At 34.6% G+C, this 72,089-nt stretch overlaps 4 protein-coding genes and 1 pseudogene across 5 annotated transcripts; 3 read left to right on the forward strand and 2 right to left on the reverse strand.

Annotated features, from left to right (window-relative positions):
- Positions 1-3,830: 3,830 nt before the first annotated feature.
- On the reverse strand, positions 3,831-7,250 carry LOC128183138 (uncharacterized). Its single transcript, XM_052852036.1, has 2 exons — positions 5,584-7,250; positions 3,831-3,931 (listed from the first exon to the last, which is right to left on the reverse strand). Exons 1-2 carry the CDS (start codon positions 7,232-7,234, stop codon positions 3,831-3,833), a joined length of 1,752 nt encoding a protein of 583 aa, XP_052707996.1. The 5' UTR covers positions 7,235-7,250.
- A 3,385-nt stretch (positions 7,251-10,635) lies between these two features.
- On the forward strand, positions 10,636-12,611 carry LOC128183132 (uncharacterized). Its single transcript, XM_052852030.1, has 2 exons — positions 10,636-11,220; positions 12,147-12,611. The coding sequence occupies exons 1-2, from the start codon at positions 10,840-10,842 to the stop codon at positions 12,609-12,611; spliced, it is 846 nt and encodes a 281-aa protein (XP_052707990.1). The 5' UTR covers positions 10,636-10,839.
- A 6,182-nt stretch (positions 12,612-18,793) lies between these two features.
- On the forward strand, positions 18,794-33,487 carry LOC128183134 (ras-related and estrogen-regulated growth inhibitor-like; annotated as a pseudogene).
- A 5,442-nt stretch (positions 33,488-38,929) lies between these two features.
- On the reverse strand, positions 38,930-53,532 carry LOC128183130 (shiftless antiviral inhibitor of ribosomal frameshifting protein homolog). 2 transcript variants are annotated; one of them, XM_052852027.1, is made up of 8 exons: positions 53,450-53,532; positions 51,731-51,842; positions 50,467-50,510; positions 46,537-46,674; positions 45,279-45,379; positions 42,320-42,621; positions 42,085-42,222; positions 38,930-39,237 (listed from the first exon to the last, which is right to left on the reverse strand). In XM_052852027.1, exons 1-8 carry the CDS (start codon positions 53,528-53,530, stop codon positions 38,999-39,001), a joined length of 1,155 nt encoding a protein of 384 aa, XP_052707987.1. In that variant the 5' UTR covers positions 53,531-53,532; the 3' UTR covers positions 38,930-38,998. The 2 variants fall into 2 exon arrangements, with proteins under 2 accessions (XP_052707987.1, XP_052707988.1); XM_052852028.1 differs by lacking the exon at positions 42,085-42,222.
- Positions 53,533-61,480: 7,948 nt separating this feature from the next.
- On the forward strand, positions 61,481-70,427 carry LOC128183124 (E3 ubiquitin-protein ligase TRIM71-like). Its single transcript, XM_052852019.1, has 2 exons — positions 61,481-61,516; positions 68,522-70,427. Exon 2 carries the CDS (start codon positions 68,556-68,558, stop codon positions 70,218-70,220), a length of 1,665 nt encoding a protein of 554 aa, XP_052707979.1. The 5' UTR covers positions 61,481-61,516; positions 68,522-68,555; the 3' UTR covers positions 70,221-70,427.
- The last annotated feature ends 1,662 nt before the right edge of the window (positions 70,428-72,089 follow it).

Genomic DNA, 72,089 nt, shown 5'->3' on the forward strand with positions numbered 1-72,089 from the left:
TCTCACGTTTCTATCATAAATCGCGTCATTACGTCACAAAGTGCCACGTAGTCGACCAATAAAGCCGGGAAATATTTTGGTCCAGAAACGTGTTAGATTTCTTTTAACATCCACTCAATACTGCGAAACAAAAAAAAACGGTTACCGGATTAAAAATCTATGGTCAGGCGGGTTTGATCACAGAGATAAGAGCTGAAAAACCATTCTAGCAACTATATTTTCTTAAAATCAATTGTCAATTTTCCCTTTTCATTGTCAAAACTGCTTTAAAACTATATTTATGATTAAACTGTAGTGGATCGTATATTACTTACAGAAAAAATTATTGTATAAAGGAGTGAGGAATATATTACGGGGCGCTTTCTCCCGTACAGGACTAATACTGGGCCAACCGTGAGCTTTTTCTCTTGTTGTTGGACCCAGCCTCATAAAACCTCCAACAAGCCAACACGCGTTTTAGTTTTCAGACTTTTATATAGACTTGACATGAAATATACTTTTACGTGAGTTTGGTATGCATCAGCACCGAAGGTCTGATTCCAACTGACTATCATTTACAATTCAGAATAATATATAATGAACAATGGAACAACACATGAAGGATTAACATAATAAGTACAGATGTAAGTAAATCAATTATCAAACAGTTATTGAGTGACTAGGGACATTTTAGCAGCATGTACATAAAAGGATTGATAAGATGAAAGAAGCTTAATTAAGTGTCAATAAACATAAAAGAAGTCAATTAAAAGATTAGCTGTCCATCACTGATTGTGCCTCAGGTGGGATTAATGCTGCGCGGAATTTATAACGTTTATAAAACAGTTGTCGAAATAGATGAAAAGTTTTTGTAACAATTAACACAAAGTCCGAAAAAGTTGATTTACACAATAATTAAAAATAGTCCGAAAGATTGAATTTCACACCGTGACAAATACAAAAAATATGAATTTTAAAAAAAATTAATCTATATGCTGGGGAAAGGGTTAAAAAATGATGTAACGCGAGAATATTCTTGTTTAAAGCTTGGCCTTGTTTAAAGTTCGTTTTGATGCTAAATAACGATAAAAAAGTGCAACGCTCATTTTCTGTCAATTGTTACTCCAAAATATAAACTAAAGTCATCGTTTGCACTGACACGTTTAATATCTTTTTTAAATGGTAGCAAAAAGGTTCAGCAATGGCGAAAAAGAAATCGCTTAGAAAATATTTGAAGGGGGTTAAACCATCGACTATATGTCATGAATCTTTTGTATACCAAGGCCGTTCTTCTTACCCAAAATGTTTTCTACACGATTTTGTTTCAAAATAGAATAAAATAAATTAGGGCGGACTACGTTCAGAGGGGCAGATGGGGTTGGTTAAATTTATGTTGCCCATATTTTTTTCTGAATTTTGTCTAAAATTAGCAATTCCTCTTATACCCAGCACCATGTTTGGCAGATATTTTTTTTTCTAGAAACGACGACTGTCCCCAGAGGTAGAAGCTGTTTATGTTCAATCTGGCTTTGATAAAGATGAATTTGATGTAAGATACATTTCAGATTTCAAAAGTAAATTTGAGGTTATACAATATTTAACTTATTCGAATGAGGCTTTGCATTTAACAATGACATTTCTAAAAAAAAAAAAAACGTGTTAGCAATATATACCTACATAAAAGGACACTATTGCTCAGGTTAGCAACGTGGGTTTGTTACAGAACATGTACACAGAGTATATACTATCACACCCTCTTATGTAGATCTAGGTATGTCACAGTACGTGTGCAAAGAGTATATATTACACACCCCTCCCTATGTAGATCTAGTTATGTCACAGTACATGTACACAGAGTATATATTTCACATCCCTCCCTGTGTAGATCTAGGTATGTCACAGTACATGTACACAGAGTATATATTACACACACCCTCCTTAAGTAGTTATAGGTATGTCACAGTACATGTACACAGAGTATATATTCCACACACCTCCCTATGTAGATCTAGGTATGTCACTGTACATGTACATACAGTATATATTCCACAACCCTCCCTATGTAAATCTAGGTATGTCACTGTACATGTACACAGAGTATATATTCCACACACCACCCTATGTAGATCTAGGTATGTCACTGTACATGTACACAGAGTATATATTACACACCCGTCCCTATGTAGATCTAGGTATGTCACAGTACATGTACACAGAGTATATATTACACACACCTCCTTATGTAGTTATAGGTATGTCACAGTACATGTACACAGAGTTTATATTACACACCCCTCCCTATGTAGATCTAGATATGTCAGAGTACATGTACACAGAGTATATATTACACACACCTCCTTATGTAGTTATAGGTATGTCACAGTACATGTACACAGAGTATATAGTACACACACCTCCCTATGTAGATCTAGGTATGTCACAGTACATGGACACAGAGTATATATTCCACACACCTCCCTATGTAAATCTAGGTATGTCACAGTACATGTACACACAGTATATATTCCACACACCTCCCTATGTAGATCTAGGTATGTCAGAGTACATGTACAAAGACTATATATTCGACACCCTCCCTATGTAAATCTAGGTATGTCACAGTACATGTACACAGAGTATATATTACACACTCCTCCCTGTGTGAACTAGGTATGCCACAGTACATTACACAGTGTATATATTACACACCCCTCCCTGTGTAGATCTAGGTATGTCACAGTACATGTACACAAAGTATATATGACACAGCCCTCCCTGTGTAGATCTAGGTATGACACAGTACGTGTACACACACAGTATATATTCCACAACCCTCCCTATGTAGATCTAGGTATGTCACAGTACATGTACACACGGTATATATTCTACACCCCTCCCTATGTAGATCTAGGTATGTCATAGTATGTGTACACAGAGTATATATTCCACACCCGTCCCTATGTAGATCTAGGTATGTCATAGTATGTGTACACACAGTATATATTCCACACCCCTCCCTATGTAGATCTAGGTATGTCACAGTACATGTACATACAGTATATATTACACACCCCTCCCTATGTATATCTAGGTATGTCATAGTATGTATACACAGAGTATATATTCCACACCCCTCCCTATGTAGATCTAGGTATGTCATAGTATGTGTACACACAGTATATATTCCACACCCCTCCCTATGTAGATCTAGGTATGTCATAGTATGTGTACACACAGTATATATTCCACAACACTCCCTATGTAGATCTAGACATGTACACACAGTATATATTACACACCCCTCCCTATGTAGATCTAGGTATGTCACAGTACATGTACACAGACTACAACTAGTATATATTTATATCAAATAAGATGTACTTACACAGTCAGATTATATATACCTACACATAATATATATTGTTTTAGTTTATCTTTGAAAACATATACACATAAAACCTATCTTGAAAGTTAACAAATATGGGAAAATTATTTTCTATCAGAGACTTGCACCTATTCAATGTCAGGTCATGCACACTATTATGATCTCATAGTTTAAGTTTTTCTCTAAAATTATAGGTTTCATAGTCCTTTTTGAAAGATTTCAGCCAGAGAGGTGATCGTCATTACATTATTTTAATTTTTCTACTCCGGAATGAAACTTAATTAAATGTATATATGAGACTTCTAAACAAGTTTGTGTGTGGGCTATGATACTCAGGTGACGGCTTAGGCCTATTGACCTCTTGTTTTTCTATTTATTTATCTTTTTAAAATTATTTCTTCTACTCGCCGTTTTGTCTTGTTTTTTATTTTTTGATAATTTTCAATTATCTATGCTCTATTTATTTTTAGATGTTCACGGGAAAAAGGGAGGTAAATCCAAAAGCCACAGAGGTAAACCTGGGGGTTTTGGTTACAGCAGAGACAAGTTTGAGAACAAAGCGAAAATCTATAAACCAATCAAAAGTAAAGGACACAACAAGCGGCAGTTCAGTCGGTGACAGCGGGTAAATCGTCAGTGAGAGACAGTGATTGTCAGCGAGATAATGTCACTATGTCAGTGAAAATATGTTAAACAAAGGAGATTCTATCATAAAGTTGTCTTGATATGGACAAAGTTAAACCAGTTCAACTGTCACAGATGGAATAAAATGTCGGAATGATGATAAAATTATTACAATTTTAGAATAAAAGTTGATTTTATTAAACAGCAGCCTATTAGAACTCTTCTCCTTTAAATTTAAAATTATTACCAGTCCCAGAAAATAACCGAGATGTTTTAAGTGATGCTGAGGTTATCAGTGCTTTTTCGGGGAGATAATTCAATTTCCATGTTATCCTCCAAAGAACACATTTGTTTATTATGCCCTTGCTACGAAGGAGAAGGGGGTATACTGTTTTACCCTTGTGTGTCCGTATGTCCTGTCCTTCTGTCTGTAACAAAAATTTCTGTCGCATTTTTCTCAGCAACTATTTATAGCAGATGCTTGAAATTTTAACACACTTTTTGTTTAGACATGTCATACATGTATTATGGGATATATTTTTGTACCAATTTCTGTTAAATGTCGACTTTGCTTATATTTCATAGTCACATCAGAGCGGGGTTATCACTAGTGAGCATTGGCTAACAGATATCTTTTACTTTACTATCCAAACAAGTAAAATACTTAAATGTGATTGGTTGAGAAAATGTTCTAAACTAGGATTGATAGTCGATACATGTGGTATTTTTTAAATGTTACTCTGTCGTGTAATTTAATATATCCAAATCATCAACAAATTTTACGCAAAAGTAACTTGTCATGATTTGGCAATGAATAAAACATGTGTAATTTAATAAATTTATTCATTCTATCAGTGTGTTTATTTATACATATTAAAACAAGTCACATATACCAGTTACCGGTACATGTAAACCTAACAGCAAGTACACACTATATGTATTTACATAATAATCAATTTATACAAAGTAAGTAATTATCATCACCTACTGGAAATAACAAAGTTTTACCGGAGAAAACGGTACACTGTCTCATTACATTCCAATCAAACAATCTACCAAGATAGCTATGATAATATCTAAACTCATGAAAACCTTGATCTGTGTGGTCAAAAACCACTTCATATTCAGATACTTAGCATTTATTACATGTACATGGTAATTAATTACATGTATATACAATTAATTGTAATGTAACTATGCTCCTCATGCAGTGAATTATATCAATCAAAACAAAAAAAATTAATGCAGTTTTTATAGACTTATCCACATGTGTATTCTTTTCATGTAAAACATCATATCAACTGCCTGTTTGTTTACATGCAACAAATATATAATTATAGTCAGAAAATCACAGTTTGATTGCAATTTAATTGGTTTATACTTGTACTTGCAATATATAATATCAACACAGTTTGTTTACATATAATACGCACACAGTATATTGTTTACATACTAGTATAATATACACACACAGTTTGTTTACATATAATACATACACACAGTTTGTTTACATATAATACATACACACAGTTTGTTTACATATAATATATACACACAGTTTGTTTACATATTATATTGTATTTTCTGCACTTTACCTGTGAGGTACTCAGCCACAAAGAGGTTGTCTCTGGTGTCCACACATAAATCCCGTGGAGACTGTAAATGACAGTTGTCAATGTAGCGGAGGAACTGCCCGTCCTGATCCAGGATGTGGATACGGTGGTTGTTATAGTCTGCTGTCAGGATCCGTCCCTGGCTGTCTGTTGTGATGCCGCGTGGACTAAATGATCCCTTGGTAGTAGAGGAAGGACCAGTGTAGGTAAACCGGAGTTTCCCGGCCTGATTGACCACCACTACTGTGCGGGCTCCATTGTCTGACACACAGATATCTAGGTTCCTGTTCTCACTGATGTATTTAATGTATACACCAGATGAATAGAGAGGTTGTCCTTTGTCGTCGAACTGAATACTTTGTTTCTCTGTGGAGCCAGAGTAACACACAACTTTTGTTTGTTTATCATCACTGTCCATGACAACCAAGAGGTCACCAGAGGAGGTACTACAGACACCGTGAGGACTCCACCCCTGTAGTCTGATCACTGTCTGTATCTGTGTATTCTTCACTATGTTCACAGTTCTATCCCAGTAATCAGTATAAACTAGATCCCCACTCCTTGTCACTGCTATGTCCTGTGGAGAGTTCCCTGACTTGGTTTGGACTAACTTCACTAGTTCCCCCTGCAGGTTGTAGAGACTCATTATATTATTATCATAACTGCACACCCAGATTTCTTCATCACTGTGACAAGTAACACTGGTTAGATCATTAGGAAAGCCACTATACTGTGTCTGTATGGTGGAGATGATCCGTGGCTCATCAAGCAGTGGTTTGAGAGGAGAGGATCCAGCTTCTGAGGTTTCCATGGTGTAGCCATGTTCCTCTGTTGTAATGGAGAATGCTGACAGGGAACCAAATTGTTGGTAAAGTTGTTCTGGGTTAATTTTCTGCGGGGTGAAGTTTGGTAGAGAAACTGTGAGTTTAGGAGGCAATCTTCTGAATTCAGCAATCCTGGATTTGTAGGCAGAGACACGGCTGACATCATTGGAGTCCAGTAACTTCTTCAGATCTGCAATGTTCTGTGTGATTTCAGAAATGGTGCTTGTGATTTCATTTTCCTGTTTGTTTAAGACAGCCAGGTGTTTGGCGTCCATTTCATCAAGATCAGATTTCAGTTTCTGTATAATGGTGTCTATTTCTCTGTGCCAGACTTCTCCATATTTGTCAATTGCTGATGTCAATTTCTGTGAGTTTTTATTCAGATCGGCTTTCTGAACTGTAATGTTGTTTACAATCTCTTGATATTTTGCAATGACTGTTTTTTCTAATTCTTGCAAATCTGTTTGCAAATCATGTTTTTTTGTTTCAAAATAACTTATAATGTCCAGTTTTTTGTGGTTTTCATGACTTTCAGAGGAAACACAGAGGACACAAATAGGAATGTCACATTGTTCACAATGAAGTTCACAGTGTTTGAGAGAATGTGTTTGGCAATTAGGAGAAATAATAGTAGATTTTCGGTCTTGAAACAGCACCACCTGATGTTTTTTGGAAATATCCAGCATATGGTCTCCAACACAAGCTTTGCAGAGATTGGTCTGACAGAAGTCACAGTGTAGTGGGGGGACAGGAGTATCGCACGCATCACAATGCACCACATCCTGGGCGCTGCGTCGGGGGTCCATCATCAGGTCAAGTCCTTGGTAGAGCCTGAAATATACATGTATATCATTACTTTCAATCACAATGGGGCATGCCATACAAGTTTATGTATTTATAAAGTCAAAATCCTAAACCAAACTTTTACATAGAGTTGTTTATCTTTTATTCATTGAAATAACTTGGTTTGTACAAATAGTTGAAAATTTAGTGCATACTAATATGCACGTTTTTCAAAATGCACATAAAAGTTAAACATATGTCTTACAAACACATAAAATGATTATTATTGTATTTTCTTTGTGGCGTGGTTTAGACCTATAACCTGGTGTAAATTTTAAGGATTCAATGAATATAAATTTTCTACATTTTTTTTAACCTCTAAATTTAATTCAATTTATTCAATTAATGGACCCCTGGCAGTCTAAAATATCTCCCCCCCCCCCTTTAAAAAATATGCGGATGTGCACGTGTGATACAAAATAGGGAGGAGCCTGAGGTGGGTTCAATTTGACTGATGTTAGAAGGCATAAAAAACAAATGCAGAAGGAATATAAATGATGTGTAAAGACAGGCCTTGATAAATGATTTCAGTAGCATTCAACATATTGTAGCCTATCCTTAAATTTAGGCAAATATAACGTTATAGGCTATAATTGTTGATTTGTTGATTCTAATGAGGTTTGGCGAATGTACATATATCAGAAATGTTAATGCTTATACTTCTTAAATGATTAAATTTAATTCATTTTTGTTAGGCCTAATATTCTGTGTAATGTAACCCAACCAACGCTTTGGAAAACGATGATATTTGCCTAGTTAGACAATCCTATAGAGCACGTACAAGTGCAAAACCGATTTAAAAAAACTATAAAAACCTTCACAATTAATCAAAAAACAAACCTTGACTTTAAAACAAGTCAGCATTAGACATTCTAGTAAGGTCCGCTATCGTCTGCAAGTGTCTCTCTTGTCACATGATAAATACGCCCTCTACAGTAAACACTCGCGTGATCATTTAACGTAACGGCTCCGGGTCAATGCAGCCTCTACAGATTTCGGTCCGTTTCATATTTTGACAAGGCTTTCAATCCTTTTTTATTTTATAGGAGATTTATCAAATTTCAGTTAGTTTGCTTGTTCATACAGAGAGAGAGAGAGAGAGAGAGAGAGAGAGAGAGAGAACCCTTGGTCAAATGCGTCGAACGGTGTTCTCTCTCTCTCTCTCTCTCTCTCTCTCTCTCTCTCTCTCTCTCTCTCAAGTTATAAATAAGATGTCACTATATCATTATGATTAGATTATGTAGATCAGTATGTGAATATATTATAATCCATATGTTCCAGTTATTTTAAAATTTAGAGAAATAATTTCGGATCGAAGCCATAATGATTGTGTTTGTGTTTGTATTATTTTGTTAAAAAGAGAAAATGGCAATCAAACAGTTTATATCATAATTGCAAAGGATAAATAAGATGTACAAAATAACTAAAACATGATTTCATCTTAAACTGATTAAAAATAGAAATAGTACAACTCTCTACTGTACGGTTAAAACTAAGACCCCCCCCCCCCTCCACCCACCCGCAAAAAAAAAATATAAAAATTGCAAAGTGAAATATTGTGTATGACGACCGAGGGGTTTCTAACAGTTGTAAATTGTTATGAATTGTATAAGAGCCTCGTAAGTTGTAAGAATTTGTGTTCGAACCATTTGCATTAATAGAAAATAATAGTAAAACAACTTTTAACCAATATTTTATACCTACATGAATGTACATGCATGTAGCAGAGTCAGTTTCTAAATGTTAGAAATGATAGCTCCTACGGCTTGTGTTCAAATCAGTTTACTTGTTTTCATTGTAATTATAAACCCTGAAAACGGTCTACATTAGTAGTTAGCATACATCATAACAACAAACAAACAGTATTGTATTAATACTCTGCTATTTTCATAGACTTACATTTTGATAGTTGACAGTAGCGTAAGAGCTATTTTCCTTATATCAAAGAAATTTATCCCAGGCACCTAATGTTATATATTCTCCTAATAAAAAATATATACCCTCTACCAATAGTAACTTACAACGTATTATATATTAAATACTTTGCTATTTTTATAGAGTTAATTAATGCAAAAGAACAATTAGAGTTATTTCCCTTTTACTGTAGAAATGTATTGCAGGCACCTTACGTTATATATTTTTCTCCCAGTAAAAATTAAATAACCTCTATACCTAATAAAAAGAAGACGCGACAATTTGCTGGAAAAGGAGAGACGCAAATGGTATACGCAAATATTGAATCACTGAATTGATAATTTCGCGTTGTACAATTTCAAATTTAATGAACTAAAGCTAAAATTACACTATATCACAGAAAGTGCCCAAGGAAAGGTTTTAATTTTGAGCACCTACGAATATATAGAAAAGATGTGTTATTCAAAACTTTAATTTCAATTCTTTCTTTTATGGATATATACAACTTATGGCTCCGTAAATTTTAATGACATCAATTTATTGAAAACTTGACTCTGTAACTTTTCCGACAATGAGCTCAAATCATATTTAAAGCTTTCAGGATAAGACAAACCGAACTTTCACGCTGACTTTTATATTAGTATTAACATTTAAAACGGCGACATAATTAATGGTCCGATTGGCCGGATGTGACAATATACATGTATGTTATATTTCATTGTGTATATGTTAAGTTAAAACATACGTAAGTAAGTACATGTAAGTAAGTAAATGATTTATAAAAGTGACATGTCTTTTATAAACAAATATAGAGACATGTATATTATATAATATGTTGATGAATAAACACCCGGCCCATCGGACCTATATGTCACTTTATAAACATGAGTATACAAATAATAATAAGTTTACGCATTGTTATTTTTTATACCGGATAGATTGTATGCACATTAAACTGTTAAAGCTGAATAAACGAATTAAGAGAAAACCAGTGCAGTCTGAGTCTGACATGTTTAGTAATCGATTATTAAAGCCAATACTAGTAAAGAATTCGGTTCTAAGTTTTGAATAAGATGTACAATGTAATAAAAAATTGAAATTCGTCATCTATTGCTTCTACATAACATATAATACATAGCCTATCGTTTACTTTATGTCACTTTGATAAATGGTTTATTTACTAATTCGAACTTATCTAGAGTGAATCAATTCAGTTTTAAAAAAACGGTCTGACAGTCAATAAAAACAAGTCCATAATCGAAACATGAAAGAAATAATTGTTGATTACTTTATAATTAATAAAATTTATTTAATTACCTCCTGGAGTAGTGATGGCTTGAATCAACACAATTAAAAAAAGGCACGTGACTCCTCAATACATGTCGTTACACTGTGAGGCAATTAATTAATGACGTTAACGAACTATAATTATATAAGACTTCAAAAGGATTTTAATTGACCCTGTGTTTTGTTTTGAAGTTGTACAAACACTTTTGTTTATATAGGCGTGTCTGGGCTTGGGTTTCACCTTTACTCTCTCTGATTTATATGTCAACGACTGAATCCAAAGCACTGCTTCACTTTTTGAGCTGGCAAGAAAAGAAAAACATTTGTTATTTTTAAGGTGAGTGTCTTGGTGTAAGCTTTAGACATCACAATGCTGAAGTTTAGCGTGTCTCAGAGGAAGCTTCCCTTGCACTATATGAGGCAGACAATGTCCCTTAACGCTACTAGTCCATTACGACAAACTATTGTAAATGGTCCACGGAAAATGCAGGGTGCTACAGTGTCATCTTCATATTGCGAAATCTGGAAGGAAAGTCCAGCCAAGTCTGCTGTGTTTATCCATCGTAATTATCAGGCGCCACGGAAAATCCTCACCCCCGGGAAAGGTCACAGGAACCCAAAGGTCAGGAGGGATATGGACGGCGAGCGAGGGAGGGGGACTCCCGTGAGGAGATCGGAGACCATACAGATGAAAGTCTGGAGCAGCCAACTGAGTAGACTGAAGAGGAAAACAGAATCCCTGAGGAAAAAGGTAAGAAAGAAAGAGAGAGAGAGAGTTTGCATAATTTTTTTTAGAGGTTCAATAACCCTCGTCACAAATCGTGTAACAGTAATTATCAAAGACTATATTTAAGCTTATATTTCTAAGTTTTCTAACAATCTACTACCGGTATTTATTACCTACAATACAAGTACCTTTGTCAACCTTTAGTTTTTTTGCATATTTTACTGTAGAAACTGGTAGATGGTTAGGCATTCCTCCAAATGAAAGATGTTGCACATTATGTAATAACAATCAAATAGCTGATGAAATGCACTTTATATTAGACAAAAATACTTGGAACCTAGATTTTGTGAAAGACCAAACACTTTTAAATTTTGTGAATTATTGTCTACTTTAAAACTTAAAAAACTTTGTTTATTTATAAATGAAATTTTTGAATCAGTCTGTCCTCCTTGAACATTTGTACTTTTTTCTCATATTTTTTTTCTGTAATTTGTACTGTACATGTACCTCTGACTCTATACCTACACTTGTAAATATTTATATATATATGTACCTCATGTACCGTCATGTTGACGGTTTGAGTGAAATAAATTGAATTGAATTGAATTGATACATTTACACAGATTACGACATTTAATGTTATTTTCATTGAATAAAACGATAAATCAATATTTTTGTTATAACTGTACAAATATTGTAAAGTTTGAAATCTCTGATGGAGAGAACTAATATAGGCTATAATTTTTTAACAAAGTATTTCTTAAACTAAGTTAGAAATTTAAAAAAAATGAAAACTTTCAGTAATGTAATTAAACTCCTTATGCATACATAACTCAATATAATCATACACATAATACATGAGAAAGAAACTTCATAGTGAAGTAAGTAAAGAAATCCTCCTATCCCAATGGTATGACACAATTGTACGTTTGAATTCTTTCGTGATTCAGGATGAAGAAATCAAGGAACGATACCTGGAAATAAAAAGGAAAGCTAAGAGGGTGATTTCCTCTACTGGCCTATTAACGATGGACGACGAGTATGACGTCATTCCCACAAAACGGTCAAAACTCACAACAAATCAAGAACAGTCAGTCATTCACGATAACTCAAAAAATAGCCGGATCAATGAACATGGGTGGTCACAAAGGAAACTTGACGAACACCAAAGTCAGCGCAGCGGTGATGACGTCATAATTGTTCTCAAGCGCAGGCGCAATGAAGATGAAGAGGAGGCAGATGCGATGTATGCGGCCCATCTTCTGGACATCCCCAGCAAGCGATACAAGCCGCCACAGAAGCGCCACAAATCCGGTTCCGACATTCCGTCACAGTCCGGGGGTTCCGGATCACATTATCCCGTGCCGTTCCCCAGGACTTTCCTGAAGAATGGAAGGAAATACACGATTTGTTAGGCGTGTCGGTGGTTATATACCGTCAGCTCCTGTTGTTGTTATGAGTGAATGTTGTTGTTTTTTCTCTTCTACATATATTTATTTTTTATACTTGTTATTGTTTTGTTAATAAAATATTGAAACTTTTCACTGCATTAAGGCATTTACTGTATATCTGAGTCTTTCATCAACTTCTTCCTTAAAGAAGTGTTAATCATAATTATAATCGTAACAATGATTGATTAATAATTTTGTAAAACAAAGAATTGATATTTCATTATGACGGACCATGCAGACGAGTACTAATCGTGTCAGAAATAACCATGACAGTTTATATATAACAAGTTTAGGTAGCGACCTACCAGCTGTAGTGAGTGGTCTGAATACATAATATACCCGTGTCAACTCACTGAAGTCACAAGAGGGAGCTGTTACTAGTGGCATTCTGACACATTTTAAGTTTAACACTTATTAAGACAGGCATTATGACTACTTTATTATGACATATTTTTAAATGTTTTATAAAATCAAAACATGTCAGAAGGAGACAAGAATTCAAATTTAAAATCACAAGGTAATGTTACCTTGGCACCCCCCCCCCCCTTTTGACCCCCCCCCCCCAATAAAAAAAATATATATACCGGTATATCTGCGCATGCCCGTTCTTATCTGTTCCTGTGCCTTTTCTATGCTACTTCAAAGAATACGTTTTCAGACGAAAAGAAAAGAAACCAGTTATAAAATGGGCAAGTGAGGTTTTTCGGTAACTGAGAAATAATGGCAATTTTACGATTCGGTGGAGAAGGATAAAACACCCATTTATAAACAAACTGATAAGTTTATAGCCGGAAATTCAATTTGAAAGTCTGTTGTTTAAATTATTAAGTTCAAGTTCAGTTTATTCATTCAAACCAAGTGTATCGGTACAAGAGGAACAAATACACAGACTATCATATACATAGACATACGCGGATCCCAAAAAAATATCCAGGGTGGGGGTCCGAAGGATAATTGTGTTTGCGGGGGGGGGGGGGGGGGGGGTTCCGAGGCATATTTGCGAAAATTTTACTATGTATGTAAACTTAATAAATTTTCATTTTCTTGGGGGGGGGGGGAGGGGGGATCGGGACCCCTCCGACCCCCTCTAGATCTGCACATGATAGATATACATGTTCATACAGTCAAGCACGAAAAAAAACCCAGCCCATATTTATATACATGGTGCCCTTTGGTATAAAGGATCAGATGAGGAAAACAAAAGCATGTCTGGAGACCCAGACAGCACGACGATATATAAACAAAATCGGTACAATTTTCTCAGATAATTAGAATTTCACAGTCGTATCAATTCAGAGAATCACTAAAACATGGGGTCTTCTACAATATTCAATGACTTGTATGAGATATTTTTGAAAGAGGGAGATATATAAATATTGCTGCGGACGGACTGACGGACGGATGAACGAACGAACGAACGGACGGTCGGGCGAATGTACATACGAACTAACGGACGGACGGACCGACCGACAGACAGACGGACGGACAAAGAGACAAGATATCACAGACAGAATATAAAAGGTGATGAAAATAATCCTAAGCAATTTTTTGCAAAATTTAAACGAAAATCTAATTTTAAATCTAATGTGCAACTAAGTGAGTTTTTTGATCATTTTAAATTAACTTCACAAAGCAATGTTACTATTGATAATGATATCTCCAATGATGCTGAAGATTGTATTTTTGAAGAACTAGATAAGGATATTGATGTTGAAGAAATTAAAGTAGTTATTAAGAAATTAAAAAAAGGTAAATCACATGGTGACAACTGTTTACTTAATGAATATTTCATTGAATTTGAAGAATATTTGTTGCCTATCCTACATAGACTTTTTAATTGTATATTACAAACAGGTTTCTTTCCTGAATCATGGTCTTCTTCTATTATTGTGCCTATTTTTAAAAAGGGAGATAAATCTGATCCTACTAATTATAGAGGAATCAGCCTTGTTAGCAACATGTGTAAACTTTTTACTTCCGTATTGAACAACAGACTTACAACATGGTCAGATGAAAATAATGTCATTACTGATGCACAATTTGGTTTTAAATCTAAATGTGGTACAAGTGATCCAATCTTTGCTCTACATACTTTAATTACTTCATCGTTGGCTAATAATAAAAAACTTTACTGTGCCTTTATTGATTTCAAAAAAGCATTTGACTCTGTTGATAGGTCTAAACTTTGGATGAAATTGTCAAAAATTGGTATCCAAGGAAAACTTTTACGTGTTATAAAAGGGTTGTATAAAAATGTTAAAGCATGTGTGACTTCTGATGGACACTTGAGTGATTTCTTTAACAGCAATCTTGGTTTAATGCAAGGTGAAGTACTTTCATCCATTTTATTTAATTTGTATGTAAATGATTTTGAAATCATTTTTTTAAATTCTGAATGTGTACCATTTGAAATTTCATCACTGAATCTTTCCCTTCTTATGTATGCTGATGACATGGTGATTTTTTCAGAAACAATTGCTGGTCTTAAATCACTTCTGGATGAATTAACATATTATTGTAGCACATGGAAATTACACATTAATGTTGATAAGTCAAAGATTGTTGTTTTTAGAAAAGGTGGAAGGGTAAAAGAAACGAAAAATGGTATATTTATGGTAAACCACTTGACATTGTAGATCAGTTTGCTTATCTTGGCATTATTTTTTACTACAATAATAAATTTTCTAAAGCTGAGAAACAACTTGCTGATCAAGGCAGGAAGGCATTATTTGTATTGAAAAAAAATATTAGAAACATGTTTTTTAATCATAATACTTTGCTATCATTGTTTGATTGCTTTGTTGGCAGTGTCATTAAATATGCTTCTGAGGTATGGGGTTCACTCAAAGCACCTGATATTGAGAAACTTCATCTTGATTTTTGTAAACATATCTTGGGAGTTAAAAGGTCAACTTGTAATGTAGCAGTTTATTCTGAATTAGGACGCTGTCCTCTGCTGTACCAAAGAATGTTCAACATAGTTAAGTTTTGGAAAAAAATACTGTACCATAATGATTGTATTATTCAACATTGCTATTATACTTTATATGACTGTGTCGAAAAACATAATGCAAAAAACTGGTTGTATCATGTTAAAGATTTTTTATGCAATCTAGGTATGTTTGAATTGTGGGAAAAACAAATAATAACAGCTGCAGATCTCATTGTTGTTAATTTATAAGGAACGTATTTTTGACCAAGCTACACAGTATATTTTTTCTCAACTAGATATTTCTAGTAAATGCTCTTTTTTCAAATACCTAATTGCAACCCATAATTTTATTTAAGGAAACTTATTCCAAACAAATATCAAACACATCAATTGTCGATAGAAACAGGTCGATTTTATAATATTGAAAGACACAATAGAAACTGTTTTTTATGTTCAAATTCTATTGAAGATGAATTTCATTTTATTTTAATATGTCCCATATACGAAGGCTATTGCAAAAAATACATTAAGCCTTATTACTGGAAAAAACCTTCAATGTGTAAACTTCTGCAACTTTTTAATGTTGAAAATGTAAAGGAACTATGTAATCTGGGTAAATTTATTCACTTTGGTTTGAAATTAAGAAAAGATTTACTAAATGCAAATTAGGGGCGCCTGTAAAGTGCGAAACGAAATCGAAACGAAACGAAACGAAACGAAATCAAACGAAACGAAACGAAACAAATCGAAACGAAACGAAATCAATCGAAACGAAACGAAATCAAACGAAACGAAACCAAAAATCGAAACGAAACGAAACGGAATTTAGACAAAACTAATATCAATTTTGACAACATAAAAGTTAAAATAAATTCATTGAAATAAATTTTTGAACCATAAAATATAACTACCTGTATGTTTCAGATTGGCGCTGTAAATTTTTAAGCCGATTATCCGAAATTTGCAAAAATTATATAATTATGTAAATAAGTGATGTACATTCCTATACATTTTAATGTTTCTTAATTGTTTCATTAAGTGATAAAAATGATATTCAGACGTTTTGAGAGAGAGAGAGAGAGAGAGAGAGAGAGAGAGAGAGAGAGATGCCTTAAAAGTTATCAGCGATATCACATAGCAAAGTATATACGCAAGTTTTGAAAGAGAGAGATAGAGATATGATGATGATACTGAAGGGGAAATTCTAACAACAATTTTCTTTCTATCGATTTGAAATATTGTAAAAATGAAACGATCGAATACAATGGGATTTATAGCATACTTGTTGGTTACCAGTTTCTGACATATAATAAGAAAGTATAGCATGAATTTGGACGTCGTAGTTTGACAAAATTAAAGTGCAATATAAAGAGGTTTTTTTACGTGTTCTCTTTCTCTCCCTTTCACACGCAAACACAATGTATTTGAATCATTTTTATAATATTTCATATCGATATAAAAAAAAAATCGTGGAGTTGGAATGTCTCCGTAAATACTGTAACGCGCACCATATTTAGGGTGTACAATATTTGGCGGAATATAATTTTTCAACAAGTTAGCATGGATTTGATTAAGCGCATTTCTGAATTTACCTTTTTATCTACTTGTATATTTTACAGTTGGCAATGTACTTGATTTTGCGGACGCCGTTTTCCGCCAAAAACGCAAAATAGAATACATAGCCAAAGGGGTAAAGACAGTTTTAGAATACGTTTACAGTAAAATCATCTTTATATTGCAAGTTAATTTTGTCAAATTACGACGTCCAAATTCATGCTATACATATTACAACAATTCTTATTATATTTCAGAAACTGGTAACCAACCAGTATGCTCTAAATCACATTGTATTCGATCGTTTCGTTTTTACAATATTTCAAATCGACAGAAAGAAAATTGATGTTAGAATGTCCCCTTTAGTATCATCCTCATATCTCTATCTCTCTCTTTCTTTCTTTCTCTCTCCCAAACTTGCGTATATACTTTGCTATGTGATGTCGCTGATAAGTTTTAAGGCATCTCTCTCTCTCTCTCTCTCTCTCAAAACGTCTGAATATCTTTTAATCATTTAATGAAACAAATTAGAAACATTAAAAGGTATAGGAATGTACATCACTTATTTACATAATTATATAATTTTTGCAAATTTCGGATAATCGGCTTAAAAATTTACAGCGCCAATCTGAAACATACACTCAGGTAGTTATATTTTATGGTTCAAAAAATTTATTTCAATGAATTTATTTTAACTTTTATGTAGTCAAAATTGATATTAGTTTTGTTTAAATTCCGTTTCGTTTCGATTTTTGATTTCGTTTCGATTGATTTCGTTTCGTTTCGATTGATTTCGTTTCGTTTCGATTTGTTTCGTTTCGTTTCGTCTGATTTCGTTTCGTTTCGTTTCATTTCGATTTCGTTTCGCACTTTACAGGCGCCCTGCAAATTAGATGTTGATATTATAGTACATGTATGTACACTTCTGCCACAATCTCCTGTTAACCTACCTGTACGTGCATATTGTTTATATTTATTGTACTGATGAGCTGTATAGCTTAAAGTTAATAAAGAACTGAACTGAACTGAACTGAATCATTAGATTTGTTTAATCAAACTATATTCATTACATACAAAGTTTATGCATTATTAAGTTTGATAATTGAAATTCATTTAACGTGCAATGTCAACGGTAATTATATAAGTAAGTACATGTAATTAATCATAGTGGCATATGTACAATTTATGCATGTAAGTGTGTTATATAATTAAAAAAAAACAAACAAATCCTTACTAAAAAGTTCATAGGAAACATTTGACTTATAAGCCACCCTTGATGATGCTAACGAATAATTACTAATCAGGAATCATTTAAGTGTAGAACTGAGATACAGGTATCTAAGATTCCACCAAAATATACTGCCATTCGAAGGCTTTCGCCTATACATGTTAACCACACCCTCTTTAATTTAGAATGGATTTCATATTTCACCATTGTCTTTGGATTTTGTCGGGTAATTTTAATGTTGTTGATCGAATTGCGCGCTGTTGCTGTTTTTAAGGTTCTGTTGATAAAATTTCCGTTTCAAAATTTCAATCAATTTATAAACAAGACTGGCCTTCGCTTTAACAGATACTGAAGGCAGTAATCTCAAGCTATTTGTTGAACAATTATCTACCGAGTAAGTAAAAGGCTTGGAGTGGTGACCGAAAAATGATAAGTCTTTCCCCGACCAAAGGGAGGCATTATCAGGGGCATCTCGGGGGCTGAAAGCTTGCTCCTTCTCAGTGGATGATAAAATAGTTTAGAACCCAGTTTGAAAAAGATTCCACGCCAAAATTCCATTGAGAGGAAACATTTAAAAATATATAAACCTGCTCTTATCAGCTGGTAGAGACCCGAATTAGCGGTGCATTGATCCTCAGGAGTCTCTCAGAAGCCGTGGGTGGCGAGGGCGATTAGCGAGCAACGGTAAGTTTTTCCTCCGGTATAGGGGAAGGGGTTTATGGTGGCTTTGTACCCCCCCCCCCCCTCCAGCCTGACCCTTCTTGTTAAGGAAGATAATTTTTTTAATAATGGTTTTGCAACGGTTATTTTTTTAAAGAAAAACTGGTTTTGCAAATGTTATTTTTTTGAAAGAAAAACAGGCACGGAAATATACTATTTTTCCTGATTTTTGAAAAACCTTGTTAATGAAAACCATAATTCCCTTATTATCGTCTTTTGGCTATTACATGCTTGGCTGGTACACAGCTTATTACTGGATAACGAATGAACCTATAAAGCTACAGGGGAAAAAATATAGCTAGGCTTTGTTATGATCAGGAGATCAGGACCTGTTTACATTGTACAGTGTGTGGATATATACAGGAAGCTCGTTATACCAGGCACGTAGCATCGGGGAGGGGGGGGGCGGGGGCAGGGGGGGGGGTCCCCCCACCCACTTTTTTGCGCAGCAAAGATTTTTCTTAAATTTACATACAAAAAATTGAATGAACATGGATATCCCCCCCCCCCCCCCCCCCCCCATTTTTATGGGACCATGTAAAAAAAAACAAACAGTCAAACTGAGATTTAAAGATTAATGGTATACCCCCCCCCCCCCCACCCCCCCCCCCCCCCCGAATTATGATTTTTTCAGGATTTTGTAAAGTGACCTCCCCCCCCCCCCCCCCCCATTTTCGTTGATTGTCAAGATTTTTTGGATCCCTTTCCACTTTCAAAAACGATGCTAAGTGCCTGTATACAGGTCTCTCTCTCCCTCTGTCTGCCCGTCTCTCTCGCTGTCTGTCTGTCTGTCTGCTCTCTCTCTCTCTCTCTCTCTCTCTCTCTCTCTCTTCTCTCTCTCCTCTCTCTCTCTCTCTCTCTCTCTCTCTCTCTCTCTCTGATTTCTCATCCAATACGTATTCAAAGATTCACTAAGTGCTACCGAATTTTAAGTAATCAGGGATTCACTGGGTGCTACTGTTGGGATATTTCGTCAGCTTCATCACGGGAGACTCACAAATATGTTTATTTAGATTAAAACTTATCCCAGCTTTAATAAGCTGTCAATCGCATTGTGTTATCATCACATCCAAAATTTTGTTTGTGTAGCATAAGCATGTTTGATAAGCAGATATGATTTTTTAAACCCCTCGCAGCGAATAACACACCTATGTTTTAGGGATATAAACATTCACATTACGGGGGCAACACCTTTATATGTCTACGTGATGCCCCAAATTTCGTCACCGTTTGCTTAGTCTCTCCTATGTAACATTCTCTCTTTTCTCTGAAGTATTTAGAAAGGTGCTAGTCGTCAAGAGAAGAGAAACTAAACCGAGGCTGTCAGACCAAGACAAAGGTTCATCCCACTCACGGCGGCAGAGAGAGGCTTCACCGCGGATCCGGCGCACGCCACCTGGATTTGAAAACCGCACAATCTAAGAGAGACCAGTTCATGACGTCATGCCCGATATCATCGCGTGAGGAGCAGTGAATAGCTTTTATACAACATCAACGTGTCAGTGGATTAACAAAGTCAGGGTTCACACAAAGAACGGATATATATTCAATACAACAGAGGGATCGGAGGACAAAACTTGATTTTCAGCTTTAGAATTCCCGCGTGTCTATGTATATAGGATCTAGATGACAATTCACGGGGTGAATGCCGCTGTGATGAGCTATCGGGGGTCAGGGTCAAATGGAAGTAAAGGTCGAGGTCAGTCTATCAGTGAAAACAACGTGTGCAAGTTGTCGTTCTTGGCTGTCCAGGGGTCGGTAAAACGGGTGAGTAAATTAACCCTAACGAGCTCTCTTCATTGATGGTTGACCATACTTTGAAATCATGACAGATTGATGCAAAATTCTTTCTTATATGAATTTTAAATTAATTTCAAGAAACTTTTGGCCATAACAAGGACAATCAGATTTAAAAGAGTAAAATGTAAAACTGCAATATAAAATGCTTGCGATGTATACTAAAATATTCTAGACTAAGGGGGGCACTGGTCATGAAGATAGTGTCATGTAGATTTTGCTTGAATTTACTGGGTGGTGTGAATACAAAGTTTTCATCTTGACAACAGTTGTCATGTTGTAAATTTTGTATTACACCCACCAAGTAATTCAAAATTTGCTTAAATAATGTTCTTAAGATGAAGAACTATGTATAAAAATATGAAAAAAAAAATCGAACTTTAAAACTGAAATACTTTGTATTTTGATTTTTTCTTCACTAAATGATATTCTATGGCTTAAAAATAACATGTTCAAAATTTCGAGGCACATCTTATGGATAATATTTGACAATCCAGCACTCGGAACAATATAAAACAAAAAAGGAGTAATTGAAAAACTTCATTAGGGCCTAGTACTTTCCAATTTATTCAGCAGATGAGATTTTTATTCATCAATTTTGTTGTTGACATTTTCATTTTAAAAAATGGCAATTATTCTATACTCTCTGTTAAATTGTACCATGATAAACTCAGTTTGTACAGACCACGGCAGTATAAAGAAACATTTTTTTGATCAGCGTATTTCTAGAGAATTTTTAAGAGCTGGAGAAGCGTGCATGGATTCACAGAACAAACTCCCAGGAATTCTAATGAACCGGGCGGTACTGGTCTTAATTAGCTTCAGATATTAACTCTTGATAATAATTGTTAAATATATAAAAAGGGGGGGGGGGCTCAAACGCACTATGTCTATTTCCGCCACGATTATGACATTCTTAAAAGGAATTAACCTCTTTCATAGAAAATGGAGAACAGCAAAGTTTTAAAGTCGTTTAAAACCTCAGCTAATTAATTTTCTTTTTTTGTGTAAATAAAATCATACGTACAAGATATATTCGTCCATCTTTCAGCTTTAACTGTGCGGTACTTGACAAAGCGCTTCATCGGGGAATACTGTCCAACTCTTGGTGAGTCTTTTTTATGTGGCCTGTGTGACTTAAATATATATTATAAGAATAGAGAGGAGAGAGAGAGAGAGAGAGAGAGAGAGGAGAGAGAGAGAGAGAGAGAGAGAGAGAGAGAGAGAGAGAGAGAGGGGAGAGAGAGAGAGAGAGAGAGAGAGAGAAGAGAGAGAGAGAGAGAGAGAGAGAGAGAGAGATTACGTTATGATTTGACTTCTTAAAATGTATAAACTTTCAGATATGCCATGGTTGTAACTTGAAGATTGCATACTCTTATATATGATAAGGTCTTCAGCAAGGTCAACAGAGGGTTGATTTTTAAAAGATTTTTTTTAATTCGATAAAATCCCATTTTCCGCGATTATATGTGAAACTTGTTTTAGATTTCCTGAGATACGAACAGACAGGCGCTGGTGATAAGAGGGGCCCTAGAACGATTCCTCATTGATTCCCTCCGAATTATCACCGCCACAAAAAAAAAATAAATTTAGGTCAAGGTGATATTAAACTGTTGGAATGGGATTTTCACAGCAAGTTCTTGATTGAGAAATTATAGGATGTATTTTGAATTTGAAGAAAAAAATAATAAGGTTTTCTCCAGTTTTCCCCAGCCGCATTCCTGAAATAGCATTGCATGCAGCTTTATAATAAGTGCACTTAATTTAAACAATTGTTAATTCTGATTATGAATGAGGTATGAGCAGTTATTTCAGGAACGTTTTTTTAAAGGTTGTGTTTTAAAACTGATTTAACCGACATTTCAATGCGAAGTGATTTTAACATCACTCGCTATGACCCATGGAGTATCAGAATCAAACGAACTATTTAATTAGCTAAGACGCTGACAGAGTGACATTCTCTCACTGACAAAGTGACATTCTCTCACTGACAGAATGACATTCTCTCACTGACAGTGACATTCTCTCACTGACAAAGTGACATTCTCTCGCTGACATAATGACATTATCTCACTGACAAGTTGTCCACTGCCACCGACTGAAGTGTCTCTTGTTATGTCCTTTACTTTTAATCGGTTTTGATTACTTTTTTATATTAATAAGACTTTATAACATTTTTTTCATATGTCTAATTCTTTATTTTTTATACATGTATAGTAAATCTCTCTCTCTCTCTCTCTCTCTCTCTCTCTCTCTCTCTCTCTCTCTCTCTCTCTCCACACCAATGAATCCTGTGAGATTACTGCCGATTTCAGAAAAATACAAGTTTTATTTTATTACGCACCAATACGTACAGAGCTCCTAATAACATGTGACCCCGTGGAGACGATTAGCCATCTTCACTTACTGCTTAGTGCGCGGTTTATATGCTTTCATCCATATCAAACCTAGTACATTCTTACTGAGGAAATTCGGACGTAATTCTCTGTACTTTTAACGCTTGTTTAAAGCTAATCGGTGAATGTACTTGTTTATTAATTGCAAACACAGATCAGCTAGATCACTGTGACTTCGGAAATGAGCCGCTGAGCCGCCAGTAGATTAGGTTTTAATCAGCCTCAGAACGGTGAACAAACACGGCCTAATCGGAGAATAACTGGCCGGAAAATTAACGCTGGGGGGAGGGGAGATACCGACTCACACGCAGTGACCCCACGCAATGACCCCGCGCGGTCACGGGAACTCTGTCTGATGAGGCTAGGGCGATGGAGGGGGTTGTTCTCGGGTTGGCCGGGTGACCATGTATAACGCCATTCTATTAGTTAATAACGACTCACCCCGTCTTATCCCGACCCTGGTATCCAAATTTGAAAATCCTTCACACATCAACGATGTTTTAACGGCATTTATTGCATTGTATCCCGTGCAGTGGCCGCCATGTTGTTTGATTCATCCTCCCGGAATAATCCAATAATCCAGTCTAATGTACTTGTAATCACTCACGGTAATCCAATTTCTAATGAAGAGACCGAAGCGGTGCAGCTTGTATTTTGAGTTTTAATAAATAAACTAAACATGACCTTATAGAAATAGAAACATAAGTATGCCGATGTATGGTTTGATTGTGAAGATTTCTCACGTAATGTAGGCCTATATAAGATCTCACGTAATGTAGGCCTATATAAGATCTCACGTAATGTAGGCCTATATAAGATCTCACGTAATGTAGGCCTATATAAGATCTGGTCGATTGTTGTTAATGATCTAGTCGAGAATATTTCACTCATATCTAGCTACTTAGTATTACTATAGGCGGTTGGTAGACGGTGGTTGTAAAGTCAGACCCTTATATATTTTGAAACGGTCCCTTAATTGCCATAAACCAAACAAGTGGTCCATGTTTTGGGGTTGATTTAACAGAAGTAAAAAAAAAAACCCTAAAAAAAACAACCTGAGGCAAAGAGGGCTAGAGATGGTAGAATATATAAATCTCCTTTTGGAGGAGGCCTTTATATAAAGATATAACCAAAGAATAAGTTTTTAATTTTAAAGCTGCAAATTTTGGAATTTTACTTTACTGCTTGATACTCAGTAGTTTAAGGCTTAACAACTTTGATCTCAATTTTAAGGTACATGTAAATCTGATGGATAATATGTAGACCACTAAACCCTCTAAAGAGGAAGCGTACATTATTTGCAGAAAAAATAGTAATGTGTGATTTTTATGACTTTCCTAGGATTTCAGTTCCTTTTGAAGTTAAATTCCCAATGACCTTTAGACAAACAGATGCATGCTTGAGATAAAGCTTACAGTAAGACTGTTTGTACATGTAGCCGTGATTCACGGAGTACTCACCGACAGTACCTGTCTGTCAAGACACGTGGTTCTATTGCTGTGGACACCGCTAACAACCTTAACATGATCTTAGAAAATCAGCAAAAGTTTGGATATTAATAGATTGTATTTGTTGTCAAATCTTACTTATATTGAAACATTTGCAATAACTCTATAAGTCAAGTGATGTCCCTTGTGACCAACGTGATCATTTGAGGTTCCGTAAAATGGAGATGACGTAACTCGCCAATAATTCTTTATACATGCACGTTATAAAAAATAACGAACCGCGTGAAGATCAATGACCGATAAAGTAGGTCAATGAAGCTACATGACGTCATATTCGCTCCCTTTCTTGTGATGCTTTATAAACTTGAAAATTGACGTTCTAGCCTAACGTAATCTGGGAATGTACGGGCGGTCAGAGTTATCGACCCTGTAAGAAGCGCCAATCAAACGTCAAATGTCAAATCAAGATTACGGCACTATCTCTTTTAGCCAGTAAAACTTCTGCAACAAAGAAGTCTTTGATCCCATTGTACTGTATGTAGTATCATATTAGCAATTTCAGTCATTTTCTATAAAATTGTTCACTGAAATAATTGGAAGGGAATATTATTAAAGAAATATTAATGGTATCTTTAAAGCATTCCCCTGTCAAACAGCCATCTTCGCTAGCCAAGAGTTTCTGGTCCCGGATCAGAAACAAATATCAAAGGTTTCTAGTGAAAGTCAAATGTAGCTTCACGGCAGGCATAATAACGTTAACTAGCAGACACTTGATATTGAATATTAGCAAGACTCGAGAGGCACTTGACACGTCTATAGCCCTAGAAACGTAAAACACCGAGGATTCAGAACGGCCGTATCGTCATATATTGATGTTACGTTGTACTTACATTATATTAACAAGATGTTAAGTATGAAAAAAATCACTGAGTGCGCTGTAATATATCAGGTGTAACATCGCCGAGGCGGTCGTGTTTATTTCATTGTAGTTGCTGTTTATATCACCGATAAACCAGTGAGATACACGTGGTGATGAGTTACATACGCTGTGAAGATCCACGGTTTGAGTGTAAAAAAAAAAATCCACCTCAGATATAGGTTCCCAGTATCTCAGCCATCAAGTGCTTTGTTTACTGTTTGATCGTGTCTGATACAATCCATTCATTGGTATTTATTATCAATAAGTTTTTAAAAAATCTGGGTCATAATTCTGATCAAATACCATATCTTTTGAACACATCGTTTTGACAGTAATGCACTCACAAATCTGTTGTTATATGTCCTTTCGAGTTTATTTTTACAGTCGCAAAAGACTGCATAGGTGCATACAGCAATAAATACTCTGAACACGTCCTCAGGGTATAACTAAGATTACAAATAATTAGATTTTATAAAATGTGCCGACTACAGACAGTAAGGAGAAATCAAGTACCAAGAACAAACGCATTTTTTAATCTATTAATCCTTTTAACTATTAATCGAACCTATTATGAAAATTTATTGTTTACTAAAATACCCAACGTTGCCTCATGTTGACGGTTCCTTTATATACTTGTAAATGTACATACATGTAAACATGCACGATGGTCCTTCATCAATCTCTTCTAGAACTTTTTTCTAGAGTTCAGATCTAAACTCATAAATCTTTATACGATATCATCAGATAACGATCTACATTCCCTACATGTAGTAATCTATTACTCATACATAACTATCATTGATATCTTATAACAAAATGTTACACAGATAGTATTCAACAAAAAGAAAATAAATTTTGTGGCAAATCAAGAGCCAAGCTCTCGCTCCAGATAATGCCTTGGTGAATGTACTTGTATATACCTTATTATACACCCTCTCTGCCAATTCCTCTTAACAAATCTTTGAATTTAGATACACCCTTTGTAGCCACAAACTTTGGGGTTTACAGCTGAAAATCTAAACCCCTATAACAGCAACACAGGCGTCACGTGATGTAACAGGCGTCACGTGATGTAACAGGCTCTCCAACGTCTCTATTTGAAAAGGAAGTTTAATATAACAAATTAAGATTATACCAAAATGAAATTAAACACGCAATTCAATGCGTGGCGATTATGGATCAGAGGAACTACAATACAATTTGTAGATGGCACACCTTTTTAAAATTGAAAATGCTATCATTTATTAATTCGGACTGCGATTTACAAAGAAGTGAGGCCTATAAAATAGGTCTTGAATTTATTTTAGTCTCTTGAAGTGATATTATTTCAATCAATGCATTCTGCATCCATAAGGTAGCTGATAAAAAAAAATAGCATTTATTCAATAGGTCGTCGTATGTTGCAAGTTATGTTGTGCAATGCATCCAAAATGTCTATACCTCGCGCCTGAAGTACTAATCTGACGTTGTTATCAATTTATATATTGTACAGACAATGAGCGTTATTGGTTTAAAAAATCGAGTTAATATCAGAGTCGAAGACTGCGTCATATTAAGCTACTCATCAACGTCAGTTGAGGAAAAATTACGCGTCAAAACAATCTTTAACAGCTTATTACGTGTCAACATTAGCAAGCTACTCTAGCATTAAACATTAGGTCAGATTTCGGAGGTGGGGAGGGGTCTCTGATGTATCTAGTATTTCTGTTATAGTTATAGTAACTATAGCACAATTGCAAATGTCTAATTTTTACACGTGCAGGATTCGTTTAACTCAAGGAGATGTCCAATTAAAGCATGCATTACAGTGTAGTCTGCTGGTCAAGGATTCTTTTCATCCTTTTTTAAAAAAAATGTTTGATATTATTGGAATTGATCAAAGCAATCATTTAGTAAACAAAAAAATCAAACGATTTTTTATGTACTTTCAAGAGCAATTTTTCTTTATACATGCCATGAAATCGTTTATCTTTGTCAAAGTTTTAGCGATATAATTGTTGGGAAGTAACACTTTGTGTGATGATAAGACAACGATAGATGTAATAAATTCAGATGCGTGACATAATGATATATATATATATGTCGATAGTATGAATTAATGTGAGATTCTAGATTCCATTCAACATCATGAGGAAATACCAGAGAGAGAGAGAGAGAGAGAGAGAGAGAGAGAGAGAGAGAGAGAGAGAGAGAGAGAGAGAGAGAGCTGCATCGTTTTTCTCTAGTCCATTGTACATTTGACCCCTAGAATGATAAGTAGTTCAGATCACGATATTTTACCTTAATGTTTGGGCTACTTTAAGCAGCATTCAGTGCATATTATATTTTTGCTTTGCGGTTCTTTTCAATGTTTTAATCATCCTTAAATGAATACTTATTAATTACTAAATAATCATTTGAGTGTTTAGACTGTTATTGAAGAAATTTGATGATACACCTTGTACAAAGAATCGAAACCACAAGTTTTCATTTTAAATGTACATAATGTGTCGTACTATTATACATGTACTTACAAGGTATATAACAAGCATCTTTAGATTAGCAACTTTATGCGTATATACCTGTGTATTATCATTTGAATTTACGATACACCCATGTTATTTTAATACTGAGAACAATGTCTATAATTTTAGTCTATACATGAAACTTCTTCTATCGACAAATTTAGGAAAAGTCAGCTCTGAAGCTGACCCTCTACTCAAGGGTCCTCTACTGCACACCATCAAACTAGCACTACAGATGGGGGGTCGGGGGGGGGGGGTCGTGAGAACAAAATGCACGAACTCAGGCCAAAAGTATGATAGAACCATTTTAACAAGAGCTTGTATTTTGGATAGTTGTGTCAAATGGCAATGGGCAATGTGACGTTGGCCAGTCGATTGGCTCTTTGAAATCAACAAGGTTTTTTTGGCTTTTGATGTTAGAACATGCAATCGGTGCAATTTTGCTTCAAACTAGCGTCACATATTACTTGTTCTGACGCAAGAAATAGATAGCTACGCCCTACTGATATACTATATCTACTGACAAACAAACGCGTCAATACGTTACACAAAGTCTGCTTCAAGCCATCCTTTCCGTCAATTTTTGACAATTTGTGTTGAAAAGAAACATACCTGTCAATAAAGTTCAAAAGAGAAAAAATCCTAGCTGAAGGTCTGTAGCTCCCGGTCTGAAAAAATTCGGATGGACGACCATCCGAATTTTTTCAGACCGGGAGCTACAGACCTGCAGCTAAAAAATCCAAGATTTCTTCATTGTCACGTCATCTGATATTACCCAGAGAAACTCACATTCTCAGGAACGAGAACAAATTTCTTGTGGAGATCTTTAATGGGAAATGTTAACATCTTTTATGTATTCGGAAGTACTTGAGACACCTCAAACAGTTTTTAACGCTATCATTAAGGGTACATTCACAAAATCACTGTAGACTTATTATGTTTAGCCTACATGTAGCATTGAAACCTGATCAGCTAGAGGGAGTGTTTCAAAGAAGAATTTTTTTTTTGGGGGGGGGGGGGGGAGTTCATAATATTAGATGATCATCGTTTAAACACTGAAGTATTTATATCAATATCAAATAATTCAAGAAAATGTCTTGCATAAATATCTTGGGACAGGGTTTATAGCAAGAGCATATTCAGAAAAACATTGAAATCTTAAAGGACTTACACACGATTTCACTTAAAATTTTCAAAATTTATTTATCCATTTTTAATGTTTATAATGATAAATATAGAAGTTTATAATGCTATGTCAAAATTTGAAAGTCATATATCAAGTTATAAACAAGAAACAGAGTTTATAATTCTTTGTTTTGTAAACAAAGCTCGAATATTGTCATTTTTACATGTGTATAGTATTGGTGTAAGTTTCAATCAAATGTATCTTTCTTTTGTTGATAATAGTATTTAGGAAGATATTGAATTAGATTAAATTGTTTTTTACGTGTCACTTTATCTAAAAAATGGTTTGTAAACAACTATAAGACTCCAGCTTTGTTTACATAACAATCAATTTTTACCTCTGTATCTTGCTTGTAACTTGACTTTAACATTTAATATTTTGGTCAATCATTCAAAATGCACCAGTAAACCATATTATACAGAAAAAATAAACATATTTTTATTTATTTCAAATCGTGTCCAAGTCCCTTTAATGGCGTGAAGGACTATCATTAAAAGGATAGGTAACGTTAACGGGGTGGGGAGTACCTTTAGTGGTCTCGGGGCTTGGCCTGTCCTACCTATAGTACGAGTACTATAACTGTTATACTGATGTCAGCACATAAGTTGGGCATAAAATGTAATTAAAGTAATTAAAACAAAAACATGCTGTGATTGTGAATAGAGCTACGAAACTTGAAATGGCATTTTAACTTTGAAAATAAGAAACAAATGTCTTGAGCACAAAGAACAAACTATACCCTTAAGTGAATTCAGTTCACTTTTATACGACACTTCAAGCAACCAAAATTATACTTCAAGCAATCAAAATTTTAAAAATGTCTTTAAAAAATGAAAAATAAAATAAATAATAAAAATAAAATGAATAAAAACAAGACGAGATTTTTTTAAGGCTATACGATTGCAATAGAGCAGACCCTGCCAATTCTTATCATCTCTTACCGGAAACAACGCACCGAAAAAAAAATTCCTCAAACGAATGGAAAAAAATACAGCTGCACTTTCTGAGCAAAAAATTAATACATTCCTGTCAAAGAAAAAGAAGAGTTGATATAGTAATTGATATTCCCTTTCAATATCCATGGTATTTAAGATCATCTTCCATTATCTTTGCCATCAAACTTAGTAACCGGAAATCTAATGAGCCTCGCTCTTATATAATAGTTTCTAGTTTTACTTTCATTGAAAGAGACAAGATGTCAGAGTGGAACCTCTCGTACATTTAAAAGAATTCTTCCCTTCACCTTCGATCAACAGCTATCGTAATTTAATTTCTTTCATGAAATAGTCAAGGACAGCAAAATGCATTCACCGATTTTCTGCAGAACGTCAGGTTTAATCGATATAATGCGAAAACAAACAGGAACTGGTATTGGTGCATTGGGGTTTTATTAATTTGTACGCGGAGCCTGTTGTGGGTGTATGATGTTTTTGATATATAATAACCAATCACTCGAAATCTTAACATTCTCTATTTGTTGTTTTTGAAGGGTAAAGGGAAGATTTAAAATCATAAATTAGATGGTATGACAAAAACAATCAAACATTAAGAAAAAATGCATTTGAAATTAAAAATGCTAATTAATATCGAATCACCACGTTCATACTCAACCACACATATATACTCTTTACATGTATTTTTACAGGGAGTAAGAGTATTTACAAGAAGAATCACTATCACACATACATGTATTTTTACAGGGAGTATTTACAAGAAGAGTCACAAATAAATAAATTTATACACAGAGTATTTACATCACACATATATAATATGTATTTTTACAGGGAGTATTTATTTTATAAGTAATATCACACATGCATGTATTTTTTTGGATATATGTAGGACCCAACATATTTTGTACATCCATCTTGTATATTTTCAGAGAGTATTTACAAGTTGCAGACGGCAATTGATGACGATGAAGTCAGACTAGAGATTTTGGACACCGCTGGCCAGGTACCTTGTCTGTCTTTCTGAACCTTCGTCAGTTTTTATCCATTCCCCTAAAGCCTCTCATCTTAAATACGTCCTTTATTTCATGTTTAACATATTACATTAAATACGTCCTTTATTTCATGTTTAACATATTACATTAAATACGTCCTTTATTTCATGTTTTACATATTACATTAAATACGTCCTTTATTTCATGTTTTACATATTACATTAAATACGTCCTTTATTTCATGTTTTACATATTACATTAAATACGTCCTTTATTTCAGGTTTAACATATTACATTAAATACGTCCTTTATTTCATGTTTTACATATTACATTAAATACGTCCTTTATTTCAGGTTTAACATATTACATTAAATACGTCCTTTATTTCATGTTTAACATATTACATTAAATACGTCCTTTAATTCATGTTTAACATAATACATTAAATACGTCCTTTATTTCATGTTTAACATATTACAATAAATACGTCCTTTATTTCGTGTTTTACATATTACATTAAATACGTCCTTTATTTCATGTTTTACATATTACATTAAATACGTCCTTTATTTCATGTTTAACATATTACATTAAATACGTCCTTTTTTTCATGTTTTACATATTACATTAAATACGTCCTTTATTTCATGTTTTACATATTACATTAAATACGTCATTTATTTCATGTTTTACATATTACATTAAATACGTCCTTTATTTCATGTTTAACATATTACAATTGCACTGTGTATCATCAGTTCTCCTCTGATAATATAAGACACAGAACATCGCAGTCTTTTTGGCCCACTTAGACCATTAACCAGTAGTTTTCCAGCAAATGGAACTGATCCGATGAACCACTATAGTAGTATTTTTCATAATTCATTCATCGAAGACTTACTTGTATCGGCCATAACTTAAAGGGACTTAGACACGATTTGACTTAAAATTTTCAAATTTTATTTTTCCATTTTCAATGTTTATACTAAAAAATATAGAAGTTTATAATGCTATGTCAAAATTTGAAAGTCCAATATCAAGTTATAAGCAAGAAACATAGTTCATAATTCTTTTTTTTGTTAGCAAAACTCGAATATTGTCATTTTTACATATGTGTTGTATCTGTGTAAGTTTCAATCAAATGTATCTTTCTTTTGTTGATAATAGTATTTATGAAGATATTGAACAAGTTTAAAATGTTTTTACGTGTCATTTTGTCTAAGAAATGGTAATTCTGTACATTACATTTTTTGTAAACAACTATATGACTCGAGCTTTGTTTACATAACAATCAATTCTTACCTCTGTATCTCGCTTGTAACTTGACTTTAACATTCAATATTTTGGTCAATCATTTAAAATGCACCAGCAAAGCATTTTATACATAAAAAATAAAAATAATTTTTTTTTTTATCTCAAATCGTGCATAGGTCCCTGTAACATTTAAATGTGAAGCCATTGAATATCATTATGACTAAATTATCAATAAGGCATCAATAAGAAAACATTTGCACGTAATAATTACAGTTTTTAAATGTATACAAATTCTGACCCAAGTCTAAACAGCTCTATGATTACGGTGTTATTTTACAAAGAGTATTAATTTAGAAACACAACAGTTTTACTGTATTTGTCGTACTTCTACATCCGTCTGTGATTGTATAGAAGTCTGTTTCTATTGGACAGGAGCCTGACCAATGGAAGGACGGGTACGCGTTGTGGGCGGACTGCTTCCTTTTTGTGTATTCAATTACGGACCGAAACAGCTTCGAAGAAATCATCAATCTTAAAAAACAGGTCGAAAACGTCCGAAGATCCACGAACATTTCCGGAATTCTCGTCGGGAATAAATTAGACTTGCTTCACGATCGCCAGGTTCCGGTGTCTGATGCCTCAGAGCTTGCTGACGAGATCGGCTGCAAGTTCTACGAGGTGTCGGCCGCCGACTGGACACAGGTAGCCGACATTGACGTCATGTTCCAAGACTTATTCCGGGAGTACAGACGTGCCAAAATGGCGCGGGAAGGCCGACAGAGAAAAACTAGTTCTTCTGTGAAGTTCAAGCAGGCAATCCAAAAGGTCATTTCCGGTAAAGCGCCGGTTAAAAAAACTCTTAGTGCTTGACCAATAATTATTATTTATTGATATATATTCAGGTTTATTTTTTATAATATGTATATATGTACATATAAATCATCTATGCAACTCGTTGGCAAGTGTTCATCTATTTCGTGTTATTGGACAATGTTTTAAAAGTATTTTGTTAGGAATGGTAATAATACGAACTATTGTCAACATACACTTCACTTATACATTATAAAAAAAAGAAATGTCTCAACTCTTATAATATTCCTACCAATGTTGAACGCTTAAATGCATACTTATGACGTAATCGGTCGATTCAAAGTGTAATATGGCCGTGATCCCCAAGATGTCAAAATATTAGGTAGCGTTGGTCTTTTGAAATTTTCAATACATTATCCATGTTATATCAAGTGCTAATAGTATCATATGTAATTATATTTTGTTAATAAATGACTTTGGCCTTTGGTCTTACTCGTGACCTTACGGTCCTTGTCAGATATTAATTGACCGAGGACAAGGGTCAAGGTCAACCTACATTTGACATCGCCCGTCTCGATGTATAGTCACGAAAAGTCCGAAATAAAAGTCAAATACTGCTGTTAAATTTTAAGATTATCTGACAGGAATTTAACACTGTTGTTAACTCTAGCGGTATTGTTCTAAATACAAATCGAATAAAATACATGCAATATCTTTGTCATAAATATCAATATTTCAGCAGTTAAAAGCACATCTTTGACTGGTCGAGAGAAAAATCCTAATTTGTGGCAAACTTTCTCAGTGGTAAGCAAAAAAAAATCAAATTTTATGGATCAATAATAGAGCATCAAAATTCAAATTAAGATATGATCTTTTGATCCGCTCCCGTGTAACAATAGGTGCGTTCAGAGTTGTACCGTTGGTGAAATTGAGATTTACCGCTGGCAGCATTTGGTTGCCATCGGTGAACTATGGTGGTCATTGGTCACCAAGTGCTGCCATTTGTAGCAATTTGTATAGGTAGTACAATGAACGATTTTTTGTCAAATTCAAACAAATGGTAACCTTTGGTTACACTTGGTTACCAATTGTAACCATCTGAACATATAAAACAGTTGAAAACAAAACAAAATACCTTTCCTCTGTGAAGTGTGACTCTTTCCCTTTAAAACAGCTTCGTTGAGTGATTTATTATGCTTAAAAAGTCATTACACAACTTTGATGACAATTTTGTTGAATTCCCAATTATATAAAGAAGTCTACAAAAGGACTACCAATCCATCATTAATACAAAGAAAGTAAAGATAAATTGCAAAATTGATAATAAATATTTAACGCCAGCAAGAATGTATATATAAAATAGAATCAATTCTTTAACAAGAGCTTGGACTTTGGGTAGTTGTCCCAAACAGCAATGTGATATAGGCCTATCAATAATTTCTTTGTTGGCCATGGATCTTTGAAATCTATAAAGCAATTTCTACGCAATCTGTGCATATTTCACTCGATATCAACATCCTTTTAACTTGATTTGATGCAAGAAATAGTAACGTCTTGCCGAAAGTCCAAGCTCGAATTTCAAAATGCCGGTTCTCTATCACATACTTTCTATAATACTAAAATGTTTCTGGGTATAGAAACGGGTTTTAGAAGCCCTCGGTTGTCTTAGATTGTCTTCAAAATATTCATTTAATAAGATATGCATATATCTTATTCTAAAGTCTTTATTTACATCAGTATCTATAGGCATCTTATATCCCGCCATGTTGAATTAGCATAATGGCGTCACCTACCAAACTTGCCCAAGCTCTAGGCTGCCAGTAGATTTGGTGACCTCATTTGAAATTGAAAGTACACAAATGGTCAACATTGGTAACCAATTGCTACAACTGGTTACCAATTGTAGACATTGGTGACCGAACTTGCCGTTGGTAACAATCTGGTGAACTCTGAACGCACCTATTGTGCATGTATGTCTGCGGATCAAAGAATCTAAGGAGCTTATGATGCTGATCTCCACTATCTGTGATATATACGAATGTTTGTATGAAGCTGTGTTACTTCTGTATTACATCAGTGTTACATGTGTATTACATCCGTGTTACTTCTGTATTACATCCGTGTTACTTCTGTATTATATCCGTGTTACTTCTGTATTACATCAGTGTTACATGTGTATTACATCCGTATTACTGCTGTATTACATCCGTGTTACTTCTGTATTATATCCGTGTTACTTCTGTATTACATCAGTGTTACATGTGTATTTCATCCGTGTTACTTCAGTATTACATCTGTATTGCATCCGTGTTACATGTACATCTGTATTACATCCGTGTCACATCTGTGTTTCTTCTGTATTACATCCGTGTTACATCTGTATTACATCCGTGTCACATCTGTGTTACTTCTGTGTAACCTTTGTGTTACATATGTATTACATCTGTATTTCTTCATAACATCTGTGTCATCTTTCTTCTGTGTCATCTTTTCTGGGTTTGCACACATGGATTCATATAATGAAATGTAATACATGTATATTATGCATGTATTTACAAATATAAATATTAATCAATAAACAGACTCAGTGGTAAAAAAAAATTATAGTGTTGGTTGTAAATGGATATATTTATAAACAACATGGTCAATGGAAATATTATAATAGATTTGGTGATAAATGGACATAGTAATAAATAGACTTGGTGGTAAATGGACATATTTATAAGTGGACTTAGTCGTAAATGGACATCTATACTACTATTTCAAAATAATAGACTCGATTTTTTGGGCTTTAATACCGAGATATCGGAAGATTACTAGTACTGTCTTTTGTTTTATATACTTTAAACATTATTGGTACTTGAAGATTACCAATTTGCTTTTATTTTTTCTCAATCAAGCTTCGCTAATTAAGAATTAACGAGAATTCCTTTACAAAATCCGGAAATCATCTGGATTATTTGGAGTTTACAATCTTGCGCATGCGCATTAAATTCACGCTAAATCTTTAGTTTATCTTTCAACAATATCAGATTTGCATGGATAAACTCAGAAACGATATTACAAAAACATAAACGTGTAAATTTTCATTGAAAATTTGTCATAATTATATTCTGTTCATCAAAGGAAGTACGGGAAATAACTCCGGTGCATTTAATATGAAAAACCCCGAATGTCAACATGATGTGTAAATTCGAAGCGAGTTAAAAACGTTGGTGAAAAAGTGTGGAATTCTTCATTAATATGAATTAAATCTTTAGATGAAAGGTATTTACAGCCCTTAAATGGTTTGTTATGAATAAGTTGACTGTTATTTTCAATGCAACTTCATTAATGTTCACAAAAATTGTTTCGGAGCTATTCTGCAATTTATTTTGCTACATTACGGGTATATGGAGGGCATTTTAACTGTGGTGAAGGCCTGTCCCGAGACAAAGATAGAGTATTCTAACTAAGCTGAGTGTAGTTAAATAAATACATTGTAGCATTATTGTAGGCTTAAAGCTTGGTTATGTAAATGTCAACAATACAGTGTGTCGATGTATCCATTACGTAAATGTCCGATATCATACGCAATGTCAACCTGTGCACGCAAGGGTCAAAGTCTAGTATTATAATAAATAAATATTTTTGGTGATAATTGGACATATTTATAAATATAAAACTTTGTGGTAAATAGACATATTTATAGATAGACTTGGTGGTAAATAGACATATTTATAAATAGTCTTGGTGGTAAATAGACATATTCATAAATAGACTTTGTGTTAAACAGACGTATTTATAAACATATTTATATAAAATCTTGGTGGTAAATGGGCATATTTATAAATAGATTTGGTGAAAAATGGACATTTTTATGAATAGTCTTGGTGGTAAAGGGAACTAATTGCGTTGTTCTTCTGACAGATATCAATTTTCTCAATATAGAAGATGATCCCGATCTGTACTTGCGACTGATCGGAGATCCTAACCAGTGGTCTCTAGGATGGAATCTGATTTCACAAATAGGAAACTAATATCAGCTTTTAATTCAAGTACATGATTTTTCATAGTGTTTTTTTCCAGAGAAAAATTCATATAGAACCATTGAAAGTTGGTATGAATTTTCTGTGTTTCAAAAATGATACTGCAAAGATTCTGTCCTTTCATTTATTAGACCATAATAGGACAAGTCACCAACTCTAACATCTTGGTATTTGACAGAAGAAAGGAGTCACCGTGTATAATGTAGCTACATAAAACCTTTCTTCAACAAACAGAAATATCAAAAACAATAGATTTATTGTAGATCAAAAACAATAGATTTATTGTCAATCAAAAACAGTGCAGTGAACAACATGAGAAATAAGATCATCTGTCTAACAATTAATTCAACAACTCACTACATTCACATTAATCTCCCGGACACAATTATGGCGGCTAAAGATACGCTGCCCTAATTATCTTGGAATGATTATCAAGACAAATAACATATGAATATGAAATACTTAAAAGTAATTCTTTTTTATAATTATTCAAAATATTTTAATGATAAACCCATACACACACTCTCGTATATACAAATAAAGAAATTAACAAGATAAAAATAGCAAAACAGAAAACAATAAAAAGTTAAATAAATTATGTAAAAATTTAAGCTATATACACATGTAGAAATAAATTAAAAAATAATGGTGTGAAGTTAAATAAAAAAAATTTATTCATTGGTAAATTCAGCCACCAATGACTTGTATTGTAAAACTGTGTTACATACAGGAACAGGTGCTCTATATACACAGACAAACAGACAGACGGACAGACAGACAGACGGACAGACAGACAGACAAACGGACAGACAGACAAACGGACGGACAGAGAACAGACGGACACATAGACAGACTAACATGGACAAGAATATAAATGGTTCAAACGCCTTGCCGGCAAAACAATAAAAAGTGGGTTTTAAACCAACAAATTCGGTGAAATAAAAAAGCGAAAAAAGTAACGAAGGATACAAAAAATGAAACATTAGATGTTTCATTAATAAGGAATGCAAAAATCAAGACTTTATATATATAAAGACGGTGGTATGGGATACTCCGGGATAATAATGTGGATAAAAGTAAATCTTAATCAAAATATAATCACCGTTTTGAAAATTTTAATTGTGCAATATTTGACCATGAATTGCGATTTGATGATTCTTAGAATGTAAAAGTTGCAGGGGTTTCACTCTCATGACTTGCAGAAAAGTATCTGACATGTTACTGTATTGTAATTAAGCTACATTTTTAGACATTGAAAGTTTGAAAGGAAATTATATATACATTATCCTTAGCTTTATCATTTATTACTTCACAATATTTGGGTTTTCTATGCTTTATAAGCTGTATTTTTATAAAATTTATTTTGCTGCAAAACCTGCGATTCATGTAAAAAACGAAGAATAAGATTAAAAAAAATCATTAGATTTTATCAAATGAAAGGTTTTCAATACCGGATTTCAACGATATTATTTTGCTTTAATCAGGCCTTTCGATAGCTTTCCTCCCACAAAAATTACGACTAAATGAAGTTTTCAAAGACCATGGTTGTTGTTATTTTTTTTCATTTTCGTATCGTAAATACATTTCCAAAATAAAAAATTTCGACAACCCCAGCCCTTTGCACTTAATCTAATCCTCGTCGTTGCTGTTGTTATTATCGGCGTCGTTGTTGTCTTCGTCCGGATCTTCCGGAATGACGTCGACACTGGGCCGGAAGTCAGAGAGAACAGAGGAGGCCTCGTCATCATCCAGCATCAAACTGTCCACCGTCGAACCGGAACTACGATGGGGCAGGCTGGGAGTGATCACGCGCCTCTTGCCGCTCGCCTGGCGCGACTCCGGATGTACGCAGGTACTTGGAATGTATTCTGAAATATTCGACATTTGAGTCATTCAGAGGCGAAATGGTGATGAAAACTGGAAAACAAAAGTGTTCAAGACAGCGAAAAATGCATGCAAACATCACAGTCATGTAAAATTTAGTTATTTTAATCGCTTCGAATTTGACATTTCTAATGATATTTATTAATAGATAATAATCGGACAGGAATTGTTGATTGTTGATATGTTGATTGATTGGTTGGTGGATTGATTCATATTGATCGATTTATTTAAAACTCGTTCAATGATAAACCCTTCAAAATTTTATGGATGGTATTGAGGGGATTATATAGCATGTACAATTGAGTTTAGCGAGAACTGGTAAAAGGAAGTGGAGGGTGGACGATGACACGAGTGTTTGAATACACACCGGTGATTTTCGGGTTATCGATAGTTACTACATTTAAGTACATCCTACTGATAAACCGGGAAATTGGTATTGAATACCGGGTGGTAAATCAAAGGCCTGAAGGGCCATAATGGCTTACACGTTTGATATGACTATATTTACATGGATCGAGTATGATTCCCTCTATTTCTTACGAAAACTTTAGTTTATTTATAGCTCTATAGAAAGTAACTAGCTACATGTAATTCATAGATCTATAGAAACTAACAGGACCGATATCAACATGCCCCATTTGTTGATTGGTCGAACCTTAGTGACCGAAACAGACAGGATTGAAATCTAGATGCCTCTTTTATCAATTGGTTGAAACCACCGTTGCTTTTAGGAAAATCATAGACTGCTTAAAATAATAATGATGATGTCAGACTCAAACTCCACTTTGAGACAATTTGTTTCTTTCTTTTATCCAACGACTGAAGTACATTAACTGTAAATTAATTCAACTTTATATAGGACACAAAAACACTTAAAACCAACATGCTCTCAAATATCAGTATACCTTGTATTCCTACGCACTATGAACTTGCGCGAGAGTTGGTGCACGGTGCAACGTAACTGCGCCACAGCCAGCGCGAAATCACTGCACGTAAAAATAATATAACCAAATGATGAAATGTACTGCATGTTATGTACTATAATTAATGAATTCTCATGAAATCTACACCAACAAGTATTATTCCATTTTATTTGTATTTCATAAATGTATAATTGTTCATATTTTTCTAGATTTCTCTCTACTTTTTTAAGAGGCTGACCTTCACAAGCTTTTATAAGAAATATAGATTCACAAGGCAGTTCTAACACCTTCTGTTTTATTTTTTTTCCCTTTGTACAGAGATAAACTCTTTGGAAGGGGGGGGGGGGGGGGAGAAACAGGCAGAACTATGCAATTACAGCAAACTTGTTTTGACACCAAATTTAATTAAAATTAATTACTGCACTATAACTAAAATTTGCAGTCAGTCTCTCTTCACATGACATGTATACACAGTCATTTTCAGAGGCATACTATACGATGTCTCTATGTTATAGTAATGTGACATCGCTTCCGTATAAGACTTGCAATCAAGCTTAACTGTATATTGTTTTCTTATTTGAGTACATTTGGTCTCAAGTTTCCAATATTTTTACGACAAATAAACACTTCAATCATAGCACAACCAAGGTAACACCATTGAGGGAACATTGTGCTATTTTTAGATCTTGGAAAATCCCCAACATTCGATAATGGCGGAGGTGTCGAAGAAGGCACATTATATTAAAACAAGTAGTAATTGCCCCTCTATTTATGCATTTATTACCGATTTATACTCCCAGTTTCAATATACCTCAATCATAAGTTCAGTTCTTTAACCGTTAAACACTTTCCCCCTTGCTGAGATCGATGTCGATCGAAGTTAGCGACGCTCTCTGCGGGTGCAAACGTTTTTATGAAGATTGAACGAAATAACGACAACTTTACATTTACTTATCACTGTTAGGATCTGAAATAATTGGGAAAAGATTGTTTGCTTATAATACATGTAAGTATGCATAGCGGAAAGCATGGCGACACTGTGTGATGCATGGCGGGGGCCTATACCTCTATGTAAAAACGGCCTAGGGAAAACACTGCAGTTATAATATTCATTCGCGTTAGATTTCGAGTTTATTTAAATAAAGTCAATATTGGTTACAATAAAATAAGTGATAATAACATATCGAAAGTATAATCTTGCTTAAAGATATTTATTATGAACAACAAACAGTTAACTTTGCAACATTCGAATAGAACTATTTTTTGTCGCGCATGTTCAGATAACTGAACTCTTTGCCGTAAAGATTATCCGGTAACTAGATGGCCGTAAGCCATAAAAACTATGGGTTTGTATACATACCGGCAAAATATCTAGTGATCATAAACGGTTTTATTTGTTATACACAAGGGCTACAGACAGGGCTGTGGTAAGCTGAGTTGTTTACAGGCTACATACCGACCTCTGGTATAAGGTGGTAATTGTATACTTCCTGGCTATACAGCGAATGGTGGTATAAAGCGGCTTTCGTATTAATACTTCCTGGCTATATTCCATAAGGTGGTATATTGTGGAGTTTGTATACTTACTGGCTATATACTATATGGTGGTTTAAGGTGGCGTTTGTATACCTACTGGCTATATACTATATGGTGGTTTAAGGTGGCGTTTGTATACTTACTGGCTATATACTATATGGTGGTTTAAGGTGGCGTTTGTATACTTACTGGCTATATACTATATGGTGTTTAAGGTGGCGTTTGTATACTTACTGGCTATATACTATATGGTGTTTAAGGTGGCGTTTGTATACTTAATGGCAATATAGCGATTGTTGGTATTAAGCGGTTTTGTATACTTACTGACTATATACCATATGGTGGTATAAGGTGGCATGTTTATATACATACCGGCACCTGCTGAGGGGTTGTTCCCTGGAGGGTCAGGATAAAGCCCTGCATTATCGCTCCTTCGTGTATTATTGTCGCTTCTTTGTGTACCATTATTATGTCTTCTTTGAGTACCTCTGCGATCGTATAACAACTCACCTGAAGAAGTCATCAAAACATCCAATGAGGAGACAGTATGCTGTGTATTAAGACCGTCATCGTGTATTCTTTAGAACAGTCCAAACGTGCTTCTTACCGCCATTAAAATTCCCCGGTGTGTTGACTTGACCGTGGTATTGGCCATATCCATACACAAACTCTTCTCCTCCGTAACCTCTTGGACCTCTATATTCCCTCCCCTGGTATTCTGCGTTTTGACGTCCGTGACTTCTCGGCTGATTTCCTGTGCTGCGGTGTGTACAGTCAGGGGCATTGCAGCTATGTCGACTGTGGGACTTCCGGTCTTTCCTAGCTTCCGGTGGACGGGCAGAAACAGCTAGAGCCATTGAATGACAACTGTAACATTCGCTTCTTGTGACATTTTTCTGGCCGTAACCACTAGAAAAATTAATTAATAAGAAAGTTACACTTGACTACGCAACTTCACCCCCCCCCCCCCCTAAAAAAAAAATCCAAAGGAAAAAAACAAAAAAACCAAAATGAAACATTTACAACACATTAATATGATAAAATATACTGCTTAATTAATGATAAATGACGCTGATTACTCATTTAACAAACATGTTGAATTAAAACAAGAGGCCCATCGGCCACATCGCTCACCTGAACAGCAGTTCCTTGTAACATTACATTTCGTACCATATGCTTTTTCTATTTTAAACATTGAACCCCTTTCTGGGGACCCAGTTATGGTCCAAGGTTTATGGTTGGCTTGAACAACATAAATAGTAACATAGGAATGAAAATGTGTAGCACTGCGGTGGGACCGCACGTACACAACCTGAAAAACTAAACGTAGCAGAGTTCCACTTCAAGAGGAATAATTCTCAGACTGTACAGAACATCAAGAAAAATAACTCTTGGTTCCACTACATTAGAGTTTACACAATTTGAGGATCCTTGCATAGTAATCTCACAAACTGTAGCATTATAGTTCTCGAGAAAAACTTTTTAAAAACATTTTCAATATATCTTTCTATGTTAAACTTTGAACCCCTCTTGGGGCCATAGTATTAGTCCAGTGCTAAAGTTTTAATTATTTGGAGTCTACATTATTTAAGGATGCTTGCATAGTTATCTCACAAGCTGAAGCATTATAGTTCCCTAGAAAAAGATTTTTCAACATTTTCCCTCTATATTTCTATGCTAAACTTTGAACACCTCTTGGGGCCCCAGTATTAGATTGAGGTCACGGCTTTTATAATTTCGAATCTACACTATTTGAGGGTGCTTACGTTGTTATCTGACAAATTGATGCATTGTAGTTCTCGAAAAGAAGATTTTTAAACATTTTCCATATATACCGGTACTTATACATTTAACTTTAAACCCATCTTGGGTCCCTAGTATTAGTCCAGGAGTCACTATTTTAAAACTGTCGAACCTTCATTATCCAAGGTTGTATGCATGATAGTAATCTCACAAGTTGAAGCATTGTAGTTCTCGAGAAGAAGAATTTTTAACATGTTACCTTTATATTTCTATAATAAACTTTGACCCCATTTTGGGGCCCCAGTATTGGTCCGGGGGTCACGATTTTACCAATTAGGAATCTACATAAGCGAATGATGCATGCACAGAAATTCCACAAACTAAAACATTGTAGTTTTTGAGAAGAAATTTTTTAAACTTTTCCTTTATATTTTTTAAAATGTTTAAATTTTGAACCCCTCTTGGTGCCCATCAATTGTCCGGGAGTTACAATTTTTTGAATCTACATTATTTAAGGATGTACATGTATGCATAGTAATATCCCAAACAGTTGCACTATAGTTCTTGAGAAGAAGATTTTAAAACATTTTCCTATATATGTTAAAATCTAAACCCCTACTGGGGCCCAACTTTTTGTTCGGGGGTCACGATTTTTACAATCTTCACTATATATACAACCTTTTGTGTATGTATTGGCATTTTTGGTGAAGTGGTTCTTGAGAAGAAAATTTTTAAACATTTTCCATATGTAGTTCTATGTTAAATTTTGAACCCCGTCTGGGGCTGCAGTTTTGGTCTGATGGTCACGATTTCTACAATTTAGAATCTTCATTATATATACAAGCTTTTGTGTAAATATTGGCATTTATGGTGCAGTGGTTCTTGAGAAGAAGATTTTTTAAACATTTTCCTATGTATTTTTATGTTAAACTTTGAACCCCGCCTGGGGCCCCAGTTTTAGTCCGAGGGTCACGATTTTTACAATTTAGAATCTTCACTATATATACAAGCTTTTGTGTAAATATTGGCATTTCTGGTGTAGTGGTTCTTGAGAAGAAGATTTTTTAAACATTTTTCCTATGTATTTCTATGTTAAACTTTGAACCACGCCTGGGGCCCCAGTTTTGGTCCGAGGGTCACGATTTTTACAATTTAGAATCTTAACTATATATACAAGCTTTTGTGTAAATATTGGCATTTCTGGTGCAGTGGTTCTTGAGAAGAAGACTTTTAAAGACATGCACCCTATACTTACTGTTTCGCAATTATCTCCCTTTTGAAAAGGGCTGTGCCCTTTATTTTAACAATTTATAACCCCCTTTCCATAAGGATGCTTTGTACCAAATTTGGTTTAATTTGGCCCAGTGGTTTTTGAGAAGAAGTTGAAAATGTGAAAAGTTTACAGACGGACGGACAGACAGACAGACAGACGGACGGACGGACGACGGACAACGGGTGATCAGAAAAGCTCACTTGAACCTTCGGTTCAGATGAGCTAAAAAAGGGAAAGACAGCCAAAAGCGATGGTTTTAAGGCCTATGAAAAAAGGTGTGTTTTTAGGGTAACACTGATGAAAAAATTAGGTTAGGTAGGTAGGGATTTTTTTAATTTTATCATATTTTTTTCTGCATAAATCCTAAGAATGTTTGTTTGTGTCATATTTAAAAACAGATTTTTTAATAGAAATAATATAAAATTCACAATCGGATAAAAACAGACATATAAAAATGGTAGGATCGGGGCATTTTCCTAGGTTAGGTCGGGTTAACCTATTAACGCAACTTTTTTTTAGGCCTGAGCATTGACAAATAATTTCTCTGCACCTGAATTCTTTTCCACAGTCACAACGAAATGTGGCCCATCCGTATTCCTCATCCTCGTGTATTGGGTCGAACTTCCGCTGACATCTATTACACTTTGACACCTACAATGTACATGGCAGTACAGTGAAGGTGTGCATTAAAAAAAATAAGTCCTAGCTGAAAGCAAGCATCCTTTACTTAGGCGGGCATTTTTCGGTTTATATATTAAGATATATTTAGAACTTCAGATGTAAGTACTGTGGCTCATGTGTATAGTGGTCGTAATAGGTAAACTATAAAAAGTGGAACGGGCAACTTCAAAATGGACATTTTCGGCGTTATACTTCCCTTTCCACTAACTGCTTGATGTAATATCGACCACAGTTTAGAACCAAACCGCGGGCGATTCATTTTGAATATTAAAATAATTTATCAAAACTTTAACATTCTAATAATGTAAGGACATAGTCATATTGGAATACTAATGTAATCAGAAAAGGAGTACGTCTCTATGTTTGCAGAAATTCACTTCTGTTGACTCCGTCTGACTAGACTGATAACACCACCTTTTTTTGTAGTTTACAAAACGTGCTGCGAGCTTCAAGATATTCCAGCATTTTTGGGTAGAAGCCATGCTTATGTAAGGTCCTGTGTTAAATCTTTTGAAGGAGTGCGTCCCAGTCCTAGTGTTGATATCATTTACAAATCATTCATTTATTGGAGTACATCTTTATTATACTTCATAGTGACGAGATTTTACCAGTTTGTGAGTTCTCCATAGTAACGAGATTTTACCGGTTTGTGAGTTTTAAACAGTAACGAGATTTTACCAGTTTGTTAATTCTACAAAATAACGTCGTTTTACTCATATTTGCGATTTTTGCAGTTTATGAGTTCTAAACAGTAACGAATTCTTAACGGTTTTTGCATTCTACGTTGTCACATTAATTTGATTCTACCGGTTTAAGAGTTTTACACAATAACCGAATTGACTGGTCTGTAAGTTCTACACTGTAACGAGATTTTACCAGATGTTGTGAGTTCTACACAGTAATCAGATTTTACCGGTCTGTAAGTTCTACACTGTAACGAGATTTAACCGGTTTGTGGGTTCTACACAGTAACCATATTTTACCGGTTTGTAAGTTCTACACTGTAACCAGATTTTACCGGTTTGTGGGTTCTATACTGTTACCAGATTTTACCAGTTTTTTTTTTATTTCTACACTGTAACCAGATTTTACCGGTTTGTGAGTTCTTCACTGTAACCAGGTATTACCGGTTTGCGTTTTGGGACCCTCGTCCACCACACGTTATCACAGGCCTCACACGCGAACTGCCGCTTCCGGTTTGGGATCCTGTCCCTCTCGGCATTCTGACGGAGAACTTCATCCTCACGCAGCCCAACAATGTCTCTCTGAAAGGGTAAAAAATAGAATAACAGTGGTAAAAATATAGGTCATAGAGAGGGTCAAAGACAGAATAACAGTGGTAAAATATAGCTCATAGAAAGGGTCAAAGACAGAATAACAGTGGTAAAAATATAGCTCATAGAAAGGGTCAAAGACAGAATAACAGTGGTAAAATATAGCTCATAGAAAGGGTCAAAGATAGAATAACAGTGGTAAAGTATAGCTCATAGAAAGGGTCAAAGATAGTATAACAGTGGTAAAAATATACATGTAGCTCATAGAAAGGGTCAAAGATAGAATAACAGTGGTAAAAATATAGCTCATACGAAGGGTCAAAGATAGAATAACAGTGGTAAAAATATAGTTCATAGAAAGGGTCAAAGACAGAATAACAGTGGTAAAAATATAGCTCATAGAAAGGGTCAAAGACAGAATAACAGTGGTAAAATATAGCTCATACAAAGGGTCAAAGATAGAATAACAGTGGTAAAAATATAGCTCATAGAAAGGGTCAAAGATAGAATAACAGTGGCAAAAATATAGCTCATAGAAAGGGTCAAAGACAGAATGACAGTGGTAAAAATATAGCTCATAGAAAGGGTCAAAGACAGAATGACATTGGAAAAAATATAGCTCAAAGAGAGGGTCAAAGATAGAATAACAGTGGTAAAATATAGCTCACAGAAAGGGTCAAAGACAGAATAACAGTGGTAAAAATATAGCTCATAGAAAGAGTCAAAGACAGAATAACAGTGGTAAAATATAGCTCATAGAGAGGGTCAAAGATAGAATAACAGTGGTAAAATATAGCTCATAGAAAGGTGAAAGACAGAATAACAGTGGTAAAATATAGTTCATAGAAAGGGTCAAAGATAGAATAACAGTGGTAAAAATATAGCTCATAGAAAGAGTCAAAGACAGAATAACAGTGGTAAAATATAGCTCATAGAGAGGGTCAAAGATAGAATAACAGTGGTAAAAATATAGCTCATAGAAAGGGTCAAAGACAGAATAACAGTGGTAAAATATAGCTCATAGAAAGGGTCAAAGATAGAATAACAGTGGTAAAATATAGCTCATAGAGAGGGTCAAAAATAGAATAACAGTGGTAAAAATATAGCTCATAGAAAGGGTCAAAGACAGAATAACAGTGGTAAAATATAGCTCATAGAAAGGGTCAAAGATAGAATAACAGTGGTAAAAATATAGCTCATAGAAAGGATCAAAGACAGAATAACAGTGGTAAAATATAGCTCATAGAAAGGGTCAAAAATAGAATAACAGTGGTAAAAATATAGCTCATAGAAAGGGTGAAAGACAGAATAACAGTGGTAAAAATATAGGTCACAGAGAGGGTCAAAGATAGTATGACAGTGGTAAAAATATAGCTCATAGAAAGAGTCAAAGATAGAATAACAGTGGTAAAGATATAGGTCACAGAGAGGGTCAAAAATATAATAACAGTGGTAAAAATATAGCTCATATAGAGGGTCAAAGATAGAATAACAGTGGTAAAAATATATGTCACAGAAAGAGTCAAAGATAGAATAACAAAGGTAAAAATATAGCTCATAGAAAGGGTCAAAGATAGAATAACAGTGATGAAAATATAGCTCATAGAGAGGGTCAAAGATAGTATAACCGTGGTAAAAATATAGCTCATAGAAAGGGTCAAAGATAGAATAACCGTGGTAAAAATATAGCTCATAGAAAGGTCAAAGATAGAATAACAGTGGTAAAAATATAGCTCATAGAAAGGGTCAAAGATAGATTAACAGTGGTAAAAATATAGCTCATAGAAAGGGTCAAAGAATAACTGTGGTAAAAATATAGCTCATAGAAAGGGTCAAAGATAGAATAACAGTGGTTAGGAAATAGCTCATAGAAAGGATCAAAGATTGGAGCTTGATAGGATAACAGTGGTAAGGGAATACCTAATTTGGAAATGGTACAAAAATAGAATAAAAGAGGTAAGTGGTAAAAAATAGACTGGCATAGAGACGGTCAAAGACTAGAGCTTGATAGTATAACAGTGGTAATAAAATAGACCATAGAGACGGTCAAAGACTGGAGCTTGATAGTATAACAATGGTAAGAAAATAGACCATAGAGACGGTCAAAGACTGGAGCTTGATAGTATAACAGTGGTAAGAAAATAGACCATAGAAAGGATCAAAAATTGGAGCTTGATAGAATAACAGTGGTAAGGAAGTAGCTCAGTGAAATAGTACAAAGATAGAATATCAGTGGTAAGGAAATAGCTCATAGAGAAGGTCAAAGAAATAACAGTAGTAAGGGAATAGCATAAAATTTTACATTTCTGATTTAACGAGGCCGGGTCTAATTTGTTCTGCCCTAGATTTTTTAATGAAATTTTTTACCTGAATTTCTACTGATATAATTATTATTTTAAGCTTAAAAAATAAGACATTTACCACAACGTTTGTTTAGGGGGTCATCTCAAAGTTTGTTAATCTTTAACATAGGACCCCATGCGATTTCGCTTGAAATGTATCAATTTTGCACATTTTTTTAAACTTCTGCCCTAGGGATTTGTTTTTCTGTTCTACATATTAAAGTTATAGCTAAAAGGCATCAAATGGTCAAATAAAAAAAACCTTTTACCTCCTGGTTTGTTCCAGGGGTCTTATCAAAGTTGATTTTTGTATGCCCAATTTCCCAGATTTGTCAGATAATGGCTATTTTTTATTTGACAAAGGCGGAAAAGGTGCTCTTTATAGTATTACTAAAGCATTCAGATATATTCAAGTAATAAAAAATATATAACATCACATATTAAGGGTCATTAATATAAAATACATGGTTACTGTTTTGAAATATATGAATTAAGTTATATTTAGGCGGGTTAAGAAAACGTGACAGAGGGTTAGGCCTGCTGAACCCTCTTCACGTTTTCGACCCGAGCCCAAATATAGCTTATACTTCGAGACATTTATGTTTATTCCACAATATAACATTAATTTTACGCATTAAATGAGCCATTTTCAACAAATTTCGCTGAATATCTGCAGTTGAAACTATCACGCCATGGCGTCAACCAAGCAAAAAGATGACGTCACAATACAAATGAAACGCTGCGCGAAAGCGTGCGTACTCGTTCTGTACTCGGCCTCGTTAAAAGTTTTATGAACAATTTGAAAGCAAAATGTATGGTTTTGTGAGTACAGGTATGCTATTGAAAGTAGAGTAGATGTTATTGTTATTGTTTATTATGTTATTATTTATTGTTTATATGTTATTGTGAGTACGAGTGTGGTACTGTGAGTATGAGCATACGACTGAGTATAAGTAAGGTATTGTGAGTACAAGGATAGTATTGTGAGTACAAATATGGCATAATGAGTATGGTATTGAAATTATTAGTATGGTATAGTGGGTACAAGTATGATTTTGAGAGTTAGAGTATGGTATAGTGGGTACAAGTATGATTTTGAGAGTTAGAGTATGGTATTGTGAGTATGATCATAAAATTGTAAGTTGAGTAAGGTATACTGAGTACAAGTATGTTGTTGTGAGCACGAGTTAGTATTGTGAGTATGAGTATGGTAATACATGTACGAATATGGCATTGTGAGTATGAGCGTAAAATTGTTAGTTGAGTAAGGTATATAATGAGTACAAGTATGTTACTGTGAGCATGAGTATGGTATTGTGAGTACGAGTATGGTATAGCGTGTACGAATATGGCATTGTGAGAATGAGTAAGTTGCTGTAAGTATGAGTATGGTATAGTGAGTATAGTATAGTGAGTATGAGCATATTAACAGTGAACTTACCTCTGATCTGTTCGACAGCAGCTGGTTCACAATGTGTGGCTCACCTACATAATGTACACTCATTATAAATATCAGAAACGAAAGAGAGAGAGAGAGAGAGACAGAGAGAGAGAGACAGACAGACAGACAGACAGACAGAGTTAACTGTTTATGTTGTACAGAGAGTTAACTGTTTGTGTTGTACAGAGAGTTAACTGTTAATGTTGAACAGAGATTAACTGTTTATGTTGTTCAGAGTTAACTGTTTGTGTTGTACAGAGAGTTAACTGTTAATGTGGTACAGAAAGTTAACTGTTTATGTTGTACAGAGAGTTAACTGTTTATGTTGTACAGAGAGTTAACTGTTTGTGTTGTACATAGAGTTAACTGTTTATGTTGTACAGAGAGTTAACTGTTTATGTTGTTCAGAGTTAATTGTTTGTGTTGTACAGAGAGTTAACTGTTTGTGTTGTACAGAGAGTAACCGTTTATGTTGTACAGAGAGTTAACTGTTTATGTTGTATAGAGAGTTTACTGTTTATGTTGTACAGAGAGTTAACTGTTTATGTTGTACAGAGAGTTAACTGTTTATGTTGTACAGAAAGTTAACTGTTTATGTTGTACAGAGAGTTAACCGTTTATGTTGTACAGAGAGTTAACTGTTTATGTTGTACAGAGAGTTAACTGTTTATGTTGTACAGAGAGTTAACTGTTTATGTTGTACATAGTTAATTGTTTATGTTGTACAGAGAGTTAACTGTTTATGTTGTACAGAGAGTTAACTGTTTATGTTGTTCAGAGTTAACTGTTTATGTTGTACAGAGAGTTAACTGTTTATGTTGTACAGAGAGTTAACTGTTTATGTTGTACAGAGAGTTAACTGTTTATGTTGTACAGAGAGTTAACTGTTTATGTTGTACAGAGAGTTAACTGTTTATGTTGTACAGAAAGTTAACTGTTTATGTTGTACAGAGAGTTAACTGTTTATGTTGTACAGAGAGTTAACTGTTTATGTTGTACAGAGAGTTAACTGTTTATGTTGTACAGAGAGTTAACTGTTTATGTTGTACAGAGAGTTACTTGTTTATGTTGTACAGAGAGTTAACTGTTTATGTTGTACAGAGAGTTAGCTGTTTATGTTGTACAGAGAGTTAACTGTTTATGTTGTACAGAGAGTTAACTGTTTATGTTGTACAGAGAGTTAAGTGTTTGTGTTGTACAGAGAGTTAACTGTTTTTGTTGTACAGAGAGTTAACTGTTTATGTTGTACAGAGAGTTAACTCACTGTTAAGGACAAAATCAATAGCTTCCAATTGGTTCCAGCCATGGTTGTCAAGGAGACGTGTAACTTCCTGTTTGCTAAAACGTCCGTGAAAGAGCTCACGAACACGTGTTGTCTGTTCAAAACAAAAGAATGAATGATCTACATACACTTACATAGACTATATTTGTTTAGTCTATAGTACATGGCCTAGACAGAAAAACTGTAGTCAATTCCGAAAAATGTTTTCAACACTTTTGCAAAGACTGCACTAAGATAAAAACCGGAGATCATTTACGTGATAGAGAGTATTATAAAGTTAGACTTAGTTCTAGTCTCTTATCAAAGAGCCTCCTTGTTTAGTCCTTATTCATTCCTTTTTGTTTTCAAATAAAAGTAACGTGTAAAGATAGTCTGTAACTAATATGGTTGCCGGGAAAATATCATGTAAACTAATCAGTTCGCAGTATTCACTCATTTACTCACATAATAGTGTTATTTATTACCTAATCAAAGGGATTTTCTTGTTTTATTACAGATTAAATATTTTCGTCTATTTTGTGTATTCATGTTTGAAAGTTATCTATTGAACTGCTGGTCAATAGACAGTGATCTATTGGACCGCCGGTCAATAGACTGCGATCTATTCGACCGGCAACGAATTTTAGAAAAAGTTTAATTGCTTCAAGATTAAAACTAAAAGATAACTTTATATTGTTTATTTTACTATTGTTCTTAAAATTCATCTTTTATGTCATCTTGGTATTGATTGACAATGAGCTGAATGCATTGCATAATGCATAATGGTCTGAAAACTTCTGTAATTTATAATTGTGAACACAAAATACTAAAAACGGAATTAGGAAATAAAACGCTGGCCTCGGGCAATAGATCATACTGAGCTCTTCCATGCACCTCGGAAAAATATTAGGGTCTATTTGCTGCTCAAGCATTAATTTAAATAATTGTATAATACATAATATAAAAATTGTGTATTACCTCTATAAAATAAATGCATACTAGTATATTTCCAAACTAGTAAATAATTATATATACTTATGAAAACGTTGATAGCATAGATAAGAAATCTTCAAATACATTGCATTTATTTCCATTACATACATTGATTAGAGGGCTTTCATCTTAAATGCGCATCATGACTATATAATTGTCTGCTGTAAAATTATTTGTATCGTGTATACCCCTCCCCCCTCCCCACAATTATGAAATAGCTGGAAACAGAATACTTCCGGTTTGGTTTGGAGTTTCCGTCTTTACCTGTGGCCCCTCCAAGCTAATTCTTCCCTGGATCCGCCACTCTGATTAATCAAGAGAACCTTAGACCTTAGACCATGGATCTAGAGGCACCGTGGGTTGGAAATTTTAAAATTACAAAATCATCACGGTGAAATTACTTTATTAATCGGAAACCTTTTCTCTCTCCCAGCACTAATAAATTACAATGATACAATATTTACCCCCCCCCCCCCCCCACCACCCCATTCCACAATGTCCGGGAAAATTTTCTGACTTCGCACATGGGTTTATCCCCTGACAAAATATACAATTTAAATAAAAAGGGAGGGAACGATGTCCTCTTATTGTGAACTATGAAAGAAATAACATTATAATTGTTTGAGGAAAATCGATCGTGTTGCCTAACGTTATATATAGATCCGCCTATAATTTAGAGCTATAAGGTACTGGACTTATCGTTCAGTGCTTGAGTTTTCTGTTTCTTACCATACGCATTTTCTCCTCGTCGTCTCCCATTTTTATCTGTTTCGTGTCAGGTCCTCTTTCCGTGAAAAGGGCTACTTTCATTTTATTTGGATATGCAAAGAACGATAACTCTGATTGGTCTTCTGATAGCTCCGCTAGTGCTTTAACTAGCTTTTATTATGCATTGTGTAAATCAAGAAAACATAGTCTACCTATCTCTCTGGGACATATGAATTTTTTGGAAAACTTATAATGCCTATTTAAAGGCAATTTTTCACATTTATACTATAAATACTTTAATTATCTCAAATAAATGCTTTTATAATTGCTCATCTAAAGAATTTCTTATATGCGGGTTAAAATTGGTATGAAATACATGTAGATATTGACGAGATAACTGTTAATTAAAGAACAAGGGACGTTATTGGCCAAAAGATGCCGTGTTTTAAAATCTAATGATACCTACCATTTTCAAAAGCCAAGAATAAACAAAACTCAATGGTATATGATTTATTCATATAACTTTAGTGTAAGTATGATACATTTTACGTTAAACACGGCGCCTTTTTAAAACGAAACGTCGACATTTTACGATGCCTTTAACGCGGCGTCATAAACATGACGGACAGGCTTAACTGGATTTTAACACAACCAAACATTTCTCTAATTATTTTTTTTTTTTTGGTATTAGTATTTATTTCCAAACTTTCCATTCCCTTTGTTTAGAATAAGAATTTCGTATTAACTAACCCGACATAGTTAGGGAATCCGTACTGCAGAGAAATACTCGAAAGCCAGGTAAATGAATATATTATTTACATCCACCAAGTATGATTCCCTCTATTTTATTACGAAAATGGATTGTACATTCATAGCTCTGTTGAAATTGACGAACTGAAATATAAACGATCCAGTTCTTACTAGTTATCGATCGGTCGAAACCTTCAGCAACCTAAGAAAAATCCCGGACTACACGAAATAATTATGGCGATGTCAGAATCAAATTCAAATAGGAGATGATTTGGCTGTTTCTTATACCTAACGTACTGATGAACGTAACAATAATTTTGTTAATTTTTCTGACTTTTTTTCAACCAGTTTATTAATTTGTTAATAGAAAGATATAAATATAAACAATAAATTAGCGATCAATGCAGAGAAAAAGAACGCGGGTAATGTAATTTTTTCTGTATTGTCGCCACCTTCATTAACCACATGAATCACCATAGAAAGCATTTTAATATCTTACTTGTACTTTTTTAGTTTCTTGATTTTTTCTAATACACAAACAACTACATGTAATTTAAGACAATCGACGCGCGTGGATAGAACAATTTAGCAACTTTTTAAATGCAGTAATTTCACAAAGAAAATCATTTACCACCCGGTACAATAATATACAAGAAAACTCATTAACTGAACAGATGAATAATGTATTTTAACTTCTAGCAAGTATTAAGAACGAGCACATGTCAATGCACTTTCTTTTCAATCTAATTACGTGTGCTTTGTATAGATAAAACCTATAAACCTGGTCATAGATCGTCTACAAACTTTTAGTCATTGTGTGGAGATCGTTGTTTAAACCGTGAGTCTAGAATAAATAAAATTTATTCAAATAAGACTTTAGTAGTTCAGTCACTGTTAGTATGCACAAACATACATTCAGAGAGAGAGAGAGAGAGAGAGAGAGAGAGAGAGAGAGAGAGAGAGAGAGAGAGAGAGAGAGAGAGATTTAGTTTATTTCTGTTCAACGTATAGAATATATACAAATTAAACTTCACACTCGCAGTGTAAGAATCATATCAAACATAACAAACAATGTAAGACTAAGTTATTGCTGATACTTCTATTATCTTCGGACTTAAAAAACAATGGAACGACACGTTTTTGTTCTCGACTCGCGGAAGGAGCATGTGATGCAGCTAACCGGCTGAGTATATACATGTGTATATAGCATGTGGACTCTGAAACTGCTTGGTTGAATCTCATCATAATATGGTATTGTGCATTATTTTATCGATTAAAGGATTTAATATATGACAACTAGATTAAATAAATAGCTTATATATGTGATTTAAAATTAAATGTACGTAAAGTTTAGTCTATCGCACCGAAAACGCTCAAAAGGCCTTGTTTATTGACAATTATTATGCCTTCTGTCAGTTTGTCACTATATATTCAATACTCATCTATTTTCGCATAGTATTAAAGGGTTTATATAGCGTAAGCATACTATGCCGAAATAGAGCACGGCAAATGTTTTCAACGAAAATCTTTCAAGCGCCGACAGCGGGATTCGAACTCACGACGCTAAAATATTTCAAGCTTGAAGCCCATCGCGTTACCGCTACGCTAACATTAGCCGTTATTAAAACTCTCGGTATTTATATATATAAAACGTAGATATATACGACTGACATCAAGCAATTAAAATTATTCATTTTTCCAAAAACACTTCATTATTGACGGTAATTTTAAAGTTAAAGTTTCTTATAAACTTTTGAACAAATTGATTGAACATTTTTCAAAGAAATTCTACATGAGAATCACAAAAACGCTGTTTTAAATGACGCTTGATAAATAATGTACAAGAAAAAAATTCAATGAGATTTCGTCTGCTAAACATTTCGAGTTTTCTCGGTAAGACCAAACGTCTCTCATTTCTTGAAAAGAACATAAACCTTTGTTGACTTTTTATTGTACAACAACAACTTGTTGATTAAATAAACAATCAAATCAATTGATTAATTTGAAGAAAAAAAACCAAAAGCTTGCTTTTCCAGTGATAATTTATAGGGACTTGTCAACACTCGAACGTCACAGCTACTTAAATATAGCAAAGCACGTCAGTATATTCAACAGTCGGCATAGTATTAACAATAGTGTTGTGTTGTGCATGTACTATGCCTAAATAGTAGTCAGGGTTTGATACATAGTGCACGAGCCGGAGGCGAGTGCACTATGTATCAAACCCTGACTACTATTTAGGCATAGTACAAACACAACACAACACTATTATATAAATAGTGAATTTTGCACTTATTAATTATCATTAACCCCCCCCCCCCCTTTTCCAAATTGCTGGATCCGCCTCTGTCCAGTAGTCAATCAAGTCCCCTCAGCCTACCAGTAAACACACATATCTACATGTTCGTCTTGTATTGTGTGATGTACCACATAACCATGTCCACTGTTTGTTCACCATAAGGTAAGGCTTATTGCCTTTTGCGCATGTACTGTGTAATGTTTATATAATATCGGTTTCGCGACAAAGTTAAAAAATGCACTTCAGATTGTATTGTATATAACTGTGCGAAGTTGCGATGGCAAAAGTGCGAAGATGCGAAAATACGACGGCGGAAGTGCGAAATTGCAAAGGCGATGGAGCGATATTACTATCGCTCCTTCGCTTTCGCAACTTCGCACTCTTGTCTTCGCTCTTTCGCCGTCGCCTTCTTATGTTTGTGAAGCTTTCTATCTTTTATGGATAATTTTTACTGTATAAAATAACATCTGAGGTAGAAGACGGACTTTTGAGATTTTATTTTCAACAGCCTGCGCAGATCCATATTTTTTTTTCGGGGGGGGGGGGGGGGGGGGTCCGAGGGATATTTTGTTGAATCCAAATCCAATGCATGAGCAAGGAATGTCGCATAATGATATTAGAATGTAACTATGTTTGAACCACGGATTTTTTCATAAAGGTATACAGACAGCTGGTAAGTAAGCATGGAACGATTTTAGCACAAAACGAATCGGATGAGAAAATCTGAACGCGAAAGATTAGCCTATCTGTGTGTTTTGTGCGCATAACCTTTTCACGGATTTCTTGAATTAAGCAAATAATTCTTAGCATAATTTTTCAATTTTTGATAATTTGCCTGCACAATATTGGTGTGTTTTACCAGCCTAACGTATATAGGCCTAATGGGCCCGCATGTCAGAAATATCGTTATTTTAGTACACCGGTGAAAAAGTGATAGTGATAGTGATAGCTGATTTTATTCAATTATTGTTGCATAAAATGAACATGGTGTAATTTTGTTATGTTTGAACACATTCTTAAATTTAACCGTTGTAAATTATTGACATTTGATTGAAGATTTATGACATGCAAAAAATGACGTCATAATCGCACTTGATTTCAAATGGCGAGGAGTTTCCCGAAAGTGACGGAGTTAGTGGGCTATACGTGGGCGTAAATACACAATTTACACAAAAATTTAGAATTTACAATATGACAGTATTAATGACTATCAAAATATCAAGCAAATTTGTAAAGGTGGAAACAGAATATTTGGAATGAGAGTAACAAAAAACTTAATCAAATGTTTTATATGAGGCACCCTCGACTTAGCTGCAGGTCTGTAGCTCCCGATCACAAAAAATGGATGGACGACTGTGGAGCTACAGTACTAGTGCCATCCATTGAAAAAAAAAAATTGTATTTCTAGCCCATATATGAAACGTGCGCTAGTTTTGCTTTGTTTTGTTTTTGTTTTTTTTTTTTTTTTTTTTTACTAATAGACCCCTTCACGATAACTGCGGTACTGCTATCTTGCAGGGCAAAATGATATACTTTGCCGAAATTTCAGTAGGTAGATAATTAAATGACGTAAATGAAACAATTGACGTTACGTCATATTTCATCAAACTATGTTATTTTGCCCTGCAAAAGAGCAGTACCGCAGTTACCGTGAAGGGGTTAATTAGCCTTACTGCATTTATACGCAAATTCTGTGAAAACAATTTACTGCTGATTTCATCTCTTTTCTTGTCTCAGACTTTCTCCGGGACAAACTACCGTCGACCTCGGAAAATCAAGTATGTTTAATTAATTATTTACTTCATTTTACGGGGCTGGTGAAGGTGATTAAAAGACCCTCAGAGGCAAGTAAAGATAATTTCGGGAATTTCATGAAGAATGTAATGATACTAATTACATGTATTTTCACAGAATTTACATACAAATATTATAAGGTTATTGGTTGTCGGACTTTGCGATGAAAAATAACAAAGTTTAAAATTTTGAGATTTAGAAAAGTGTTTACAGTGCTTCAATGCAAGTACGCCATCACATAAATTATGTATGATAAAGAAACGCCTCGGTACAATTTTAAATCAGTCGGAGCGAAACGTCTCGGTACGAATCGTCCCGTAACCCAAATATGTTCCCATGGTCACGACCGAGAGGAACACCCGAACAAATACCTGAGCGGTCGTTTAACGCCGTTAGATATGGAGGGTAATCGTGTTCAAAAATCCAGACATGTAAACTTGTAGATCCGAATATGTAATCGTGTTTGTGTGTGAGTCTGAGTATGAATATGTGTAATTCTGATCGTGTAACCTATAAAACTCAGGGATAAACACTTCAGAGTTGACCCCGCAGGCCTTCAATCTAATTTTTCCTAGAGATGCAAATTGCAGCTGTTAAATACATGTAACCTGCCACTATAATACACACTTTCGATCTGTAGTCTCTGCATTTGTATTTCCGTTTTCTGAAATATCACGACTGACATATAGCAAATCAACAAATGTAAAGTCTACAAGTTTGTCGAATTTTGACATGACCTTATATGGAAATAGTGACGTCACCGATAGAAAAAGGCTAGCTGCGGGTAAAGGCATGTCGTAATCGCCGGAATAGGGACGGAATAAATATTAAAAAATACAAGGTGGGTCTATAATCATATTATCTCTGGATAACAACTTTTCTTAGAAAGTATTATTTTTCGGAAAGTTATCGATAAGAAAAACAATGAATTTAAAGACATTGGTTTTGAGATTTTGATTAATATGAGACATAAGAAGCGACACCCCCCTTTGAAAATAAATAAATAAAAATTCCAAAGATAATGTCAACTGTCATGAAACTAAAATGTGTATAAATTATTGTTAAAAATGTTTTATTTTGCATTGTCGGCAATGTGTAGGGAAAAAAGCCTATCATGCAGGTGAAAATTGACATTTTTTTTTTAATTTCAAGCAATTATTACGGGATACGAGCATGACGTCCTGAATGAAGCTTCAATACAGACTCACTTAGTGATATTGGTTGATAAAAAAAATTTCGGAGAGCTATTATAACACAGCGCTAGAGCAACCTCTGAACATGTACTGTTTACCATAAAGCAACTACTTAATTTTGTAAAATTATCGTTAATACAGTATATATTTTAAAACATTTTATAATTAAAATTCAGTTCATATACGATCAAATTCATCTGACCCACCCCATTCCTTACTTTCAGAAATTCAATTTCCGAAGAAAAATCATAATTACAAAGACATACACGTACATACTAGTATACCATTTCTATTTCTTCAAACCCTTTTAATTTTTAAGAAAACTTGGTGCTTTAATTAATAATTATGAAACTTCTTTTTATTTAAAACAGTTTTAGTTTGTTTTATTATTTATCTTTCACTTGCACAACAAAATCATTTTGATATTTTTAAAAACGTGTAAATACATGTATAGTTACATACATTTTTCCGCAAAAAATTACCAAATCTTTGCTGGTCGTTTATTCTAACTAATTCAGAAAAATAACAAAATAACAAGAGAAAAGCTGTCAATGTGACAGCAAACCGGGTTTTCTTTTGTGTGAACAGTATCTATAATCCATTTGTCAATCCTGAATTGATAAAAACTACCTATCCAAAGAAATGGGGTACTCTATATGCAATGTTTTTGCCAAAAATGACTAAGTTCAACAGCTGATATTTTTTTTTTTATAAATTAACAGAAATAAAAATGCTAGCAATTTGCATACCCTGATATACATGTATATATAATTGATATGCAGAAGAACAATTAATTTCCTATCTCGAAAACTGTACGAGGAGTTATTGGAACAATACGGGTACCTTTTTACAGCCACTCGCCCGCCCGCCATTTTCACTATTTCAATAATAAAAAAAAACCGGTTAAAAATTCTCTATATAAATTCTTAGAATTCAGAGGAAATAGAGCTACATGGGACCTCACAGCGGTCTCCGAACCTCATGCCGCTAAAATACAGGCACGAAGGCTGCCCCCCCCCCACTTTTTTGCACAGCAAAGATATTTGCATACAAAAAATAGAATTAAGATGGAGTTGCCCCCCCCCCCCCCCCAACACGTTTATGGGACCATGGAAAAATCTGAATTGTAAATAAGGAAATAATCAGTGAAATTGAAGTTAAAGGTACTAGGATTTTCAGAATTTTAGAAAGTAACCTTTTTTTTTTTTTGCTTGTCAAGATTTTTGGATGAGTCTGCCCCCCCCCTCCCCCCTCCCCCCACTTTCAAAACCTGAAATATATTTACCCCCTAAGAAAATTTCTTGATCCGTCTCATTTCTAGAAAAGAGTACGCATTAACTTATATTCCAGTTTAAGTTACATGTCAAATTATTTTAGAAAAATAAGATATTAGGCATTTCTTTTTAACCCTTATCGTATAATACCATGAGAATTATATTAAAGAAATTAGCGCATTCGTCACATCGGCGACGATTTTTATATGCATGACCCTCTTCCTGTTTGGCCCAGTTTCAATCATACCTCAACAATTTTTCTAAAAATAATACCGGTATTTTCGATAAAAAAAAATGTCGTTTATTAAAAGCTTATTGCAACAGTTATGCTCGATATTATGTTTATTTTTCATCCATTCCGGCGATTACGGCATGCCGTTTCCCCGCAGTAAGGCAGTTGCCATATAAGGTCATGTCAAAATTCGACAAACTTGTAGACTTTACATTTGTCAATTTGTAATGTGTCAGATGTGCTATTGCCGAGCCTGAAGATACAAATGCAGAATCTACGGATTGAAAGTGTGCAAAGTTGAAGTTTAATTAGCTGATGAAAGCAATAAAGCTGCAAATTGTGCATCATGCGAAGGAACTAAGTCAAATCTTACACGTGTTTATGATGAGTTTTATAGGTTACACGATCAGAATTACACACATTCATACTCAGACTCACACACCAACACGATTACATATTCGGACTTACAAGTTTACATGTCTGGATTTTTGAACACGATTACCCTCCATAGTTAGAATGTAAATAATATGAACGCTAAGGAACATCGTAAGTGCTACAAATTGTGTTTTTATCCAGGAGCATAATTTAAAAACGTCAGGTCCAGTACAAGCGCTAGATCGATATGTATGTCGCTTGATTTACGAACATATATCCTATAGTAATAGCGTCAAGGAATGCTGGTCAACCAGGCACCTGGTAAACTCGGCAGAATGCTGGTGAACCCGGCACCTGGTAAACCCGGCACCTGGTGAACTCGGCACCGAGAATAGTGAACTCGGCATCCGGTAAACTCGGCACCTGGTAAACTTGGCACCTGGTAAACTCGGCATCTGGTGAATTCGGCATTTGCATAGTATTCATTTATCTCTTTGTTTCTAGACACACATTTTTAAAAAAAATTGATTACACAATGTATACGACTGTATCTTTATCATGGAAATGTCTGTTTATGAAGAAAGGTGAGTTTTTCAATGTAACTTATTACTGACGACCACATTTATCAACAGATACGAAATAATTCACTAGCTACTGGCTTAACATATATTTTGAATTGATATAATTTATGTAAGAATTTATCTTTCTAAATATGAAAATTTTATGAACATTTGCACATTTGGTTGTTATATGACCAGTTTAGTTTCATCTTGGCGCGATGTTCTTCACATTCATCAATGAGCATATCAGAGGCGCTCCCAAGCTAATTACGGTCGGAAAAAATAGGCCTAGTTAAAAGATGAATTGAGACAATTAATCCATATAACCATATTATTGCTAAATGTAGTAAAAATACTTACAATAATTACTATAGGCAGAAATAATTAAAGGAGACAGATTGAATATCAGAAATGATTATTTTGTGGTTTTTAAAATCATTTTCTTATCATGTCCTTAATTTCTTGCATTGTAGTATGTTTACTACATTTTTTTTACCATTAAAGAGCAAATTTTTCACTTGCCACTGAAATTATTGATACTGTGTGAACTATAATATGGCTTGTAGTTGTATATTCAATTAACTCACTTTGCAATTTTGTCTAATTTAATTCATTAAAATCCTTTCAAGAACAACAACGATTATTATATTCTTAGCTACATCCATCTTTTTATGCATTATGAACATAAGCACAACAAATAACAAAAACAGTAATAGCAATTTTGATTAAAAAAAAACTCAATAAAACAAAACAAGATATTTTAAATGCAGTGACAATAACAAACATACTTTATAAGTTAAAGACATTTTTACATTACAAGATGCACATTTCACGAAAGGGGGGGGGGGGGCACAGCTGTCGATATCACGATATCTGAACGAATCACATGTTCAAAGCTGGTGGTCCATAAATAGAAGAACAGCCCGTTAACAGTGTACTCGCAGTGATCGATCTTTCACAGTAGTTGTTCCAAAGCTTGAAGACACGACCTTCCACCTGTAATGTCCTCTTCCTTTGGAACCTCTGCATCTTCCCTTCAGATACCATATTCATCTGCACTGTGATGTTTGTCGCTTCCCGATGCAGAACAAGAAGAAGATAGTAAAAGGGAACCGATCCCCTGGTGACAACACTGGTGTTTAGGCGGTTGTGCCATCCCCCCACATCATTGTTCGTCCGGATGGACGTCATGAACACACTCCAGTGATGGATCTTGAAGATTGAAGAACAGATCCACGTCCTGTAGACATAGTCCATCACTGGAGCAAGAACCTCTGGTGCACGCCCATCCAGACGTAGGAATGTCTCCTCGAACTACAATTGCATGAAAATAAATACTTTTTTTTCTAATTTATATTCAAGATAATGGCAGATATGAATAGTCACAAATCTAATTATTTTTGTTGATAACATTTTGCTTATTTTTATTTATTTTATATATCTAGTTCATCCTTGCATACATGTAATACTAAATGTAATATTAGATAACATTAACTTTCTTAAAATTACTACATTTATCAAATATCTACATACTGGTGTAATTTTAGCCTGAATGTCACTACACTTGCTAAAATTCTATACATACAACTATATATATATATACACTATAAATGTGATTATTTAGAAAGAAAGAAGCATTTGTACACTTGTTTTTAAGAAAGACACACAAAAAATTATATAAAACTATACTTATGATATGAACTGCCAGTTTTTCTTTCAGGGAAAATATCCAATCATGGAAATCATTTGCAGGCAATTAAAGGATATGTTGTTTGGTACTTACGTTGGATAACTTGTAAAATGCTTTTTCAGGTGTAAACAGAATTCAATATGGTATCTTATTGTTACAGTATATTTTCATGAATTTAAATAATAGCCTTTGTGAATTTACGATATAACTTAATGCCACATTCTATATGTACCTGGTAGCCCCTTCCATGTATACTAGGAATACCCCGCTGTCATCTTGTTGTTTTAGCAATTTAAACAAGGTACACACTGGATAACACATGCTTAAGTACAGTACCTTTGATGTTGTGTATACATAATTATATTACTGTTCTATATAGGAAATAAATTGATATGTTTACAAATCTACCTTATTTCTTCGTTTTAATATTTAATTATTATATTAATCATATATATCCTCTTTGTAGTTAGTTGTTTTTAACTGCTTTTATTCACGGAATACGTGAAATTTTTGTCACAATTGCATCATGGTTTTGTGTTTCTTCGATGTTTTTTTTTATATCTGAGTTATGATAATAAAAAAATAACGAGGTTTTGTATTTCTTTTATGTTTATTTAAAGTTATGATAAGAAAAAAATATCGAGGTGCCGAGTTCACCAGATTCCTGATGCCGAGTTTACCAGGTGCCGAGTTTACCAGGTGCCGACTTCACTATTTACGCAGGTGCCAAATTCACCAGGTGCCGAGTTCACTTGTTACCACTCGGCACTTGGTGAACTTGGCACCAACATAATAGTGAATTCGGCATCCGGTAAATTCGGCATCTGGTAAACTCGGCACCTGGTGAATTCGGCATCTGGTGAATTCGGCACTTGTATATTATTCATTTATCTCTTAAGCTTTGTTTCTAGACACATATTTTTGAAAAATTTGGCAATATTAATTAATACACATTGTGGCACTTATGCGGCGTTTTTCCTTTGATGACTGGTGTACAATAATTTCCAATACTTGTCTTTCACCCGAGTAGGCGTGGCTTATCACCGTACAATAACTTTAGAATTTACAAGTTATTGTTCTGTATGAAAGAAGGCATGGTGATAGTACCTTACAATAATTTTTGAATTATTGTACACTGAAAAAAGAAGAAGCAAACTTCCACAAAACTTATGCTTTAATCAATTTCAAAACAACTCTAAACTCAAATTCTTCTCCATAAACACCTGAACTGCTGCTGAACGTCCTTGTGTAATTTTTAACACAGACAACATAAAATTCAACAACAAAAATGAAAAAAAAAAATACGTTTCGTTTAGTTTAACAACCTATCTGGCTACTAACTATACTTTAAAACTGAAACGTAACGTTGCAGTTTTTAAATTATCCAAACGGGAATTTAGGCCTCTTGCTCATGGGCTCCTCTTTACTATGGGCAGTTGCAGATGTTTCCGGAAAAACGGAACACTCGGAGATGATCCAATTCTGTTTCGTACTCTGCAAGCGTCTACGTAACGCTCATGTTCAGTAATCCGTCGAAAGCTTCCATTTCGTCACAAACTTGAGATGATGTCAAGTCGTCGATCTTTTCAATTTTGAATTCATCCTCAAGGAAATCTACGTCCATCTGTCAAAGCGGTCCAAACTGAAATGCTGCGCGAAAAATGCAGCTCGTGAAAGTAGGCGTGCCACAAATCATTTGCTGGACCAATCGTCATACAATAATTGCTGTATCTTTAAATGAAACGGGGTCGTGACCTCGTGCCCTTGCGGGCACTCGTCACGCCTCCGTTTCATTTCTAGATACAGCAATTATTGTATGACTATTAGTCCAACAAATATAACATGTATGACCTATACCGATATCATGAAAATGTCTGTTTGTGAAGAAAGGTGAGTTTTCAAAGTAACTTATTACTTACGACCACATTTATCAACAGATACAAAATAATTCATTAGCTACTGGCTTAATATTTGTTTTTGAATTGAATTAATTGATATAATTGATTATGTAAAAATTTATCTTTCTATGAAAATTTTATGAATAGTTGCCAGTTGGTTGTTTATCTGTCCAAGTAAACATTTTTTAGTTCATCCACTTTTCATGCCATTAGCCTTTTTATAAAATGCACTTTTGTGTTTCTTTTATGTTTTTTTATATCTTTAGTTATGATAAGAACAAAATAACGAGGTGCCGAGTTCACTAGATTCATAATACCGAGTTCACTCGATGCCGAATTTACCAGGTGCCCCAAATTCACCAGATGCCGAGTTCACTTGTTACCGCGTCAAATAGGTATGGGCGAGTTCGATCATTAACTAGAGTTCAACCGCGGTAGTAAGGAAAACTTATGGTGCGCATGTCTGTGTTCGAACGCACATTGGTCGATGTCTTGTTGAAAAAATGAGAAAGATGTTAATTGCCGCTTACTCATATAGTTTTATTGTTCATGGAAAAAAAAGAAGGAAAATAACTTGTAAACACATTGAATCACAAGTGTGTGCGCTAAAATTTAACAGAATGCATGCTGTGCTGATTAAAATAAGCAAAATTTGAATGTTTCGCTTTCTGCTGCAATCTTTCAACTACCTGACTAGAGACAGACCAGAGTCTCTCCGTTGGTTGTACCACGGTTCCATTTTAGTCGGACTAAAGTGAGTTCGATCTCAGTTTAGTCGAACTATGGCGACCGTAATTTGTGATCGAACTTGCTCTATATTTACCATCTGTTTTCCTACCTGAAGTAGGTTTATTGAGCTGCTCAATCATAATGTGAAGTAATCACACTTATCCACGATTCATCACACACATACTCAAACAATTGAAATGGAATGCATGTTTTTTTTTTAAAACGGCTCAAAAAGCAGCAATGTTATATGTACATATTTTCTCTGGGTTGTATTTATGAAACTCTGCAGTACAATAATAAAGGCCGACAGTTCCATGCGACTTTTTGTCTGTTTTACATAAAAAAAAAATTGCATAAAGATAGCTATAATATAAACCTATTTCAAGAAGGAAATTAATGCTATGTAGGTAAAACAAGCTTCACTCATGTAGGTTGATCTGGTGTTTATCCTGGACCTGACAGTGTTATACATGTATAGTTTGTCCCAAGATATTTATGCTGCACATTTGGACGATATTTAATGAAAATACACATACCTGTGAAAGAAGTGCAATTGGAATCGATGAAAGGGGAAATTTCCAAGATAAGTTCATTCACACATTATTTATATCCTTCGTAAAAATTGACAGGAACAAAAAAAGATTTCCTAAGGAGATTTATCATAAAAATGTTGACATCATTTTTCCATTCGGAAGTTCCTCTGAATAACTTGCACCATTTTTTCAACGTTTTCATCCAGGCGTAATTATGGCAGATGCAATGCAAAATCCCCGTAGACTTTCTATTTTTGGCTGTGTATTGAAATCTGACAAGATATAGGGGGCGTTTCAAAAGGGAAATCTTGGGATTTGTTCATACTAATGAATGAAGATTGTCTGAATCAAGAGGTATTTATAGATATCGAATAAATGAAGAAAATATGCAGCAAAAATATCTTGGGACAGACTATAGCTATAAGTTCATACAGTACATGTATTTATACATGATGAGTCAAACCACCTAATGGTGGCCTGTGTCCAACCACAGGCCACTGAATTTTTATCAATAATCCGTTAAATGTATGAGAAGAGAGATAAATATACCCTATATATATAGATACACCAAGTTTGCAACAACGATTTAACCTCCTTGCCAATTTGAGGGCCGATTATTTCAACTGCAGTGCCTGACCTCAAGCGTGCTGAACTGTTTCTGAGATTGATTTATCTTGAATTCAGTTGATTCAATAAAAAAAACATCAAATGTGCCGAAATAATGACACAGTCAAGCCTTACTTCCACCATTTCAAAAAAATCCTGCCAATGTCTGCCTCCTTGTGCTGACATCATAAAGACAACTGAATAGAGTTAGAGTTATCTACCCTTTTGTATCTTTATTATAATATTTTTTAATCTGATGTGGGATTAATTGTTTACTCATTAAGGAATTAAAATCACTTAGAATTAAAAGCAGGACTTGGCAGTTTTTTCGCTAACGGTATACAGGGTATAGTAAACAACATTTATGAGCTTTTTATTGAGGCAAAAAAGCGCCTTATAGTGGTCAGTCTATCTGCCCATTCGGCTGTCTGTCCATTCTTCCATCTGTCTGTCCATCCAATATTTCTTGTCCAGAGCATATCTTCTCTACCCTTGGCCCAATCTGGCTTATATTTCAACCACAGCGTGCCTTTGAGTAAAGGGTATGCAATGACCTTGAACTATGTTTCTTGGTCTAAGGTATAGGTAATAGTCATTATATGATAGAAATCCTTGTATGGAGCATATTTTCTCTCCTCTTGGTCAAATCATACATCTTTGATCAAAGGATATGCAGTAATCTTGAATGATGTTTGTAGGTCAAATGTCAAGGTCATACAAGATTAAGATCATATACTCTCCAGTTCACCCTTTATATTTAGATCATACTTCACATAGACAGCCTTTGGGTGAATGGTGTGTGCTGTGCAGTGACTTTGAACCAAGTCAATGTGAAGGTCATAGCAGATCTCTGTATAATCAGTTTTACACTGTAGATTATCTTCCATTTGCTTAATCTTGCTCAAGTTGAAAAAATGCACGTTTGTAAGGAGTAATAAGATTGAAATTAAAGTTCAATGCCAGCTGAAATTTTTTTTAGTTTAGTTATACAGGTCAAGATCAAAGCAAAATTCTCTGAAGTGCTTTTCATCCTATTGTCCATTCTTTAAGCGGGGCCCTTTGAGATGTGTAAGGTCACCATCTCAATGTTGTCTAGTATGTATATAAATATTACTGATTGCAGTAGGATTGAAAATTAATGATAAACATGTATATTTTAGGTTCTTCCCTGCATCAAACATAAAGGACTTGAATATGGACCCTCGAAGCAGTGACCAGAATGTGGTGCATTGTGATGTGTGTGATACTCCTGTCCCCCCACTACACTGTGACTTCCATCAGACCAATCTCTGCAAAACTTGTGTTGGGGACCATTTGTTGGATTTTTCAAAAAAACATCAGGCGGTGCCGTTTCATGACCAAGGATCTACCCCAAATTATCCAATTTGCCAATTACATGCCAAGGAGCAGTGTAAACATTTCTGTGAACAATGTGACATTCCTATCTGTGCCCCTTGTATTTCCTCTGGAGATCATCAAAGTCATAAGTTGGTAGACAATTTTTATGCCTTAAAAAGTAAAAAAGAAGATTTACGAACAGATTTGAATGAATTTAAGAATATCCTTTCTCCCAAATACCAAGAGATTGTAAACAACATCACAGTTCAGAAAGCTGATCTAAAAAATAACTCTCAGAAATTAACATCAGCAATAGACAAACATGGAGAAGTCTGGCACAGAGAAATAGACACCATTATACAGAAACTGAAATCTGATCTTGATGAAATAGACTCCAAACACCAGGCTGTCTTAAACAAACAGGAAGATGAAATCAAACACACCATTTCTGAAATCACACAGAGCATTGCAGATCTGAAGAAGTTACTTGACTCCAATGATGTCAGCCTTGTCTCTGCCTACAAATCCAGGATTGCTGAATTCAGAAGATTAGCTCCTAAACTCACAGTTTCTCTACCAAACTTTACCCCTCAGAAAAGTAACCCAGAACAACTTTACCAACAATTTGGTTCCCTGTCAGCATTCTCCATTACAACAGAGGAACATGGCTACAGCATGGAAACCTCAGAAGTTGAATCCTCTCCTCTCAAACCACTGCTTGATGAGCCAGGGATCATCTCCACCATACAGACACAGGATGATAACTTGTACTGTGTTACTTGTCACAGTAATGAAGAAATCTGGACGTGTGGTGATGAGACGATAAGTCTCTACAACCTGCAGGGGGAACTAGTGAAGTCAGTCCAAACCAAGTCAGGGAACTATCCACAGGACATAGCAGTGACAAGGAGTGGGGATCTAGTTTATAGCGATTACGATGATAGAACTGTGAACATAGTGAATAATACACGGATACAGAGAGTGATCAGACTACAGGGGTGGAGACCTCGGGGTGTCTGTAGCACCTCCTCTGGTGACCTCCTGGTTGTCATGGACAGTGATGATAAACAAACAAAAGTTGTGTGTTACTTTGGCTCCACAGAGAAACAAAGTATTCAGTACGACGACAAAGGACAACCCCTCTATTCATCTGAAGACATTAAATACATCAGTGAGAACAGGAACCTAGATATCTGTGTGTCAGACTATTGGGCCCATGCAGTAGTGGTGGTCAATCAGGCCGGGAAACTCCGGTTTACCTACACTGGTCATCCCTCTACTTCCAGGGGACCATTCTATCCATGGGGTATCACAACAGACAGCCAGGGTCAGATCCTGACAGCAGAATGGGACAACCACCGTATCCACATCCTGGATCAGGACGGACAGTTCCTCCGCTACCTTGACGACTGGGATTTTATTTTACAGCTTCCATGGGGTTTATGTGTAGACACTAGAGACAACCTATTTGTAGCTGAAAGCAGCACAGGGAAAGTGAAGAAAATACAATATATGATGTAAACATTGTGTATTGGATGTTTACATTATATGCTAGCAACGTGTGTATCATGTGTATGTAAAATATGCAAACAAACTGTGTTCATGTACATTGTATTATGTGGTTATTGTATATATTACAATGCTCAATGCAGCACAGGGAAAGTGAAGAAAATACATTATGTGATGTAAACAAGACACGTCACAATGCACCAACGTCAAAAACGTACTTATCCGCTTGACATAACGTTTGTGCACTAAATTTGTACAATTAATTACAGAAAATTAAATCATAAGGAATAAATTCAATATATATCCAAGATATACTCGTATGACCTGGGTTGGAGCAATTTACACTTTTTTATAATCTGCTTCGTGGATTATATAGCGTAAACTGGGTATACTTGTATAACTTGGGTAGACATTGAGTTCATTTCTTCAGTATTTTTTCTGCAATTTAATTGTGTCACTTCATATCACGCATGCATCGCCAAAGAAAACATTTAAGTGTTTAAAATTAAACACACTATAAGTTATTCACCGCTAGAAGAAACTTGTATCTGCTGTTATTGAAAATTTGAGGTTTATCTTGTAGATTTTAGATTTACTTTCCTTTTGTGAACTTTTAAAATGATACACAAAAATACCAAATACTGTAGCTATAGACGTGATGAGAGATTAAACAAGAGACTATACGGGGAATTTCATGGAGGACTGAGACCTCCTAGTTAGATAATTGATAGTCGTCATTAAGGATAATTTACCATTCAGTTAGTTTTGATTTAGGACAATTTACTATTCCCAGTTAGATAATCGGTAGTCTTGATTTAGGATAATTTACAATTCCCAGTTACCATTCCCAGTTGGATATTTGGTAGTCTTCATTTAGGATAATTTACCATTCCCAGTTAGATATTTGGTAGTCTTCATTTAGGATAATTAACCATTCCAAGTTAGATAATTGGTAATGTTCATTTAGGATAATTTACTATTCCAGTTAGAAATTGGTTGTCTTCATTTAGGATAATTTACTATTCCCAGTTAGATATTGGCTATTCATTTAGGATAATTTAGTAAGCATTCAATTTTTTATTCGCCTGAGAATACATGTAATTATCTGGATATGTAAAAATGCAAAAGATGTCCGTAAGATAGTAAACTACAGTTTTGTAATATGAAAAGAAGAAATTCTTTTTTAAGGTACACAAATTCTGTATTTAAGATAATACTTCAGCTCTTACGAATGTTTATGCATCCGACCTTAGCATTCACAAAGATTTGAAAATCAATGTTAATTAAATTATTTTCAATTAAGCAGATTTATTTGCTAATCTCGTATTTGATTTTTATAACCAGAGGTGGGTACATTAGCATGCAGTTTTCACAGGATGAAGTTTTGCCATTCAGTCAACTGGATATTAACTGAAAGGTATCAGTCAACTAAATATAAACCAAAAGGTCTCCGTCAACTGAATATAAACTAAAAGGTCTCTGTCAACCTTATATAAACCAAAAAGTCTTCGTCAACTGAATATAAACTAAAATGTCTCCGTCAACCTTATATAAACTAAAAGGTCTCTGTCAACCTTATATAAACCAAAAGGTCTCCGTCATCTTAATATAAACTAAAAGGTCTCAGTCAACTTTATATAAACTAAAAGGTCTCAGTCAACTTTATATAAACTAAAATGTCTCCGTCAACTGAATATTAACTGAGAGTGTCAGTAAACTGAATGTTAAAACAAGGTCTAAGGATACTAAATCTTAAGTGAAAGGTATCAATGAACTAAATACTAACTAAAAGGTCTCAGTCAACTAAATATTAGCTAAAAGGTATTAGTCAACTGAATATTAATTGAAAGTGGCATTCAACTGAATGTTAAAAAAACTCTA

This window comes from Crassostrea angulata, chromosome 5 (genome assembly GCF_025612915.1).
Source record: "Crassostrea angulata isolate pt1a10 chromosome 5, ASM2561291v2, whole genome shotgun sequence".
In the NCBI taxonomy this organism is placed as follows: Eukaryota; Metazoa; Mollusca; class Bivalvia; order Ostreida; family Ostreidae; genus Magallana; species Magallana angulata.

Excerpts from the sequence above, each read along its gene's own strand:
- LOC128183124 (XM_052852019.1), top strand. The coding sequence starts at position 68,556 with ATGGACCCTCGAAGCAGTGACCAGAATGTGGTGCATTGTGATGTGTGT.
- LOC128183138 (XM_052852036.1), bottom strand. The coding sequence starts at position 7,234 with ATGATGGACCCCCGACGCAGCGCCCAGGATGTGGTGCATTGTGATGCG. Across the intron at positions 3,932-5,583 it reads TGTGGCTGAGTACCTCACAG|ATTTTCGCTTTGTTCTCAAA; the intron begins GTAAAGTGCAGA and ends ATTGGTTTATAG.
- LOC128183130 (XM_052852027.1), bottom strand. The coding sequence starts at position 53,530 with ATGAAAGTAGCCCTTTTCACGGAAAGAGGACCTGACACGAAACAGATA. Across the intron at positions 51,843-53,449 it reads ACGAGGAGAAAATGCGTATG|ACAACACGTGTTCGTGAGCT; the intron begins GTAAGAAACAGA and ends TGTTTTGAACAG. Across the intron at positions 50,511-51,730 it reads TATTGATTTTGTCCTTAACA|GTGAGCCACACATTGTGAAC; the intron begins GTGAGTTAACTC and ends TACATTATGTAG.
- LOC128183132 (XM_052852030.1), top strand. The coding sequence starts at position 10,840 with ATGCTGAAGTTTAGCGTGTCTCAGAGGAAGCTTCCCTTGCACTATATG. Across the intron at positions 11,221-12,146 it reads CAGAATCCCTGAGGAAAAAG|GATGAAGAAATCAAGGAACG; the intron begins GTAAGAAAGAAA and ends TTCGTGATTCAG.